The following is a 72,089-nucleotide window of genomic DNA, read 5'->3' as shown; positions in this document are numbered from 1 at the left end:
AGAAGCATTGAACTGCAAAAGATAGCATCTCTTATGCTGAGTACAGTTCCAGTTAAGCTCAATATCAAAGGACTAAATCCTCTTACATAAACCCAATTCGATCTCAATGATCGACCAACTCCTCTGCCTGAATGATATTACATTATTCACACATTACATTCCTTGACCATGACCTCTAACCATAACTATGATAATCTACAATGAGATCTTACATCTATATATGTAAAACCTTGACCATAAACAATCAGGTCAGCCACCAGATAATAAACCAATTACATAATTACAAACCATGTTGGCCTTAGACCAAAAAAATAATATCCAACACATAAGACATCTTGGGAATACACCAAGAGGTCCAATCCACACGTTACATTAAAGTCAGTCCATAACCTAGATCAATCGGGACCCAATATAGGTCCACATGCTACAACAATGATCTCCATCCTCCAAGTCTCGAACATGATCACCAACAACATCCTAAAAATACACCAGAAGCTACACCAACACCACTTAAGCAATTCATTAAAGATCTTCATCAAAATCTCTGCTGGTGAAACCCTCGCCAGAACCAAAAACTAAGCTTTTAAGAAAGAAGGCTAGTATCTGATCACCAGACCAAAACCAACTGACCAAATATGAGCATGATTATCATGAGCAAACCAATTCCATCACCAAACTATACCAGAGCCTACCAGATCATGCCAGATCCAAATCAACCAGAAACCATTCAACCTACTAGGACTAGAAGGTGCCGACAAAGCATCCAAACAGCTAGTGTTGGCATCAATGACAAAACATCAATGCAAGACACAATCAATTCCAAATGGCCAACACAAGATTCCAAAAATGTCAATATGGCTTATAAAATCATTTTACAATTTTCTCCAATATGCCCAATGTTGGTATTTTGGATATGTTGATATGGTTTTGTCATTGATGTCAATACCTATTAACACTTATCAACCCTGGCATTTGGAGAATTGGCAATGTTCATCGACAAGCAAAGTGACTTATGCACAGTCACTAGTATCTGGTACACCGACAAGATACATTGTTCACCGACACTTGGAATGATATGGAAAACACTTGGTTATGTTGAAGACATCGTCTGGGCACTTTGTCTTAAAGATTTATTCATTGGTATATTCGAGTTTGCATATTTGTTGTTACCGGCAAATAGGTCCAGGATAAGCACCGACAGGTTTATCTATTCCAGATCAGCACGACACGCTATAGAGATGATTTTGTTGTTATTGTAAATGCATTGAGCTGACATCATGCATCGCATATTATTTTATTTGTAATTGATTTTATTGTAATATCTTTTAGAGCCGACCTACTAAAATTGGTCTTAGGTTATGATATATATGTAAGATCTTATTTGTAAGATCGATATGCGAATGTGAAAAGGGTTGTAATTCGGTATATGAGAGAATAAGCAAAGCTATACACGTAGACATCATTTGAAGGTTGAAGGAAGGTTTTGTGAAGGCATATCAGAACTAAACCGGTACTGAATCCAACATATGAAGATGCTATTTTAAGCAGTACATCATTATTGGATTTAACCATCCAATTGTAGTCAGTGTGACTCCTATTGGTGTTTGAGCAGTGAGCTCTAGGAACTTGGCCTTTTTGCATCTGCAGACCCCATTTGTATACACATACTATCTGCAGTAGTATCATCTGATTGTGGGTAAGGTTTCCCACCATAGTTTTTCCCCTTACAGGGTTTCCATGTACAAATATTGGTGTTATGTGTTGTGGATGTTATTGTCTTTCTATTTCAAGCATTAATCTTTACCGGTACTGCAATTAACTGATAAACTGTCTACCGGCATAAAGTCTGGTTTATAAGTAGTTTTTGGTTTGAATTTATTTGACAACTGATTCACCACCCCCCCCCCCTCCTCCCCCCTCAGTTATCTCCGGGACCTAACACCCAAAATTGATTTTCCAAATTTTAATAAAAATATAGAGTTGGCCCTTGGCCGAACCCATCCACCAATAGAACTAGGCATATAAAATATTTATGAAATGGCATATAAAAACATTGGTAGGCATTTAAATAATTTACATGGTACCTTGATACCACTGTAGTGGGAGGTACTGACGGGACTGGTAGTCCTAGTCGGTGCCACTGGTACCGGTGGTACCACCAAGTACTGCATAGGCTAGTGGGCAGGGGGGTTCGCAGATCCCCTCCCACTTAAAATTTTTAATAGTTTTTTTTTTTCAAAATAACTTTTTCAACAAAGCCCCTCCGCAATTTTTTTTTAATTTCGACATTAATTAAAAATGTTGACGGGTTTTTAACATGCAGGTTTTTTTTAATAATTTTTTTTTGATGATGATCTGCGGTACGACCATATGGTTGTACTGCCTAAAAAAAATTGTTTCTCAGTTCAACATTATCAAAATAGGTTGAATTTTATATCAAAATTCATCTTTTATCCTCCATCATGACAACTATGGGGTCCATTTTGCCCCACAAGGTCAAATTTGAAACTTCACCCCCAAAACCCCCAAAAATGCAAATCCATGGAAAGACAAATTTCTATAAAACCAGATCTACAACAAATGCCCACACATTTGCAACCCACAACCTACAGTAAACCCTCATATCTTTCCTTGTCTTTCATTCTTTGATGCATTCATGGATTCAATACTTAGGGTTATAACATCATAAAACCATAACTCTGGTACCACTTGTAAATAAACTTGCATCCAACTTTATGACAATTTCCACATAACCCAATTGAGATTTTAACAAAATAATCACATAGAATCCACATGAAAATAATAGATAACATACCCATCAAAGATGACACAAGATATATCCTAGGAAAATCCTCATGAGGGAAAAACCCACATTCCAAAAGCATACATCACCAAGTATTATTCAGCAATGCAACATTACAATACAACTCTGAAAGCTTCTAAAACCTTGGCATCAACAAGCCACCAACAAACACTCTATGTGAACAAGCATGTAACCACACATCCCATGCCATGCTTCCAACCTCCACAAATGCTAAACTTGGCTAGCTTGACTAACCCAAACCACTACCCTTGTGGTTGCTTTTATAAACGCAAGCTCCCACAAAACCACCAAATGGTATTACATCAAAGTCATGTTCTACAAAATGTGCAAATATCATGGTCTAACTACCCCATTGATCCCACAACTAATATTGGGTACTTTATTAAATAACATTCACCAATATTAAATAAATACAATATAATATATCCCAATGCTACAATACAACTCATCAAGTGGTCTCAATAATATTCTCAAGGAATCTCTATATATCACATATCCATGTGCAATATCAAATAAATAAATATTACATTACATGTCCATTGGAAACTCACATAATAAATAAATATTACGATTACAAACATTATTATGCAAGGTGTACAACACCTATTTTCCCAACATTTTCTACATATGCTTGTGTTATTTTCATCCAATAAGCCACATTGCATATTCATGCAATTAATTGTATTTGTATCACATAAAAGTAATTTGTCTAATATCTTGCAATGGACTCTTTTTATCATGTTTCATTATAATATGATAATTGTTGAGAAATATCTCAACCTTGTTGTTTCTATTCTTGAATTAAATAATTAATTGGATAGTTGTAATTATCTTTTAGTTGTCATGAAAAATGCTAAATGCAATTGTGACAACTTGCAAGATATTTTTTAATTGTCAAAATAGTAAAATCATGAAAAAGGGAAAAATAAATGAAAGCTTGTTAAGATAAGGAAGATATTTCAAAAGGCGGATAAAAACACAAGTTGAAATAATAAGCTTTTTTGTTTTATTTGTGATTTTCCTAAGTGGTTTTCAAAACCATTCGAAATTTATGGTTTTTCTCATGCCTATTTATCTAGTGCTTGAGTTGAAAGAAATAGATGTTATTCACAAAAGAAAAGAAGTGCTATAGAAATTCAGAGAGAGAAGTTGTATTGATGTAACTCATTTGAATGATTAATACAAGTCTTGGGTCTCATTGTGGTGGAGTTTTTTTCCCGAAAGGGTTTCTCCATGTAAATCTTGAGTTATGGTTTGCATTTATTTTGTTATCCATTACCAAATATGTAATTTATTGTTATCTGTTTGTTTGGTTGCATGAAAATATCAACATAATTTCATTGTATGTTTTATCCTATTTTTCAACATTTGGTATCAGAGCCAAGTTGGCTTAATTTGAGAAGGGGACGCCTTTCTTGGAGTGTTTGATTGGGTTTTTTTTCTACAGTGGGAGTGTGTTATTTTTCTTGCAGTTTTAGATTTAGTGCTCCAATATCCTAAAATTGCACCCCTTTGCAATTTTGACTGCATTGGGTCCCTACCTTAGCATTTTCACCCCTTGGCCTACTTGGGACCTGATTATGCTCATGCCCCTTCCATATTGCATCACTTTGTGACATTTTGCATTCATTTGGCACTTGATCCTTGCCCAAAAATAGGGTAGGACTAGGGTATGGTACCCTGGTCCTCAATAGGACCATGGCACCATTTCAAATATGAGTGGGAATCCCCTCTCTATGTCGACTCATGTCATAAAATTAATCAGTTTTGTCAATGAGAAATCATATAAAGAGGATTTGCCCACTCATTTGAACATCCACAAGAATCATGAAGTATTGAGCACACACATGAGATCAAGCATTCAATCAGTATTGAGCATTGAACACACATTTTTTGGTGAACCCGACATGTCTTATGCTTACTTCTAATTTTTGTTTTCAGATCTAAGTGTGTATGCAATTTAAAACTCAAATTTTTCATTTACAAGTTTGATTTACTTGCAAATTTTAAAAAATTAGAAGTTAATCTCATTAAAACCCTAATTCTTCATTTTCAAAATTAAGCTTGTCAATTGCATAATTTGGGTTAATTGTTTCAGATCTGAGTGTTATTCAATTTCAAAATTCAAATTTTCACTTGCAAGTCAAATTTAACATTTAAATTTTAAAATTAAGTGGTTAATTGCAAAAACTCAATTTTTCAAAAAATTTAAAATTGAGCTTGTAGGTTGTTTAAATTTTGAATTTATCATTTGAGTGGCTTCAAATTCAAATTTGCAATCTTGGATCAAATTTTAAATTTCAAATTTAAATTTTAAAATTAAGTGGTTAACTAAAAAAAGCCCTAATTTTTAAATTTAAATTCATCTTGTGCATTTCCTAATTTTGGATTCATCATTTCAATTTCAACCTTGGTTCTATTTTTAAATTTAAAATTAAGAGTTCTTTTTACAAGGCCCCAATTTTTGAATTTCTTGTGGACAATTTCAAATTTAAATTTTAAAATTAAGTGGTTAATTAAAAGAGACCCTAATTTTTAGATTTAAATTGATTATTTTACAATAAATAGCTTACCATGAGTCAGTTGGAACAATCCTCTTTAATGGAGCTCCTAGTGATAAAAGCGAAAGTGCTCAACAACCTTTTGTAAAGTTCAAACTAAATAAAGAGTTCAACAAATTCAATGACAACAACAACACTCATGCAGAAGCCACAACATGTGTGCCTCCTTTGTCCAAATACTTTAGAAAAGAATTCACTCTTATTGTATCTTTGTATAGTATTATGTCACAATTGTTACAAAGGAATGTGTTGAAACTTCCCCCTATTAAACCAATTGATACAACTAATCCTTTCCCACCCACCTTTGATTCCAAAGCCTTTTTCCAATACCATTGTCAACCTGGTCATGACATTGAAAAGTGTTATTCCTTAAGGACTAAGATTCAAGACTTGATTGATAACAATACCATATTTGTGGTTGGTGTGAATGATAAAGGAAACAAATCAGTAGTTCCTAATCAAAACCTTCAAATTTTCACTGATCCTCTACCTTCCCATTCCACTAATGTGATTGAGACTGGTCATCTTGCCTTCTCTCTCGATAATGTTGGCCTTGAGTCTAATAATATGGTGAACCTTATAGATCAAAATGAACCTCCTATGGACTTATGCATTACATTCGATCCTAGTGAGACTATTGAAGCACCTGATGGACCACTCTACATCACTTCAAAAATCAAAGGCATACCCTCTTGAGGGTTTCTCATTGATCTAACTTGCATGGTTAATGTTTTAATTGAAGAATTTCTTTATACTTTCCAATTGCATCAAGTAATATATGATGACACTGATGTGATAGTTAGAGTTTTTTATGGCTTCTCTTGTCCTACTATTGGTTCTATCACACGTCTTATTGATGTTGGCACTAAATGCTTATATGTTGTCTTTGCTATCATTCCTAAACCCGATCATTTTCCCAACTTCACACGAAATTGAGTAGCTATGCGCAATAATTCACAGTGATTAGCTTACTGTGAGTTAGTTGGAACAATCCTCTTCAATGGCTCTAAGTGATAAAAGTGAAAGTGCTCAACAAAATTTTGTGAAGTTCAAACTGAATAAGGGATTCATCAAATTCAATGACAACAACAACACTCACGTAGCAACCATAATAGGTGTGCCTCCTTTATCCAAATACTTTAGAAAATAATTCACTCTTAATGAATCTTTGCATAGTATTATGTCACAATTGTTACAAAAGAATGTGTTGAAACTTCCCCCTATTAAACTAATTGATACAACTAAGCCTTTTCCACCTACCTTTGATTCCAAAGCCTTTTACCAATACCATCGTCAACCCGATCATGACATTGAAAAGTGTTATTCCTTAAGGAGTAATATTCAATACTTGATTGATAACAATACCATATATGTCGTTGCTGTGAATGATAAATGAAACAAATCAATAGCTCCTCCTAATCAAAACCTTCAAATTTTCACTGATCTTCTATCTCCCCATTCCACTAATGTGATTGAGATTGATCATCTTGCCCTCTCTCGATGATGATGTTGACCTTGAGTATAATAATGTGAACCTCCTAAGGACTTATGCATTACATTTGATCCTAGTGAGACTATTGAAGCACCCGATGGTCCACTCTACATCACTCTGAAAATCAAATGCATACCCTCTCAAGGGGTGCTCATTGATCCATCTTGCATGATTAATGTGATAACCGAAGAATTTATTTATACTTTGCGATTGCATCAAGTAATATATGATGACATTGATGTGATAGTTAGATTTTTTGATGGCTTCTCTTGTCTTGCTATTGGTTCTATCACACTTCTTATTGATGTTGGAACTAAATTCTTAGATGTTGTCTTTGCTATCATTCTTACATCTGATCAATTTCCCAACTTTACATGATGTTGTAGTTGTGCGTACAACCACTCAATTTCGTGTGAAGTTGGGAAATTAATCGAATGTAGGAATGATAGAAAAGACAACATCTAAGGATTTAGTGCCAACATCAATAAGAAGTGTGATAGAACCAATAGAAGGACAAGAGAAGGCATAAAAAAATCTAACTATCACATCAGTGTCTTCATATATTACTTGATGCAATTGCAAAGTATAAAGAAATTCTTCAGTTATCACATTAACCATGCAAGCTAGTTCAATGAGCACTCCTCAAGAGGGAATGCCTTTGATTTTAGGAGTGATCATGTAGAGTGGGCCATCAGGTGCTTCAATAGTCTCACTAAGATCAAATTTAATGCATAAGTCCTTAGGAGGTTCATTTTGATCTATAAGGTTCACCACATTATTAGAATCAAGGCCAACATCATCGAGAGAGAAGGCAATATGATAAGTCTCAATCACATTAGTGGAATGGGAAGGTAGAGGATCAGTAAAAAATTGAAGGTTTTGATTAGGAGGAGCTATTGATTTGTTTCCTTTATCATTCACACCAGCCACAAATATGGTATTGTTATCAATCAAGTCTTGAATCTTACTCCTTAAGGAATAACAATTTCAATGTCATGACTGGGTTGATGATGGTATTGGAAAAAGGCTTTGGAATCAAAGGTAGGTGGAAAAGGCTTAGTTGTATCAATTGGTTTAATAGGGGGAAGTTTTAGCACATTCCTTTGTAACAATTGCAACATAATACTATGCAAAGATTCATTAAGAGTGAATTATTTTCTAAAGTATTTGGACAAAGGAGGCACACATGTTGTGGCTACTATGTGAGTGTTGTTGTTGTCATTGAATTTGATGAATCCCTTATTCGGTTTTAACTTCAAAAAATATTGTTGAGGACTTTCACTTTTATCACTCGGAGCCATTGAAAAGGATTGTTCCAACTGACTCATTGTAAGTTGATTATTATGAAGTACTGTGCACAACTGCGTAAAGGAAGTAAACTTAGAAAAGAGAATTTTATCCCTAATATATTTTTGCAAATTAGAAATGAAAATTATTTGAATATCTTGATCAGGCACAAGAAAAGAAATCTGACAATACAAATGCTTATATCTACCAATAAAATCAATCACTTTTTGTTTAACACCTTGTTTACAATGCATCAAATCAGTCAAAGTAATCTTAGGACCAATATTATTGTGAAATTATTGAATAAAAGCATTAGCCAATTGTTGAAAAGAAGTAATAGAATAAGGAGGAAAAGAACAATACCATTGCAAAACTTTATCCCTTAGTGTTCTAGTAAAAAAATTAGCTAACAATCTTTGGTCATGAGAAAAGTCACTACACAAAGTTTGAAATGTTTTTACATGAGTCAAGGGATCACCTTTTCCATTATAAAGCTCCAATTGAGGGACTTCTACATGTTTATGAGGGACATCTTGGACAATGTCATTGGATAATGGGCTCACTACATCAAATGTGGGCACATTATACTTAGATTGATTCATAGAAGCTATTTGTTGTTGCAAGGAAGACATTGTTTGGGCTAGACTATTGATTGTAGCTTCAGTAGAAGGATTAAATTTGGACATGTTGGATTGAAAAGGAGTAACATTATTGAATGAAGGAAGGGGTTGAGAATAAGAAGGGTTGTTGTTATAGGAAGGTGGAGTTGAGAATAAGGAGGTGGGACACTATTGTGGGTAGATATGGGAGAAGATTGGGTAACAAATGGAAGACTCACTTTAGGAGGGATGAAATAATTATGATTAGAGGAGTTTCCCCCTTGACTAACACTTGTAGGTATGAACTTTTGAGTAGAAGTAGCCATGATGTTTGATGTAAAGGTGGAAACACTAGCCATAGGGGTAGTCAAGGGAATGGAGTGATTAATTTGACTAGGAGGTTGTGTGTAACCAAGTACTTCAGCACAACTCTTCATAGACATAATATTAGAATCAACAATATGAGCAATACCATGCAAGATATCAACACCAAGTTTATCAATTTGAACCATTCTTTTCAATCCTTCAATCAATGAGAGAGCTTCACTTTCTGGGTATTGTTGAGTCATCCATTGTTGAAGACTTTCAAATTGGTTGTCAATCTTCTCCAATTCGTCAACAAAAACCCTAGTTAGTGATTCATCCAAATCATGAGAAATATATAAAGAATAAGGATAAATGGGGTCATTTGTAGGATAGCTAGAACCACCAACATCCTCATGGAAAAAGTTATCTAAATTAGGCTTCATCTCCTTGGTAATTAAACCTTGGGAAGCCTTAATTCTATAACTTCTTCTCACGGGGATATTATAGGTTGGACTAATAGTAGTCAAACTCATGCACTAAGGGAGGGAAATTGAAAATTTGAAATTTGCAAAGTAATTGAAAAATGCAAAATTTTAGAAAAAATGATTACTCAATTAAATAAGAAAATTGATTGAAAAGATAGAGAACAATTGTGATAAATTATGCAATCTCTTAGGAAATTGAAATTTAAAATTAGGGCTTTGTTAAAATAACCTCTTAATTTAAAATTAAAATTACCCATTAGAAGATAGAAATTTAAATTTAAAATTAGGGCTAAAAATAACCTCTTAATTTTAAAAATTTAATTTGAAAATGATCTAAAGGAAATTTAAAATTAGAGCCTTGTAAAAAGAACCTTTTAATTTTAAAATTGAAATTTGGAAATTGAAATAATCAATTTAAATCTAAAAATTAGGGCCTCTTTTATTTAACCACTTAATTTTATAATTTAAATTTGAAATTGTCCAGAAGAAATTCAAAATTGGGGCTTTGTAAAAAGAACCTCTTAATTTTAAATTTAAAAATAGAACCAAGGTTGAAATTGAAATGACGAATCCAAAATTGGGAAATGCACAAGATGAATTTAAATTTAAAAATTAGGGCTTTTTTTAGTTAACCACTTAATTTTAAAATTAAAATTTGAAATTTAAAATTTGAAATCTGATCCAAGATTGCAATTTGAATTTGAAGCCATTCTAAAATGATAATTTCAAAATTTGAACAACCCACACGCTCAATTTTAAATTTTTAAAAAATTAGGGTTTTTGCAATTAACGACTTAATTTTAAAATTTAAATGTGAAATTTGACTTGCAAGTGAAAATTTGAATTTTGAAATTGACTAACACTCAGATCTGAAACAATTAACCCAAATTATGCAATTGACAAGCTCAATTTTGAAATGAAAAATTAGGGTTTTAATGAAATTAACCTCTAAATTTTTAAAATTTGCAAGGAAATCAAACTTGTAAATGAAAAATTTGAATTTTAAATTGCATACACACTTAGTACTAAAAAACAAAAATCAGAAGTAAGCATAAGACATGTCGGGTTCTCCAAAAAATGCGTGTTCAATGCTCAATACTGCTTGAATTCTTGATCTCATGTGTGTGCTCAATACTTTATGATTCTTGTGGATGTTCAAATGAGAGGGGAAATCCTCTTTATATACTTGCCCATTGACAAAACTAATTAATTTTCTAACATGAGCCTACATGGAGGGGATTCTCGCTCATATTTGAAATGTGAAAATGGGTTGAAAGGGTCCCAAAAAAGTTTGAAATTTCCTCATGATGGTGAAATCATAACTGCTGATCATAGCATATATCAACCTACTGTGAGGCATGAAGATGTTTGTCTTGACTATTTTTGGTCCGAACAATTCCAACTTCTTCAACCTAGAAGTGATTCTCTCTTTAAATCATATCAAAAAAGGGAAAAATGAGATGATTTTATCCATGAGTAAACCTAGAAATCCAACACTTAACCTTACTCTCGATGATCACATGTATCTTATTATGGATAACTCTATTCTTCTTCCTAATAGAGATATCCCAAGGAAGAATCTATTTATTCTCCAAAAGATAAGACTATCCTTCCTTGTAAGGAAAGCAATATTCTTTTTCCTGAGGAAGAATCCATTCCTTCTCCTAAGGATGAGTCTATTCTTCCTCCCAAAGGTAGAAAATCTCTTCCTCCTAAGCATCAACCTAAGGATAAACATATTATTCCTCCCAAGGATAGACCTATTCCTCCTCCTCATGATGGACCCGATCTCCTTCCTACACCTCATATTCCTCCTCTATATGGTGTTGATTCGCTTCATTAGACTGTAGATTCTCTTCCTCTCTTCTTTTGCTTGTTTGTAAATTTCTTCTATTTGTCTCTCCATTCTTCTATTTGTTGTCCCTAGTGTTGTCTACTTGAAGATGATGCACAATGTTGAGATCTCTTTTGGTCTCTCCCATGTTGACTTAAAAGACACATGTGTTCCCTTCTTCCATGACGGTTTCCTTTCTTTGGGGGACGAGGATAATTCTATACATATATACACATGATATACATTGATTATCATAAAAATCATACTGACTCCAAAGCTACGCGAAACCACTTTGTGTTTTGTGATCATTATCCTTTGATTTGTCCTCTATTGGGGAATAAATTATTGCGATAAGGTGCTTGTATTTTTAGGTGTATTCTACCTTAAAGAAATTGCTCTCGATAAAGTATATGCAATTTCTTTAACATGGGGGCATACACTCAACTCAATGATTCTCTCTCTTGCATATCTTGATACTTAAAGTTACTTAGCAAACTTTGTCTTTTGCATTGTAATTTTTGGTATTTTTATTTTCATGACTCATAGTAAGAGAACCTTACTAGTTTGTAGTCATGGTTCTCTCTTTCTCTCTCATGATCTTCCCTTTTACCTTATCATCAAAGTTTTAAGATCCTAAAGCCCACCAAGGGCTTAATGTATCTTGCCTCCTTGATGACTTGGTGAAAGTTTTTCAATGTGAACCCTTTGTACTTTACTGAGAGTATGATTTACTCCATACTCCCATTAAAGTGGGGGCTAAATGTAGCATCCTAAAATTGCACCCCTTTGCAAATTCGACTGCATTAGGTCCCTACCTTAGCGTTTGCACCCCTTGGCCTGCTTGGGATCTAATTATGCTCAAGCCCCTTCCATATTGCATCACTTTGTGACATTTTACATTCATTTGGCACTTGATCCTTGCCCCAAAATAGGGCAGGACCAGGGTGTGGTGCCCTAGTCCTCAATAGGACCATGACATCATGCCATGGTCCCCTCATTTTCGGCCCCCTTTCAACCCATTTTCACATTTCAAATATGAGCGTGAATCCCCTCTCCATGTCGGATCATGTCATAAAATTAATCAGTTTTCTCATTGGGAAAGTACATATAAAGAACATTTCCCCTCTCATTTGAACATCCACAAGAATCAAGATGTATTGAGCACACACATGAGATCAATCATTCAAGAATTCAAGAAAAATTGAGAATTTTTAGTCTTCCTTCAAGCCTTGGAGAAACAATAAAGTCAAGGATCAAGCATTGAATTGGAGATATACATCCTATTTCATGAAACCCTAATTCCATGTGGAGGCAAGCAAAACTTCACAAGGAGGTATCATCATTCAATTTTCAGTCATAATTCAAGATGTCCCTCAAAAGGAGAATCTTTCCTTACAGACATTTTAATTACATTTATTTCAATTTCATGGTTAATTCCAAAACTAGGGTTTGACCTAAGGAAAGCCCCTATCTCGACCTATTTCCCCTTCTTTCTATGTGCAGGAAACAGGTGTAGAGTTGTACTCTTCAGAATAAGCTTTATTCACAAAGACGAATAAACCTTTTTCAGTGTGCAAAAAGTTCAAAGGACCATGGTACCGTGCCATGGTCCCAAATTTTTAGTTGCTTTTTCAAGGGTTACATCCGGCTCAACTTATACTGCTCAGATATAGGTGCACGCAAAAAATCCCGCATTTGTAGCTCACTATTTTCTTAGTTTTACCTTCATTTTTCAGCACTTGACCTTAAATCAATATTTGAACTTACAAAAGAGAGGAAAAACCAACACAATAATTAATCAATCCATTTAGTATTTAAGCCATAATCTGATTTGTGACTAAATCTAGTGGATTCCCTTCCCTTTTTTGAATGTAAGGGTTTTTAAGAAAAAATGATTTGGTGATTTCTCCCTTCTATGTTGCAAATTGTCAAATAAAATTTTTCCCCTCTACAAGTGCAATATGGGATCATAACTATCTCATCTCAATTGGACATTGAAAAGTTCAACAGTTTTGGATATGAGCTTTAGAAGCTAAATATGGAGGATCTCTTGGAAGAAAGAGATCAATGGACTATTGTTAATAAAGAGGAGAAACCAAAGAGTATTTCAAATGAAGATTGGAAGAAATTAGATAAAAAAGTTTGTGGCATTATTTTTTTATGTTTATCTGATTCTATTCTATTGAATATTTCAAGTGAGACTTGTTAGAATTCGTGAAATGCAAATCCCACAAGCCTAGTTATCTTTTGCAAGAATACCTGTCACACATAAAGAGAGAATTGAACATCAAAGAGAAATTGAAGACAATTAACAATAATTGAATATATTTCTTTGAAATTTCTTAATTACAATTAAGGATATGACATCCTTATAAAGATATCTAACTCTAAAGATATAAATCCTAAATGGTGGAGTCTACAAGATAGACTGAGAGTTAAAATAGAATGCATGAATCAGTTATGTATGCACAAAAAATATAATAGACTAATTAATGCATGAAACACTCAAAATTCTAAACATAGCTTGCTTTTCCTAGTTTACATTATGCATGGAGATAAATATTAATTAATTATTCATAATTAATTAATTAACTAAGTAATAAATACCAATAATTAATTACTAACTAAGGCATCGATTATTTAATGAATTAATGCTATTAAGCGAATAATTAATATATGAATTATTTACTCCAACACCCCCCTTGAATGCACAACTAGGAGAGAGGCAAAGATATAGGAAAAATCATGCAAAGATGAATGCATTATGGGTCTCGACCTAAAGCCTGATGAGGTACCCATGAAGAAACATGTAAGTTTCTCAAAAATAGAGCAAAGGAGAAAACCCTGAATGGGAACAAAACTCCTCTCCAAAAGAGAAACAAAAAGACAAGCATGAAGAAACATTGAAGCATGAAGAAGCTGCAAACATTGTCATAGAATGACTGCTATGATGTTGAAAAAACAACCTCCAGAAATAGGAATGCTAGAGTGTCGATATGGTAAGTATTCCATCTCATCAATAATGCATGGGTAAATGGCTGCAATGCATCTCATAGTACATAGGAATAAATAATTAAGTGATCCATCTCACAGACAATGCATGGGTAAATGGCCCTGCATCTCCTAGTTGATAGGAACAAGTGTTGGGATCCAAGAACACTGAGAGGGGGGGTGAATTAGTGTTCTACTGGTATGATAAGATTTTATCCTTTTATGCCATACACATATAAACCGGTAAACAAATAAACATATAACAAGAAGCAAATAAACCATCCACATAAATGAACACCATAACACACATAATTTATACAAGGAAAACCTCAAAGAGGAAAAACCACAGTGGGATTTGTGACCCACAATATCAGTTCACTGGCCATATAAAAAGATATTACATATAATGGGGGCTTGCACATGTAGGAAGGCACATTGCCTAGAGCATACTGCTCATCACTAAAGAGCCTCATTGACTACAAGATTTTTGCTTAAGTAAAACACTAAAAATGAACTCAATAATGCATCTACTATGCCAAATAGAGTTTTGGTTCTAGGTTTGCTCTATACTGGTTCATAAACCTTGAACACTACTACCGGTATCTCTTCTCCTCCAAGAATGCTTTCCAAGATATCTACAAATCATTGCATGATATAACATTTGTATACAAAATGATCCTCATACATATACTTCACATTATATAGTTTTGCTATATACTCCTATATCAATATCATGTTCCTATATCAAAATGACCTAGCAGACTGACCTATATACCCATTACAAACAATATGCCTTATGTCGGCTTACAATACATTACAAAAAGATATTCAATGTCATCCTCAAAAATAATTATAAAATGATTTACTAATAAATCCTCCTGATGTCGGCTTCCTTGAAGTATTGATGCTGGTGTCGGTGCCAGTGCAAGTGCCGGTGTAGCCCTGAATGCTCCAAAGCTGGTGTCTGCCGATATATGCCTCCTAGTGCTGATATAATACTTCCATCTGATCTTGTTGCCATCAATGACAACAAAATGAATCCAATGAGTGTCAATTGCCAACAATCTCCCCCTTTGGCATTGATGGCAACACTCATGTGAAAAATGGATTCCCCGCCAGTTCAACTAAAATATGCTCCCCTTGAGCAATACACTCTTTCTGATATCTTGCTATCCTTCCCATGTGTTCTTTTCTAGTATTCTCTGATATTTTTCACATATATACATACTCCCCCTTTGACATTAATGCCAAAGACCAGTGAAAGAATTGAAAGAATCTCATAACAAAAGAATAAATGAATACTGTTAATATCACTAGAGCTTAACCAACTTCAATATTTTTTGGGTATGCCTTATCCAATAACTGAAGATATGTATCCCAGCTGGTTTTGAAGGTTTCAGAAATAAATACTAGTCCACTTAGTAAGTGTGCTAGTGTTTCCTTCTCTTTGACTTCATCCGGTGTGGGTTTAGCTATCATGTCCATGCACTCTCTCTTATGAACACCCAATGAATCTAATCTGGGACTTAATAGTCCTCTAATACTTCTTTCCCTACGAATGATCTTATCTTTCTCTTTCTCCAAAGCAAAAATTTGGTTCTCCAAGGACAAAATTTGTCCATCAACAGATGTGGTTAGTGTAGTTAATCCATCAAAATAATTAGCAATGTTAGCTATCTTGTCATATAACTCCTTCAATTTAACATCTACATTAGCTGTAAGAATTTCTATATTGCAACACACTCTGTAGATATTTGTACATTAGCTCTAAAAGATTTCCACAATCCATCATATAATCAAGAGAGCATTTCTGGATTCAATTGTGTGAAAGATTTTTGCATCAACGTTTCGGATCACACTCCGTGATCCATCATCAGGATGAAGAGAGTCAAATAAAATGAAAAGTTGCAGACTTGGAATAAATAGGAAGGATTGGAGAAGGGTGCACGAAGAATGAGAGACCAAGATGGTCAAACCTCAACAAAAGGACAAAAGATGAAATAAAATAAAAACAAAAGAGAGAGAAAAAAGAAATAGAAAATAAAAACCCAATAATACCAGCAAATATATATATATATATATATATATATATATGTATATATATATATATATGTGCATATATATAGACATACATATGCACATATATATATATATACATATATATATATACATATATATATATATATATATACACATATATATATATATATATATATACATATATATATATATATATATATATATATATATATATATATATATATATATATATATATATATATACAAATATTTAGTACCCTCCTTCAATAATTTCTGAGTTGCCATCATCATCAATTCAGTTGGACTCATCTCAGAGACTGATTTCTTCTCAACCTGAGAAGTGTCAATTGCCAAAGCCTTTGCTGGGGAATCAGTTTTAACTACTGGTATGGACTTAGTTGCTTTTACCTTATCCTCCTCAACCTCTTTTACACCGGTGGATTTTCCACTTGGTGTAGTGTCTATTACTGGTGGTGGAGTATTATCCACAATATTTACAATGTCCTGTACATTGCCTTGCTCAAAAATGGTTTGTGCCAGTACAAACTATACACTCTCCTTTACTGTCGATTGTGTCTATTTGTCTAAGGTTACTGCCGGTTGTGTCAAAATTGGAGTTGAACTACCCAAAATACCTTTCCCTTTTGATTTGTCAGGAATGGTGGAAGTTGTTGCTTTTGCAAATTCTTCTTGAGATGTGAGAAAATTTGGATTTTTTTGAAAGAATTTGGTCCAAGCCTTGCTAGTCTCATTTATCACCTCATTTACTCTGCCCATCATAAGGCTTATCTACTAGGGTTTACTACTGAAAACTATCCTATTTGCAACGTCTATGCATCTTTTCATTTCCTCATTGTTTACAACACCACACATTTCTAAAAGTGCTACTTCCTTAATCCCCCTATCCCTCTTGACAAGGTCAAGTCTTCTAGCCTCAAGTTTATTATACAAGGATAGAGGTATCTCCTTCAAAATTTCAACTAAGGCTTTCTTATAAATGTCTATATACAACAAAATAGCCTCTTCTATTTCATTTTTCTCATTTTCTTCTAAGTCTTCCTAATACTTAGATACATTTTTCAAAATTCCATCTTTTGTAATTTCATCAATAAGCTCAGCACAGGTCATTGTGGTCTTATCGGTTTCAGTATCATCACTCTTCTTTTTGGTTGGGGTTGCCGGTGTAGGTGTGATTGGTTTCCTCTTTTGCATAGGCTTCCTTGCTGGTGGTGGAGGTGCAGTAGGTTTAGTTGCCTTTCTAACAAGTCACCTCCTAGGCTCTGCCTTCTTTTTCTCTACTGGTGGTTGTACCACTTTCTTCCTTTGTACCCTTCTGAAAGCCAGAGGTTCATTATCCTTAGGGCCAGAATCAGAAGTGATGGGGGAAATGAAAGATTCAAGCTTCTTCACTTTTGCAATACTAGGCTCTACCGATTTTGCTGCCTGTTTGGATCCAGAACCCAGTTGAGTGTCTATTTTATTAATTACATCTTGTACATATGCAGACATCTTTTCTATTTTCTTCTCTCTTCTCTTCCTCTTAAAACTGGTTTTCACTTCAAGGGCCTTCTCTCCTACCATACCAAAATGCTCTGTTTTATCATCTAATGGGGCATCTAACAACATTTTTGCCTAGAGTTCAAAAATGTTGTCATCTACCTCATATCCAAGCTCCATAATCCATATGGTCCTAGGTTCAGCTGCTTCCATAAGAGTTTCATTGGTTTTTACCATAAACTAGATATTAGTGGAGTACTTCTCCACAATGTTCTTTGATATTCTCTCCCTTTGCCTCATGTTTTCTTGGAATGTTTTGAAATATCCCCAAATTTTCTCATCTCTATCAGTACCAAGACCAGTGATTGCTTCCTTGATCTGCATACCTACTAGTATGTCATGAGCCTAACGCTTCTTCCCTAGACTGGGTAGCTCATTCAGGAAGTAAAGCATTAAACAAACAATCAAATTTCCATATCTGAAAGTGCCTTTCTTAACTCCCTTGATCTTTCCAAGGTTTAACATCAATTCACTCCTCATCCATTCACATAAATCATACTTTACATCATTTCTCAACATCTGATATGCAACATGAATGCATGAACTAGCAATAGAATTCAATCAGTTGGATTGAGTTACCTTATAACCTATTATCATGCTTGAAAATTTTACATCAGTGTCGATGATTGTGCTGATCCTCATTGATCTGCAATCAGGAGTTGCACTGGTGAGTTTCTCAACCTTTGTGTTGGAAACTTTCTTGCCAGGTTCTCGTCTGACTTTGGGTAAGCCAGTGATTGCTTGAATAGCCTCCTTCATGATCATGTAAGGTAGACCCAACCAGATAAACTCATTGTGAACCCTACTCAGGACATATCTTAGACCTCATCTTTGAATTCTGGTATGTAGAGAATATCGATTAACCCTAGATCCTCAATTGCTTTGTATTCCGGCTTGATGGTTCCAGAGTCTCCCAGTATCATGAATTGATACATGCTTTTGATTTCCTCTGTGCCCAAATCCTCCAAGGTGCAGTGAATTTATGCCCTCACATCTTCAACATAAATCACGCCATCGGGAACCCTTTAAAATGCTCCCATAGAGTCTTCCTTCTTAGCAATTTCGGGAACCTCCTTGAATACGAGCCTTAACCTATCCTTAACTTCGACAATGGTGAGATTTGGAAAGAAAGTAGGAGCTGAAGATCTAGATGCCATTTCAAAGAATACCTAAAAGTGAATGTCGGTGGAAGATTGAGTGCTTCTCAAAATCCTCTGATAATACTTTTGCTTACTCTTAATTCGCTTGAAACTCGCCTTTTCTTCACTCTGAATGCTTGAATCCTCGGTGAGTAAAAATGAATTCACTTACCCTTTTTATCAGTGAATAAAACCCTAATCTTTCTCTGTAATAAATTCTTTGAACAACCCTAACTGATGCCAGTTTCACAGTCTTGTGCCAGGTGAACCTTCACCAATGATGAACACAACTCTCCAGATCTCTTCCAGATCTCCTTAGATCTTCTCTGGGGTAATATGCAAGATTTTTCAATGACTTTGCCAACCCCTAAGGCTTATGCCTCAGTTATCAGTGGAATTTCCTGCTGGTGGAGGAATACCCTGTTCTACTTGTGGAGTTACCGGTGTAGATCCATCTCCACTTGGTTCTTCAGATTTTCTAACCCATCTCTTGGTGTCATCTTGTTGTATTTCATCTACCTTCTTCTTTCCTTTCTCATTATCTTTATCATTACTAACCGATTGAGTCTTGCTTCTGCAATACTTAGCAATGTGACCTATTTTGTTGCATGCATAACATGTAACATTGTTCTTTTGAATTACTTTGACATATCCGGTATCATTCCTTGACCTACAATGACTAGAAAAATGTCCACTTTCCACATGCATGACATTTAACATTCATTCTCCAATCTTCTAATATATGACCATATTTCTTGTAGTTTGTGCATTGATCAGGAGCATAATTGTAGTTTTGATTTTCTTTATTTCTACATTGTTTATCCATATGCCCAAATTTATTGCAAACAAAACATCTACCATTGAATTTATAAGCATTAGATTGCCTTACTAGTTTCCTCTATTCTGATAAGTTCTGCATACCAGTCATCTGATCTTTATTTGTAGTACCGGAGCTTTCACCTTGTACAAATGCAAGTCCTCTAGAATCATCAATCTGTCTTTGTATTTTCAATAAGTCATCCAACTGTGCAACATTGATCCTGATTTTTTCTTTATATTCACTTGCAATAGTCAAATCATCTCTCAGAGTAGTTATTTGTATTTTAAGTTCTTGTTCATCATTTTAGGAGTGTGCCAAATCAATTCTCAACAGATTATTCTCATGAGTCAATTTGCCACATTCGTAAAATTTGTTCTTCAGAGATATAACAAGATTATCTTTCCTTCTTCTTTCTGTCCTCAATATCTTTTGATAACCTCATAGTCAGATCTTGCATTTCATTCTTCATAAGCATGTTTGCTTGACTTAGTTTCTAACATTGTTCCTTAAGTGCATTCTTCTCCTCATCATCCGGGTTTCGCAAATGTTCTTTTCTCTTGGCTTGAGCTGATGATAACCTTTATTGTAGGATAAGAATGAATTCATTAGCAGAATTCAATTCATCTTGCAATTTCAAGTTCTTTATCCTTTCAACATCATAATCCTCAAGATCCATCTCAAGTTGCTTCTCCATAGCCATGTTCAAAGATTCCAGTGTCAAAATCTTCCTCAAGCTGTTAAACTTCTTTCGAGGTACCAGGATCTGATACCAATTATTGGCATCCAAGAACACTAAGAGGGGGGGTGAATCAGTGTTCTGCCACCGACATGATAAGATTTTATCCTTTTATACCATACACATAAATCGGTAAACAAATAAACATATAACAAGAAGCAAATAAACCATCCACATAAATGAACACCATAACACACAAAAATTATACGTGGAAAACCTCAAAGAGGAAAAACCATGATGTGATTTGTGACCCACAATATCTGTTCACTGGCCATATGAAAATATATTACATATAATGGGGGCTTGCACATGCAGGAAGGCACACTGCCTAGAGCATACCGCTCATCACTAAAGAGCCTCACTGACTACAAGCTTTCTGCTTAAGTAAAAAACTAAAAATGAACTCAAGAATGCATCTGCTATGCCAAATAGAGTTCTGGTTCTAGCTCTGCTCTGTACCGGTTCATAAACCATGAACACTACTACCAGTATCTCTTCTCCTCCAAGAATTCTTTCCAAGCTATCTACATATCATTGTATGATATAAAATTCATATACAAAATAATCCTCATACATATACTTTGCATTATACAATTCTTCTTTATACTCCTATATCCATATCATGTTCCTATATCAAAATGACCTAGCAGGCTGAACTATATACCCATTACAAACAATATGCCTTTTTTCGGCTTACAATACATTACAGAAAGATATTCAATGTCATCCTCGACAATAATTACAAAATGATTTACTAAATAAATCCTCTTGATGTCGGCTTCCTTGAAGTATTTATGTCAGTGTTGGTGTCGGTGTAGCCCTGAATGCTCCAAAGCTGGTGTCTGTTGGTACACTGGATCTAAATGCTATTCTCCATGATGCTAAAAAAAATAGAGTTGCGTGCCAAAATGGTGGAGCTCTGATCACAAGAGGAAAAATAGGGTTAGGAAGTCACTCATTAATTCAACAAGAAGAGGTAGCTATCTAAAAATATATATAAAAAAATTCTGACGCAGGTACGTATGGCCGTACAGATTTTCATGCCTCAAAAAATGTGCTAATGAAAATTTTTGCCCCCGATGCTCCTGTCACCAAAAATAGGCAAATTATATATCAAAATTTGTGGAATCAGCCTTCTGAATCCACCTGTGAGGTCCTTTTGGGTCCAAAAATCTCTGAATTTTCAGGTACCCTCTGGAACAAAGAAAACCCTCGAACTTCAAACCCTTGCAAAATGTACTATGTATATTGAATTTCAGTGAAACAAAAGGCGATCCTAACTTTCTCAAGTCTTCTAGAACTGATGGTGAGCTCTCAATTAACCCAAGGTGAATAATTTATAGTGTAAATTCAAATAATCTCCAAAACAACGAACATGAATATTCAGATCTGGAGCTTTGATACCATGTTAGAATTCATGAAATATGAATCCCACAAGCCCAGCTATGTTCTACAAGAATACCTATCACACATAAAGAGAGAATTGAACAACAAAGAGAAATTGAAGACAATTAACAATAATTGAATGTATTGCTTTGAAATTTGTTAGTTACAATGAAGGATATGACATCCTTATAAAGAAATCTAACTCTAAAGATAGAAATCCTAAATGGTGGAGTCTACAAGATAGACTAAGAGTTAAAATAGAATGTATAAATCAGTCATGTGTGCACAAAAATAATAATAGAATAATTAATTCATGAAACTCTCAAAATTCTAAACATAGCTTACTTTTCCTAGTTTGCATTATGCATGGAGATACATATTAATTAATTATTCATAATTAATTAATTAACTAACTAATAAATGCCAATAATTATTTACTAAGGCATCAATTATTTAGTGAATTAATGCAATTAAGTGAATAATTAATATATGAATTATTTATTCCAACAAGACTAGTACACATAAATTATGCAATAGAATAAGAGAGATTTACCAAACTAAGAGTCTCATTAACAAGTTATTTCTGAAAAGAAAGTTATATTCTCTTAAAATGAATGATAGAGACTCAATTGCAGAACACTTGAATTCATTTAATCTAGTCTTGAGTCAATTGGAATCAATTAATGTAAAGATGAGGATGAAGATAAATGTGTTCTATTATTATGTTCACTTCCTAAATCTTGGGATAATCTCATTCTTGCAATCAATGGTTCCTTTTTAGACGATCTCAAGTTGGATGCCCTTTTTGTCACTCTACTTTTAGAGGAAATGAGGAGAAAGACTTCAGAGGGGTCTAAAGATGAATGCATGTATGGGGTAGAACTAAAGAGAAAGGTAAGGACGAGAAGAAAGGTGAAAAAGATAAGTCTAAGCATCGTTCTAAGTCCAAGGGAATATCTAAATCGCTTGGTAAGAGTAGATTGAGGTGTTGGAACTGTTGGCAATTGACACTCATTGGATTCACTTTGTTGTCATTGATGGCAACAAGATTTGATAGGAATCATTTACCGGCATTATGAGGCATTTATCAACAGACACCGACTTTGGAGCATTCAGGCTACACTGACACTGACACCGACACCGACATTGACACTGGCATCCAACACATCAGGGAAGCTGACATCAAAGAAGATTTATTTAGAAAATCATTTTGTAATTATTGTATAAAGCTAACATTGTATATCTTTTGTAATGCATTGTAAGATGACATAAGGCATATTGTTTGTATGGGTATATAGGTCAGTGTGTTAGGACATTATGATATAGATGTGATAGGAAATCATTAAGGGTTATGCGATGATAGAATTTGTGAGAATTGTGGAATGAAAAGATCATTTGTATGCGAATGTTGTATCATGCAATGATCTGTAAATATTTTGTAAGACATTCTTGGAGGGAAGGTAATACCGATAGTAGTGTTCAGGGCTTATGAACGGGTACATAGCAGAGATATAATTGGAACTCCTTTTGGCATAGCAGATGCATTTTGTGAGTTCACTTTCATTGTTTTACTTCAGCATAAGCTTACACTCAGTGAGACTCTTTAGTGATGAGAAGTGTGCCTTCCTGCATGTGCAGGCCCCCATTATATGTAATATCTTTCATATGGCCAGTGAATTGATATTGTGGGTCACAAATCCCACCGTGGTTTTTCCTCTTTGACGTTTTCCACATATAAATTATGTGTGTTATGGTGTTCTTTCATGTGGAAGGTTCATTTGCTTCAAGTTATATGTTTATTTGTTTACCAGTTTATATGTGTTTGGTATAAAAGCATAAAATCTTATCTTATCAGCAGAACATTGATTCACCCCTCCTCTCAGTGTTCTTGGATCCCAACAATTGGTATCATAGCTTGGTACCTTGAAGGAAGTTTAACAGCTTGAGGAAGATCTTGAAACTAGAATCTTTAGGCATGGCTATGGAGAAACAATTTGAGATGGCTCTTGAGGATTATGATACTAAAAGGATGAAGAACTTGAAACTGCAAGATGAACTGAATTTTGTAAATGAATTCATTCTTGTCCTACAAGAAAGGTTATCATCCACTCAAGCAAGAAGGAAGGAACTTTTGCAAAAACAAGATAATGATAATGTTCTCAAGGAAAAATGTCAGAAACTGAGTCAAGCAAACATGCTCATGCAAAATGAAATGCAAGACCTAACAATGGAGATGTCTAAGGATATTAAGGATAGAAAGAAGAAAGAAGAAAAAATTGCTACATCTCTGAAGAACAAATTTGAGGAATGTGATAGATTGGCTCATGAGAATGATATGTTGAAAACTATTTTGGTGCAACCACGGAATAATGAATAAGAACTTGAAAGACAAGTAATATCTCTGAGAGATGATCTGACTATTGTAAGTGAGTACAAAGAAAAGTTTAGGATCAGTGCTACACAATTGGATTACTTGTTGAAAGGAAAAAGGCACATTGATGATTCTAGAGGACTTGGATTTGTACAAGGTGAAAGCTCTGGTATTGCAAATTAGACAACCAGTGTGCAAACCTCATCAGAACAGAGGAAACCAGTAAGGCAATCTAATGCTTATAAATTCAATGGTAGATGTTTTTTTTGCAATAAATTTGGGCATATGGCTAAACAATGTAGAAATAGAGAAAATCAAAACTACAATTTTGATCCTAGTCAATGTACAAATTGCAAGAAGTATGGTCATAAGTCAGAAGACTACAGAATGAATGTTAAATATCATGCATGTGGAAAGTTTGGACATTTTTCTAATCACTGTAGGTCAAGGAATGATACCAGATTTGTTAAAGAAATTTAGAAGAACAATGTTACATGCTATGCATGCAACAAAATGGGTAATATTGCTAAGTACTGCAGAAGCAAGACACAACTAGTTAGCAATGATAAATATAATGAGAAAGGAAAGTAGAAGGTAGATGAAATACAACAAGATCACACAGAAAGATGGGTTAGAAAATCTGAAGGACCAAGTGGAGATGGATCTACACCAGTAGAACAGGGTATTCCTCCACCGGTAATTGAGGCATAAGCCTTAGGGGTTGGCAAAGTCATTGAAAAATATTTTATATTACCCCAGAGGAGATCTAGAGAGTTGTGTTCATCATTGATGAAGGTTCACCTGACACAAGACTGAGAAATTGACTTCCCGTAGGGTTGTTCATGAAGCATTTATTACAGAGAAAGATTGGGGTTTTATTCACTAATAAAAAGCGTAAGTGGATTCATTTTCACTCACCGAGAATTCAAGCATTCAGAGCGAAGAAAAGGCAACTTTCAGGTGATTTAAGAGCGAGCAAACACATTTTGAAAGGTTTTCGAGCAGTTATCTGAGAAGCACTCAATCTTTCAACCGATGTTCACTTTCACGTATTCTTCGAAATGGCATCTGGATCTTTAGCTCCTACTTTCATTGCAAACCCCATTGTTGTAGAGGTTAAGGATAGGCTGAGGCCCATATTCAAGGAAGTTCCCCTAATTGCTAAAAAGGAAGACTCTATGGGAGCATTTTTTAGGGTTGCTGATGGTGTGATGTATGTTGAAGATGTAAGGGTATACATTCACTACACCCTGGAGGATATAGGAACAAAGGAGATAAAAAGCATGCATCAATCCATGATACTGGGCAGCTCCAGAATCATCAAACTAGAATTCAAAGAAATTGAGGATCTAGGGTTAACCGGTATTCTGTACATACTAGAATTCAAGGATGAGGTCATCAGAGTTCTTAGCAGGGTTCACAACAAGTTTATCTGGCTGGATCAACCTTACATGATCACCAAGGAGGCTATTCAAGCGGTCACCGACTTACCCAAGGTTGGACAAGAACCTGCCAAGAAAAATTCCAACTCAAAGGTCAAGAAACTCACTGGTGCAACTCATGATCACATATCAATGAGGATCAGCATAATGACTGACACTAATGTGAAATTTGCAAGTATGATAATCGGTTATAAGGTAACTCAATCTAGCTGATTGAATTCTATTGCTAGTTCCCACATTCATGCTGCATATCGGATGTTAAGGAATGATGCAAAGTATGATCTATGTGAACAGTTGAGGAGTGAGTTAAGAGAGGAACTATAAAATATGGTAATCTCATTGTATGTCTGATGCTTTACTTCATGAATGAGCTACCTAGTCTTGGAAAGAAGCGTTGGGCTCATGACATACCGGTAGGTATGCAGATCAAGGAAGCAATCACCGATCTTGGTACTGACAGAGATAAAAAACTTTGGGGTTACTTCAAATCATTTCAGGAAAACATGAGGCAAAGGGAGAGATTATCAAAGAACATTGTGGAGAAATACTCCACTGATATTTGTTTCATGGTGAAGATTGATGAAACCCTTATGGAGGCAGTTGAACCAATGACCATCCAAGTCATAGAGCTTGTATATGAGGTGGATGACAACATCCTGGACCTCTATGCAAAAATGTTGCTAGATTCCCCATTGGATAAAAGAACTGAGCATTTTGGCAAGACAAAAGAGAAGGCCTTTGAAGTCAAAACTGGCTTTAATAGGAAGAGAAGGGAGAAGAAAATAGAAAAGATGTCTACTTTTGTGCAGAATGTCTTGCACAAAATAGACACTAGAATGGGTTTTGGATCTAAACTGGTAGGAGAACCAGCAGTGGCTAGCACTTTGGAAGTGAAGAAGCCTGAAGCTTTGATTCCCCCCATCACCTCTGATTCTGACCCTGAGGATAATGAACCTTTAGGTTTCAGAAGGGTACAAAGGAAGAAGGAAGATCAACCACCAGTAGAGCAGAAGAAGGCAGAGCCTAGGAGGAGACTTGTCAGAAAAGTAACAAAACCTATTGCACCCCCACCTCCAGCAAGGAAGCCTACACAAAAGAGGAAACTCATTACATCTACTCTGGCAACCCCAATCAAAAAGAAGAAGAGTGATGATACTGAGTTCGGTAAGGCCAAAATGACCTGTGCTGAGTTAATTGATGGAATTACAAAAGATGGAATTTTGAAAAATGTATCTATGTTTATGAGAGTTTAGAATAAAATGAGCAGAATGAGATAGAAGAGGCAATTTTGTTACATAAGGCATTTATAAGAAAGCGTTAGTAGAAATTTTGAAGGAAATACCTCTATCACTGTACAATAAATTAGATGCTAGAAGACTTGATGCAGTCAAGAGGGATAGGGAGATCAAAGAGGTAGAACTTTTGACTTTATGTGGTGCTATTAGTAATGATGAAATGAAGAGATGTATAGATGTTGCTAATAGGACAGTTTTCAGTAGCAAACCCCGACAGACAAGCCTAATGATGGGAAAAGTTAATGAAGTGATAAATGAGACCAGTGAGGGTTGGGCAAAATTATTCCAGAGAAATCCAGATTTTCTTACATTTGAGGAAGAGTTTGTTAAGGCTACAACTTCCACCATTCCTGACAAATCAAAAGGGAAAGGTATTGTGGGTAGTTCAACTCCAATTTTGACTAAACCGACAGTAACTATAGATATACAGACTCAATCGGCTAAGGAAAGTGTACAGTCCATATTGGTAGAAACCATTTTGAGGAAGGAAATGTACAGGTTACAAGAAATATTATGGATAATACTGCACCGACATTAACTGATAATGCACCAAGTGGCGAAGCTACCGGTGTTAAAGAGGATAAGGTAAAGGGAACCGAGTCTATACTGGTAGTTAATATTGACTCCCCGACAAAGGTTTTGGCAATTGACACTTCTTAGGTTGAGAAAAAAATAGTCACTAAGATGATTCCAACTAAGTTAATAATGATGGCTACTCAAAAATTATAAGAGGGAACTACAGATAGGGGAATAATTGATCAATCAGTTACAATGTTGCACAAATTGATCCCTGATTGTAAGATTGACGATGGAACAATCGCTTTCGACAAACTAATCCCTGATTGTAAGATTGACGATGGAACAATCGCTTTCGACAAGCTCAAAACACTAACATAGCATATTTTTAACAATTTTAAATCACTGAGGTGGATTGTAGACCAACAAGCTTTAGAAAGGTTCAATGTAGCTAAAAGAACAACTTTTAATCAAATCATAAACACAGAGAAAAAAAATTTGAAGCCAAATTCATTCTTTTTGCAGTTTGTCTAAAATAGTGTACAAATATCTACAGGGTTTGTTGTAACATAGAAATTCTTACAGTTAATGTAGATAGAAAATTGAAGGAATTATACGATAATATAGCTAACATTGCAAATTATTTTGATGGATTAACATCACTGACAACATCTGTTGATGGACAAATTTTGTCCTTGGAGAACCAAATTTTTTCTTTGGAGAAAGAGAAAGAAAAGATCATTCAAAGAGCAAGGAGTCTTAGAGGACTTGTAAGTCCCAGATTAGATTCATTGGGTGTACATAAAAGAGAGTGCATGGACATGATTGCTAAACCCACACCGACAGAAGTCAAAGAGAAGGAAACATTGGCACGCCTGCTAAGTGGACTGGTATCCATTTCTGAAACTTTCAAAACCAACTGGGATACATATCTTTAGTTGTTGGTTAAGGCTTACCCAAAAATTTTGAAGTTAGTCAAGCTCCAGTAAAATTAACAGTATTTATTAATTCTTTTGTTCTGAATTCTTTCAATTCTTTCACCAGTCTTTGACATTGATGCCAAAGGGGGAGTGTATATATGTGAAAAATATCAGAAAAATAAGACAGGAACACATGGGAAGGATATCAGAATATCAGAAGGAGTGTATTGCTTAGGGGGAGCATATTTTAGTTGAACCGACAGGGAATCCATTTTTCACATGAGTGTTGCCATCAATGCCAAAGGGGGAGATTTTTGGCAATTGACACTCATTGGATTCATTTTGTTGTCATTGATGGCAACAAGATTTGATACAAATCATTTACCAGTATTATGAGACATTTACCAACATACACTGACTTTGGAGCATTCAGGGCTACACCGGCACCAACATTGACACCAACATCCAACACTTCAAGGAAGCCGAAATCAAAGAAGACTTATTTAGAAAATCATTTTGTAATTATTGTATAAAGCTGACATTGTATATCTTTTGTAATGTATTGTAAGCTAAAATAAGGCATATTGTTTGTATGGGTATATAGGTCAGTGTGTTGGGACATTATGATATAGATGTGATAGGAAATCATTAAGGGTTATGTGAGGATAGAACTTGTGAGGATTGTGGAATGCGAAGATCATTTATATGTGAATGTTGTATCATGCAATGATCTGTAAATATTTTGTAAGACATTCTTGGAGGGAAGGTAATACCAGTAGTAGTGTTTAGGATTTATGAACTAGTACAGAGCAGAGCTATAACCGGAACTCCTTTTGGCATAACAGATGCATTTTGTGAGTTTACTTTCATTATTTTACTTCAGCAAAAGCTTGTAGTCAGTGAGAATTTTTAGTGATGAGCAGTGTGCTCTAGGTAGTGTGCCCTCATGCATGTGCAGGCCCCCATTATATGTAATATCTTTCATATGGCCAGTGAATTGATATTGTGGGTCACAAATCCCATCGTGGTTTTTCCTTTTTGAGGTTTTCCATGTATAAATTTTGTGTGTTATGGTGTTCATTCACGTGGATGATTCATTTGCTTCAAGTTATATGTTTATTTGTTTACCGGTTTATATGTGTTTGGTATAAAAGAATAAAATCTTATCTTATTGGCAGAACACTGATTCATCCCCCCTCTCAGTGTTATTGGATCCCAATAGGAACTGTGGTAAGCAGGGGCATCTAAAAAAGGAATGTAAAAATAAAAAGAAAATTAATGATGATTCCTCTACTGATAAATCCTTTGATGATGAAGCTGCTGATGCTTTTATTATTTCTTCTAACATGACTTGTGATGACTCTTGGCTAGTAGATTCAGGTGCATCCTACTACATGAATCCTCACAAGGAGTGTTTTTTAGCACATTCAACTTATGATGGTGGGTGAGTTTTCCTCAGGGATAATAGCACACAAAAATTTATAGGCCGAGGGGCGGTAAAATTGATTTTTAATAATGGAAGGTGTTACTACTTATCAAGTTGCCATTAGTTTTATGTTCAAAGTTATTCTATATACTCTAGTTGGTTACTACTACCAAGATATTCAGTCGGTATGAACAGTCTAGTCGGTTACAGAAGAAAGTAGTCTCAGAGTGTAGTTTACACCGAATTGTCTATCGAGTATCATTTCATGTCTACCGAGCAGCAAAGATGACACACCGAGTTAAACATGTTACCAGATTCATTGAACCTGGACATACTTATGAAAACATGTTACAAGATTGAGGCACATAGAACCGTTATCACATTGGAAATTGCACTTAAAGATTGTGTATGATTTTGAGGTCATCTAACCAATGAAATATCTTGCATGGTTATTCATTCGATAAATCATATTTGTAAGATCGAAGCAATGAATGGATCACCGACATAAGAGATCTATTTATACAACATGCGTTAAGAATCAAAAGGTGTGTGTGCATGAGTGTAAGAAGACTGTTACAGAGACATAGAGGTCACCGAGAAGGTTTTCAGAGAACACTCAAAGAACAGAGTAAACAGAAGGGTTTACTGAGTTACTATATGGGTTACCGAGGTATGCTATAAGCAAGGTAATCTATTCTGAGCACATAGAATCTGCTATAACATTCCAGATGTAAAGTTGCAGATATTTGTAATGATTTATTGTAATATTTTTGAAGTTGTAAGAGAAACCTTTAATAGGGTAAAAGACTCTAATCAAGTCTATAAAATGTAAAGCCTCTGACCAGGTGCAACATTTAGATTAAGTGTTGTAAAATCCTTTAGCAAGGTAGATCTAACATATCTTGTTACTCCTAACAGGGTAAGCTATCAGAAATAGCTAAACATGTAGCTCTAACTGAGCACTCTTTATTATTGCAGTAGTGAAGTTGTGGGTGCCATCCCCACCGTAGTTTTTCTCTCTAACCAAGAGTTTCTGCATAACCAAAATATATGTGTTATGGAGTGAATCATGTATGATTGTTATCTATTTGTTTTAGCTTTATATTATGTTACTGCACTATTCAGTTTATGCATAACAGTAAAGTTATTATGGAAGAAAAGTTTTGAAGTACTGATTCACCCCTCCCCTCTCAGTACATTAGCTTTCCATATTGGGCCTAACAGAAGGGTTAAAACTATAAAATATGTATTGCACATTCTTGGTTTAGCTAGAAACTTAATTTTTGTATCAAAAATGAATGATTCAAGACTGCATGTTACTTTTTAAAAGCGTGCTTGCAAGTTAAGCAAAGGGAATTTAATTTTAGCTAATGGTAATAGGTGTTGCACCCTATTTAGACTTGATGGTTCTACTTTATGTATCTCTGCTAATGTAACTTATAACTCTATATCATGTAAGCTATGGCACCATAGGATGGGCCATATTGGTAAAAAGGGTCTCAAAACTCTCATTAATAAAAATATGGTTGATGGCTTGTTTGGTTACTCTATTGATTTTGATTTTTGCGAACATTGTGTGTATGGAAAGCAACGCAGAGTATCTTTTAAATCTGGAAGTACTAGAGCTAAACAAGTTTTGGAGGGAATTCATAGTGATGTTTTTTGGTCATGTGGATGTACCATCTATTGGAATGTCTCATTACTATGCTTCATTTATTGATGATTATTCCAAATATTCATGGATTTACTTTGTGAAGGAAAATTCTACTATTTTTTCTATATTTAAAGACTTTAAAACACTTGTTGAAAAATAGACAAATAAATAGTAAAGGTTTTAAGAATAGATAATGGTGGTGAGTTTTGCTCTAAGGCTTTTGATGACTATTGTAAGCATGTAGGAATTGTTAGACATAAAACAACTCCATATACCCCACAACAAAATTGAGTGGCAGAGAGGATGAATAAGACTTCAATGGATAGATCTTGAAGCATGTTGAGTAGTGCGAATCTTGAACAAAATTTTTGGGCTGAAGTAGTTCACATTGCTTGTTATCTAGTTAAAAAATCACCCACTTCTGCTTTTGTTGATAAAACTCCCTATGAGGCATGGATAGGTAAATGTCCATTAGTTTCTCATTTTAAAGTTTTTGGTAGTGAGACATATGCTCATGTTCCTAAAGAAAAACATTCTAAGCTTGATTTAAAAGCTATCAAGTTTGTTATTGTTGGTTATGGTGAAAACATTAAGGGTTATAAGCTTTAGGATCCTATAGCAATGAAAATGGTATATTCTAAAGATGTAATTTTTAGGGAGCTAAAGGAATTTAAAAATGATGAACAAACTCAGGTGAAGCCTAACAAAATAGTGCATTTTGATATTAAGGTTGAACCATAAAAAGATACACAAGTAGAACAATTGCAAGAAGATGAACATGAAGGCGAAGAAGTGTTGGAATCAAGGATCACTTAGAGGGGGGGGGGGGTGAATTAGTGATCTATCAACAAAAAAAAATTCCAACTTAATCTCAAACCACCTGAAGCATATGCAAGAAAGTAAAATATAGAAACACAAGATAATCAACCACAAAATCATAACACCAAAACTTTTACGTGGAAACCCAAATGGGAAAAGCCACAGTGGGATTTGAACCCACAATATTATTTTTCTATGGCTAGTAGAAAAACAATATTACAAAAGGGGAATGCACTTGCAATCAGGCATACTGCCTAGAGCTCACTCCTCAAGTACAAAGGGCTACAACCCGGAGGAAGGCTCATTGCCTTACAATTGATTAATAAGTGGTTACAACAAATAGTGAGGGTACCTGCAAGAAGTTATGTCCACTTTTTGGCCAAAAAGTGGAAGTTTTTTCCCATTTTTTTTAATTTCATCCTGTTTGACCTAAATATTTGAGACACTTAAAGAATGAATCTTGAAAAAATTCAGTAATAAAAAATGTAGTGCTCGAAGTCTACTTTCCAAATATGTAATTTATTTTAATACCCAGATCTTAAAAATGAAGTTTGAATAGGCATTACTAAAACCTATAGTTTAAAAGTCACTTTTCAGGACCATACCATGTCCGTGTACGACAAGCATAATTTGACCTAAATGAAATTATTTTTATAAATCCTTTTGGGAAAAGAGCTATAACTCATTCACCTTTGATGAGAATATTTTTTCGCAATTTTTTCTGTATATTTTGTTTTGTTAATTTTTTATTGGGCATAATCATTGTTTTGAAAAATTCTTGTGTACGACAAGCATAATTTGACCTAAACTTAACATTTTTTGGTTTTTTATATTTTTAAACTGTATAGAATTATCTCTAGTTTGATGCCATATAATTTTTTTTTCAAAAAACTTAGAGACAAAAAAGTTATTAAAAAACTTAAAAACCATGTTATTTTGAGTTTATAGACCTCTTTCATTAGTAATTATTTTTAAAATAAAAATATTGATCAATTTTTTTTAAAAAATACATATTTCGAATCTAGACAGTCTCTACAATAATTGGTTTTCATTGTTTAAAAAAACTCTGAAAATTTGGTGTTCAGATATATTTTTGAAGTCATTATTTTATATGAAGATTGATTTGGCCTTCAAGTTGCAGGTCAAACCAGGTCCAAGCCAAAGGGTCGGCTCTCCAAGCCATTTCCCAAGCCAAAACCGAAGCTAAAACCGAACCAAAGTTTGAAATTATATATACATGAAATATAACATTTAAGTTTAAGTCACATTTCCCTTTGTCTTTTTCCTTTCTTATACTTTAAGTTATATTCATGTATATATTGGCAGGATGTTTGAGAGTGGTTTAAAATCTCTAGGAGTTATAATACAGATTCTAGATTTTATAAGATCTTATAAATCATGACGTAATAGGACCTATAATGTCATAATACAACCTATTATGTCATAATAAGTCCCATTGTGACATAATAGGTCCTATTGTGTTGTAATAGGTCCTATTATGACATAATATGACCTATTAAGTCATAACAGGTCCTATTATGTCATAAGACCCCTCAAAAGGACCTATTATGACATTATACCTCTTAATAGGAACTATTATGACTTAAGACCCTTTAGTAGGACCTATTATGTCATAATAGGTCCTATAATGTCAGAAGACCCCTTAGATGACATCTCATGTCATAATAGGTCCTATTATGTCATAAGACCCCTTAAGAGGATGTATTATGACATTATACCCCTTAGTAGGACCTATTGAAGGGTATTATGTAATAATAGGACCGATTATGACATAATAGGACCTATGATGACATAATAGGTCATATTATGTCATCATAGGTGATATTATGACATCATAGGTCATATTATGTCATAAAATCCCTTAAGAGGACCTATTATGACTTTATACCCCTTAGTAGGACTTTTTAAGGGGTATTATGTCATAACAAGACCTATTGTGACCTAATAGGACATATAATGTCATAATACGACATATTATGTCATGATAGGTCTCATTGTGACATAATAGGTCCTTTTGTGTCATAATGCCCCTTAAGAGGACCTATTATGACATTATACCTCTTACTAGGACCTATTATGACATAAGACCCCTTAGTAGGACCTATTATGACATAATAGGATCGATTATCATATAATAGGACCTATTATGTCATATAGGTCCTATAATGTCATAAGACCCCTTAAGAGAACTTGTCATGTCATAATTGGTCCTATTATGTTATAAGACCCCTTAAGAGGACCTATTATAACATTATGCCCCTTAGTAGGACCTGTTAAAGGGTATTATGTCATAAAAGGACCAATTATGACATAATAAGATTTATGATGATGTAATAGGTCCTATTATGTCATCGTAGGTCCTATTATGACATCATAGGTCATATTATGTCATAAAACCCTTTAAGAGGACCTATTATGACTTTATACCCCTTATTAGGACATGTTAAGGGGCATTATGTCATAATAGGATCTATTGTGACATAATAGGACCTATAATGTCATAATAGGACCTATAATGTCATAATACGACCTATTATGTCATAATAGGTCCAATTGTGACATAATAGGTCCTATTATGATATAATATGACTTATTATGTCATAATACGACCTATTATCTCATAATATGACTTATTATCTCATAATACAACCTATTATGTCATAAGACCCCTTAAGAGGACCTATTATGACATAAGACCCCTTAGTAGGACCTATTATGACATATGTAGAGAAAGATAAGTTGGTTGGAAGAGAGAGGTGGTATGTTTAGAGAGAGTTGGGGGGTATTATGTCATAATAGGACCTATTGTGACATTATAGGACCTATAATGTCATAATATGACCTATTATATCATAATAGGTCATATTGTGACATAATAGGTCCTGTTATGTCACAATAGGTCCTATTGTGACATAATATGACCTATTATGTCATAATAGGTCCTATTATGCCATAATAGGTCCTATTATGCCATAATAGGTCCTATTATGCCATAATAGGTCCTATTATGCCATAATAGGTCCTATTATGCCATAATAGGTCCTATTATGCCATAATAGGTCCTATTATGCCATAATAGGTCCTATTATGCCATAATAGGTCCTATTATGCCATAATAGGTCCTATTATGCCATAATAGGTCCTATTATGTCATAAGACCCCTTAAGAGGACCTATTATGGCATTATACCTCTTACTAGGACCTATTATGACATAATACCCATTAGTAGGACCTATTATGACATAATATGATAGATTATCACATAATAGGACCTATTATGACATAATAGGTCCTATTATGTCATAATACCCCTTAAGAGGACCTATTATGACATTATACCTCTTACTAGGACCTATTATTACATAAGACATACCTTAGTAGGACCTATTATGACATAATAGGGTTGATTATCACATAATAGGACCTATTATGTCATAATAGGTCCTATAATGCCATAAGACCCCTTAAGAGGACCTGTCATGTCATGATAGATCCTATTATGTCATAAGACCCCTTAAGAGAACCTATTATGACATTATACCCCTTACCAGGACTTGTTAAAGGGTATTATGTCATAATAGGACTAATAATGACATAATAGGATATATGATGATGTAATAGGTCTTATTATGTCATCATAGGCCATATTATGTCATAAAACCTCTTAAGAGGACCTATTATGGCTTTATACCCCTTACTAGGACTTGTTAAGGGGTATTATGTCATAATAGGAGCTATTGTGACATTATATAATGTCATAATAGGAGCTATTGTGACATTATATAATGTCATAATATGACCTATTATATCATAATAGGTCCCATTGTGACATAATAGGTCCTATTATGACATAATACGACCTATTATGTTATAAGACCCCTTAAGAGGACCTATTATGACTTTATACCTCTTACTAGGACCTATTATGACATAAGACCCCTTAGTAGGACCTATTATGACATATGTAGAGAAAGATAAGTTGGTTGAGAGAGAGAGATAGTACTTTTAGAGAGAGTTAAGGGGTATTATGTCATAACAGGACCTATTGTGTCATTATAGGTCCCATTATGTCACAATGCAACCTATTATGACATAAGACCCCTTAGTAGGACCTATTATGACATATGTAGAGAAAGATAAGCTGGTTGAGAGAGAGAGATGGTACTTTTAGAGAGAGTTAAGGGGTATTATGTCATAACAGGACCTATTGTGTCATAATACGACCTATAATGTCATAATACTACCTATTATGTCATAATAGGTCACATTGTGATATAATAGGACCTATTGTGACATAATAGGTCCTATTATGTCATAATAGGTCATATTGTGACATAATACGACCTCTTATGTCATAATAGTGTCCTATTATGTCATAAGACCCCTTAAGAGGACCTATTATGACACAAGACCCCTTAGTAGGATCTATTATGACATAATAAGATCAATTATCACATAATAGGACCTATTATGTCATAATAGGTCCTATAATGTCATAAGACCCTTTAAGAGGACCTATTATGGCATTGTACCCCTTAGTAGGACATGTTAAAGGGTATTATGTCATAATAGGACTAATAATGACATAATAAGATCTATGATGATGTAATAGGTCCTATTATGACATAATAGGTCGTATTATGACATTATAGGTCCTATTATGTCACAAAACTCCTTAAGAAGACCTATTATGACTTTATACCCCTTATTAGGATTTGTTAAGGGCTAGGACTTGTTAAGGGGTATTATGTCATAATAGGACCTATTGTGACATAATAGGACCCATAATGTCATAATGCGACCTATTATGTCATAATAGGTCCCATTGTGACATAATAGGTCCTATTATGACACAATACGACCTATTATGACATAATAGGTCCTATTATGTCATAAGACCCCTTAAGAGGATCTATTAAGACATTATACCTCTTACTAGGACCTATTATGACATAAGACCCCTTAGTAGGACCTATTATGACATATGTAGAGAAAGATAAGTTGGTTGGGAGAGAGAGATGGTACGTTAAGAAAGAGGTAGAGATATATATAGAGAGAAATATAGGTAGGTAGGGGGTAAGGGGAAGTGTATAGAGATAGCAAAGATAAAGAGTAAAGAGTTAAGGACGTGAGAGAGGTAGAGACATAATTTTAGATTTTGGGAGAGAGGGGACAAAGTGAGATAGAAAGGAAAAAAAAGACAAAGATAAATGTGACTTATATATAAATTTTATATTTCATGTATATATAGCTTGTACTTTTTATAAAAATTAAAAAAAAATTAAAAAAGAAGGAAACAAGATCCTGTTTTATTTTTGAAATGGGATCTCGTTTCTTAGATCTAGGCTCAGGATCCTGTTTCAAATTTTTGCTCGGGATCCCATTTCATTTCTCATGCACTCCGTGAGATTTGTCATTTTTTTCTAAGTGTAAAACCTCCACACTAAGTGGACACAACTTTGTACACTTACCTGTGAATTGGAAAATAGCATCTGACTATGCCAAAAATTAGTTCCAGTTAAGTGCAAAATGATCTGCTGCAATTGATCTCCTTATCTGCTCTGTTCAGCTCTGCAACTGCTCATTGGATTGACCAAAATCAAAATGTGCAAGTGAAACTACACTCAATCACTCCAAAACGGTCTATCACATCACATAATGCATCATCCAAATCAGTCATATATATCCAAATTAGCTAGATTAATCTCCACAAGTTAGCTTCTAAAAATTGCATAACACACAACATGAAATGTGTAGTTGCAAGTCAGCTTCAATCTTTTCAAAAAATTTGTACCATACCCAAAACACATTATCACATGCTTCTTATAGGCCTCACATAACTCACAAACATGATTTTAACCACATGAATTAACTTAAACAATCCAAACACACACTGCATCATCAAACATGAAGAATACTCTTCTTTGTTGCTCTACCAGATACTGGATCTTCAAACAAGTGACAAAATCAATACCAAAGGGTAGATTTGCATGATAATAGGCTTCTGATACTTAACCGATCAATCCTGATCACAAAAACCAAAATCCACTTCACTGAAAATAAAAAAGTTCTCTCAAACTTGTACATTGAGCTTCACCGGGCAAACCGTTCACAGAAGAAATGCTTCAGATTATCGGTTAACCAAAACTTCATACTAGATCAAATCAATAGGCTGAGTTGCCATCAATGACAACTCCTAAGCATCTGCAATCATTAGAGACTACCAATCTTCACTGGAGCATCAAATGCCAACAATCTCCCTCTTTGGCATTGATGGCAACACTGGTGAAAAATAATAAGTATCCCAAAATTGTGCTAATACCAAAAATTTGAATTATGTACATTTAATCTACATCGACTCCCCTAGAATTGATTACTCCATTTTTCACTTCTCTCTCTCTCTCTCTCTCTCTCTCTGACATCAATGGAAAAGGGTGGGAATCTACCAACACATATGAGCAAAATAATGAAGGAATGAATGCGCTTATTTACATAAACTTAAAGATGTTTGAGTAAATCACCTTTAAGGACTTCAAATACTCATTCTATCCTCTTAGAAAAAAATCAAAGACATTTATTAAAGCATTGTACACAAATGCACAAATCTCAAGACTGGGAAGGTCGAATGGAATAGGTTTGCCTAAGGCACTTACTGCATCTTGCTGTGCTTCCAACAAGGTATCCATCCGGGGAGTTATCAAACTCCTCAGTTCACCAACTCTGCTCGAATTTCTATCCTTATCTTGATTCAAACCCTTTATTTTAGTAGTGTAATCCAAAATCTGTGCTTCAAGGGTAATTGGGAAAATAGATTGAGGTGTGAAAGATTGTCCTATACTGGCTAACTTACCCTCAAGTTCTATTATTTGTTGATCAATGTCTGCAGTGAATTTGGGCAAAACCATACATGACTTAAAAAAAATTATGCTCTCATCCAAGACCTCTTCTACACTCTCCATTGCATTTCTGAGGCTTGCTCTATCTCTCTCCACATCTTTTAAAATCTTCTGCAATCTCATCTCACTAAACCTCTTCTATACAGTTTCATCCACAACCTTTTCCAATGATACAAAATTGGTATTAATAGCATTTAATAAATTCTTAATCTTTCTAAATGGAGAAGCACCAGAATCCTGATCAAAATTGGGTAAGAATTTCTCCAAAACCTCAGTGGCAAGAGTAATAACTTCCTTTTCTTCTGTCTAAGATTTCAAGAAATCTTCTCTTGCCTTAATTTGAGCTTGGGTGGCAAGTCTCCATGCTTGAAGATGACAAATATTTCTTAAGTCCACCGGACTGTGGGAAAACTCATCCTCAATAACAATTTGCTTACCTTTGTCAGAGACATTGGCCGTAGTCATGAATATGGGATGTTCCTTTGAAGGTTCATCACTCTTCTCCTTCTCTACCTGTGCCCTTTCATCATTTTCACCTTTGGCAATCTCCTCTACTATCATTTCTGCAATTACCTCAATCTCAGGAGGGTCCTAAGGAGCTTCACCAAAGACATTTTCAGTGGGTGCATCTTGTACTGCTTCTTGCTCAACCTTCTCAATAGATGGCTGATCCATCTGACCATCAGAGACCTCTGCATATACTTCTGGAATGGAAGTGTCTTTAGGAATGTCTTCTTCCAAGTGGGTGCTAACCTGAGGTTGATTTACCTCATATTTTCCACTCAAGAAAAAATTCTTTCATAATCTACTCAGTCTCATTTGCAACTTCATCAATTTTGCCAAGCATTATTCGGTCGACCCTTTTCTTACTTCTGAACTTTTCTTTGGCCAACTTTAGTAATTTACTGATTTCTTCTCTAGAAATATCCAAACAAGAATTAACCAGAACATACTCCTGCATTTCCTCATCTTTTCGATAGGCAGTATTTCTTCGGATATCCAAAACATCATACAATTCTTTTGGTAACTCAAATGCTAATTTAATTAAGGCTCTACTAAATTTATTGATATAATGAATAATTGCTTCCTCTAACTCTCTCCTGTCATTATCATCCACATTTTCATAATATAAAGAAATATTATTCAGGTTACCATCCTTAATGATTTCATCCTTTATTTCTTTTAGAGACTTAAGAGGAATAATCTTAACATTACTAGATTCCAGGGCTTCATCAATCTCAGATTTTTTCTTTTTGCTCCCTCTAGACCTTCTGGATGGCTCACCTTGGATCTTTGACTTCTTTGAAGGTGAACCATCACCAGATGGCTTCTGGACTACACAAGCATATGTTGCAGTCTTTTTAATCTCTCAGAATCCTTCATCTGAATCAGTCTCTTCCTCTGCAACATGCTACCTAGAAGGCTTCTCCTTTTTCCTTTTACCCATTCCACCAGTAGATACTACTGGTTTAGGCTTTGGTGGAGGTACTGGTTTCTTCAAACTGGATACATACACAAACTTACTAGGATTAGGCTACCTAGAAGATGAGGATGTTGGTTTATATTGCGACATGATCACATCCTCTTCTCTCAGAATGTTCTAAGCTCTAGCCCTCTCCACGACTTCCTTAGTTAGTCCCATCTTTTATGCCACCACCTCTACTTCCTTCCAGATCTTCCTCTCCTGGGCCGGTTTGGAGAACTTCTGATGTAATCTTAAGTCCTTCTTGAAAGTACCAAATCTTGCTTCTTTTTCATCAACCGGCTAGCTCAACAAATGTTGAGCGTAGACATCAAGGGTGACTACATCAACTTCATAGCCCATCAAAAGAATCCATATTGTCCTTGGCTCAATGGATTCCATTAAACATTATCTTTATCAACCATGAAGTAAATGGTTTGCTCATAATTTTATACAATCTCCTTGGGAATTCTTTCTCTACTCTTCATGGAGGCTTGAAAGGTTTTGAAATAGCCCAATAATGCGGATATTATCATTGTGGCATCTCCTATTCCCCACAATCCCTCCTTGATTTTCATTGCCATAGGTCTATCATAGGCCCATTGGACCTTTTCTTTTACATCAGGTATCTCATTCAATAAATATAAGGCCAAGCAAATAAGAAGAGATCCATACTTAAAGGTGTGCTTCTTGTCTTGCTTAATTTTCTTCAAATAACTCATTAGTTCATTCAGGAGGATTGTACATAGATCATACCTCATGTCATCCTTAAGCATCTGATATGTTGTATATATGCTAGTTCTGTCTACTTGATTGACCGACTTTGTAACCAACCACCATCGATGCAAACCTTACATCATGCTCCAAAATATCATTGTTAGACATTGCTCTATTGTCAAACTTGGAATTAGTAGTGGCTATCACTATGTTATTCGATACCTTTCTTAGGCCAGGTACTTCACTAGTTTCAATGAGGCATGTCATGGATTGAATTGCATGTTTAGTGATCTTATGAGGCCTGTCAAGCCATATGAACTCATCATGGACTCAACTGAGGATATACCAGATCGACTCTGCTTCATCAAACAATAGAAAAAGAATGAACTGCAAAAAATCCTTGTCCTGAAGAACCTTATATTTTAGTTTGAGGTTTCCCAAACTGTTTGCCAAATGTTTGTTATATTATAAGGTCAGCATATCAACATTGCCAAGCTCCTCAAGATCACAATGGATGTATGCCCTAACATCCTCATTATGAAGGACGTCATAGGGTACCAAAGAAAATGCTCCTTTCGGATCATCTTCGATAGACTTGAAAGGATGTTTCTTGAAAATAGGTTTGACTCTATCCTTAATTTCAACAACCAATGGGGTAGCAATTCCAAATACCGATGCCATTTGAATCTAGGGTTTAAAACTAATAGCTTCATGAAACAGATAAATACATTAATTCACAACCGGGTGGAAGAATTCGCCTTCAAATCACTATAAAATTGGTTTAGATCGCCAAATCGCTTCACTTCACTATACTGCTCTATTCTCTTGGTCACATTGTGAAAAATGAACCTTTGAAGTGCTCTTTTTACCTCTAATAACCTAATTTTGCATTGTAATAAATGCTTCAACCGGTTACCATGTGTATATGGTGAAAATGTGATGATGATAAACTATTGTAAAACCATAAAATCCAACCACAAACAATCTAAGTCCTACAATGAAACATTCACGAATACCAATAGAGATACCTATGATCATGTAAATCAGCAAAATAAAACAATATTACCATTCACATGTCAAGTAGGGTTTCAATCTCCAGTGTCTCCTATATCTATTGATCTTGTTTGATATTATTGCTCTCTGATTTTATGTGTGCACAAGAGCTCAACAAAGAATGGATTGTGGTTGATAGTTTGATCGCAAAAAGGCTTGATTAACGCAATCATTAGGGTTGATAATGAAGGAGAGTATCCTCTTATATAGAAGACACCTTAGGAAATGGAGGGATACGATTAAAAGGTGAAGAGGATAAATGGTCGGCTAGGATTAAAGAGTAGGTAGAGGAAATAATTAAATGATAAAAAAGGTAGATAAGAGAAGAATTAAGAGATAATGACATGTCATGGGTAGAAAAGGCTAATGAATTAATTAAATAAATAAAGATTTATTTAATTAATAGAGGAAGTGGGATCAATTAAATAAATAAAATATTTATTTAATTTAAGAAAAGGACAATTTAAATAAATAAAAGTATCTATTTAAATGAGGAAAGGCTTAGAAGAGGATTAATAAATTTTTATTTATTTATTGGTAATTGAAGCCGATAAGGTGTACATACCCTACCCCCTTGTGGGATTTGAATTTGTGACCTCTCTTTCAAGAGCACAAGTTCTCCACCACTAAGCCAACTCAGGCTATACAGAAGAGGATTAGTGAATTAATTAAATACATAAAGATTTATTTAATTAATAGAAGACTTAGGATAAAATAATTAAATAAATAAAAATATTTATTTAATTAGACAAGGCAATTTTAACTGTCTACATTTTGATCCTCTTTGAGACAATGCAACTTGTTGTGTTGGCTCAAAGAAGATAAGATAAATTGATACAAAGTTTCCCCATGACGAGAATGATATGCCCCCTCGAGAGATTGGATGAAAATGTTTGAAAAGATCACAAACAATCTCTTGATAAGAAAGAAAGGCTAGAAAGTACTGACAAGATAGGGTGACAAGGTCACATAGGAAAAAAAGTGACTCAAGAGAAATCAACAAAATGGTGTCTATGTCTTAAAAGGCGAAAATTGATAGTTTTATGATGAACATATGCTATCAATTGGATAAAATGCTAAGAGGATTCACTCAAATAGGTGCCCTAGGGAAGGCAACTAAAAACAAGGCTAGAATTGACAATTCTATGATAAACATATGTTGCCAATTGGATAAGCTAGTGAGAGGATACTAAAATAGGTGCCCTAGAAAAGACAAACTGAAAAGAAGGGTAGAATTGGCAATTCTGTGATAAACATACATTGCCAATTGGATGAGTTGTTGAGAGGATTCACTCAACAAGTGCCCTAAAATAGGGAGATTTTCTAAGCTGAGTATAGTATAAGTCGTCGAATTGATAAAATCCGGCGAGTGCTCTAGAAAGGTAGGATCAAGTGCAATGTGACAAATATATACACTAGGATAGGATGTCGTTCCATGTGATAGACATAAGCACTAGGATAGAAGTAGAACTATGTGATGAACATGAGTACCACTAGGATTGACACAATTTATTTGATTGGATGTAGGAGTGCTTACTCTAGATTGAGTCTAGAGAGAGATTCCCTGTGACACAATGATTATGAACAAATTTGATTGCTGAGGACCATGCCACGATCAAGGAAATGAGATTGAGACACACTATGTGTATGCCTGAGATTTGGGCAAACACAAGACAATTAACTGCTTTGGTGAAAAGATGGTCTCGCAGGGTCTGCAGGAGGGGACATACAAGATGATCCAGGGGCTGGTCCTTCAGGAGCTCAGATTCCTTCGAGGCCAGCTGGCTCCGAGGGAGGGTCTTCATCATAGCTCTCTTGGATCCCATTTTGTATCAGTTTTTGTATGATGATGTAGACACCTTTGGGTGGTTTTGTGGCCCTATGAGATATTTTGAAATCATTATAGCATTACACTTTGTTATTTTGATATATATGAGATGATCCATCCTTGCGACAACTATCAAAATCATGGGGTAATATTGTTTCACTTTGTGCCATAACTTGTAGAAAACATTGTCTATCCCTCTTCATGATTTCTTGAACCAATTTATTAAAATGGGGATCCATGATAGTTTCCTCACTGTTTGCGAAAGTGATAGATGCATTTTCATTATCATCATTGTTGTCATTTTCATTGTCTAGTATATTACTGCGGTTGTCAAATGGGTTGTAAAATTTGTCTCCATCAAACTCATAGGTACTCATGTTGAGAGATATTAGAGCTTCTTTGACTTCTCTTCTAGACCTTTGAGAATGGGTTTCAACCATGAACTTGACCTTGAATGAGGAATGGAAGAAAATGTGAATACTGTGAAATAATAAGAAAGTTTATGAGATGACAAGAGTCTAGGGTTGTTTTGCAATGTCCAAAAGTGTAGGTTCAAGATATGTGTGATCTAAAGTAAGGTGTGGCTTCCAAAGAGATGATAGATCTCTTGATGAGGTAAGTTGACCTTGACCAAAGATGACCAAATGGGACCCTAAGATGATAGATCTGATGCGAGAACCACTTAGTGATATGTTGTAGTAAGTTTGCAAGATGTGATGAGGACAAGCAAACTAACCTTTTGACTCAAATTTAGAAAAGATGTATGAGGGAAATGCAAGTGAAGGAAAATGATTGACTATGAGTGACCAAGACAGGTTGACTTAAAAATGAAGCCCTATAGGAAGCATCCTTAGAAGCTCTTTGAATCTGAAAACTTCAAGTCCCTTTTGTTCTTGACAATTTTCTGTAATTTCTTAGCTGTGAACATAGACGCAGTTTAAGTAAACCCAGACGTGATTTTGAAAATGTTTTGCAATTCTACCCAATTGTAAAGTTGTTGAATGTGACCAAATATCAATGTTTTGACTTTTAGTGACAAGAAAACACATCAAACAATGAAGACACAAAGTCTGAAGGTGTTTGTCTGATTTTAAATAAAAACATGCAAGCACAAATCCTAAGCTTGACCAGGACAATAGTCATTGGATCTCACTTGGTTTCCCAACTATGCTTATTCAAAGTGGATACTTAGATTCTTAACTCCAATGGCTCCACTCCATGATACTCACTTCTTTGGGGAAGCCAGGCACCAACCCCCACAAAAACTCCCTATGGCGAAATTTGTATCTCTTCTAAGAACTGTAAGAATGTGAGACGACATCAGAGGTCCGACCTCCTATACCAACAACTAGAAGGTTTTTGGCTTCTAACACAAAAAGGTGTCTAGTAAGGGCATCCATTCAGGTGGCTATAATCAGTATCGCGTTACACTTTGTTAAATGGAAGGCCTCCCAACCTATAGAGGTTACGCTCTATATGGTTTATGGGGATTCATTGTTAGGATTCCCAAAGATACTGAGAGGGGGGGGGGGTGAATCAGTATCTGACTAGTAAAAGAACTTTCTTAAATTATAACATGAAAATCATTTCAAAAATGTGTATCGGTAAACCAGAATTAATGCAGTAAATAAGAGTAACAACCACAACATGAAAGACACACCATAACACAATATTTTAACGAGGAAACCCAGTGTGGGAAAACCTCAATGGGATTTGTGACCCACAATATTCACTTACTAGCCAATAAGGGAATATTACTATTTACAATAAGGTCCTGCACATGCAGGAAGGCCAAGTGCCTAGAGCTCACTACTCAGTTACAAAAGAAGTCTCATTGACTTACAAAAATGGATTACACAAATCCAATGTCTTGTACTGCTTCAGATCAGCATCAACTTTGCCAGATTCAGTATCGGTTTCTCTCCAACATACATAAACCCTTATCCAATATATGCCTTACAATTTGTATATTAGGTCTGCATTAATCCTTCCTTCTATCACTACTAAATGATCTACAATGATCTCATACTTATATGAGTCATATTACAATCCGCCATGTCGGCTTACAAAAGATTTTTACAATTAAATACAAAATATAATTAAACAAAATTCCTGTCGGCCATGGTGCTGGTAATCTTCCTTTTCGGTGCCAGTGAACTTGTATGCCGGTGCCGGTATCACATGATTGTAAGGTTTCCATCAATGAAAATACCTTCAATCACCTATAATTTCTCATTGGAGTGTGCATTTGCCAACAATCTCCCCCTTTGGCATTGATGGCAACACTCATGAGAAAAATCAAAACTGTATATCAAAAAATAATTTGCCAAAATTGTCTTACCAAAACTGTTACCAAAACTATGTGCTCCCCCTGACCTGATGATGTCTTTCTTCTGATCATTTTTCTCATCTCCACTACTCCCCCTTTGACATCAATGACAAAGGTTTCCATTCACTGTCAATGGAGTGTGGTCCCTGCCTAGATCCTTGTAACCGGTGGGTTACAATCTGATAGATGTCCACCAATGCAAAATTTTGACTATCACTGAACCTTTTGCTATCCTTTAATGTCACTTCTGTTCTCTGAATTGTACCAGTGAGTATGTGCATTTTCTCTTCTGGTGTCTTAAGTCCGGGAATCAGAGCCTCAAAAATTTATTTTCTCAAAGAAATGAGGTAATCTAGTTTAGGACCTAGTTTGCATTTTAAATCATTTGCCTTAACCTTTATCTTTTTCTAACTTCTCAATTTTCTCCTCAAGATCTGCAATGTTCTTTTCAATTTCCAAAACTAGATCTGATGTTCCTATTAAATTGTCAGCAATATTGTTAATCTCATCTTATGCTTTGCTGATCTCCGAATCTATGTCCTCTGTCAAAATATCAGTTTTGCAGGTATCTCTGTACAGTTTCTTGAAATCGAAAATTGTTTCTCCTAGTGCCGATAATAAGGTTTCCATTTGTTCCTTATTCTTCTTCACTATTTCCTCAAATAATTTTTCTTTCTCCTTATTCATTCTCTCTTGAATGTGTCTTCATTTATCTGATCAATTGTCAAAATGTTACCGGTGATGTATTTAGACAATGTGTCTAGTTGACCTAAGAAGTCTTTACTTCCCACAATGCACTTGGGTGCTATCAATTTAAGAATAGGAATTGTGTCATCAACAACCTTGTAGGCTTGTGCATTACACTCAGTAATTTTCTTAATAGAATCTAATAATACCTCTGTCACGTTCATTGGTCTGAATTCTATCATTGAAGTACCAGATGTCTCCCCAACTATTTTCACAAATTTCATGCTGTCGGTTGTAGTAATAACTTTTCTTGTATCGACCTCTGGTAGGTCAGTTTCTGTTTGCATTTCTACTAGCAAAGGTTTAGGCTTTTCAGTTATTGCCGGTGGCACTATCTTGGTTTGAACCTGTATCTCAGCCTATTTGTGTTCTGATTTCTCAACCTGTGTCTCAGTGGGTTTCTCTGTGCTCTCAACTGCTAGTTTTTTTAATGAAGTCTCAGTTTGCACTGTCGATTTCTCTGTATTCACCTCTGCACTATCTACTGCCGATGGCTCAGTTGGTTTTTCAATTTCTGTAGTTTTCGGTGGCTCAGTAGATGCAATAGTATGCACATCTGTCTTTTTAGTTTTTTCCTTGTCTACCACAATATTTACCTCTTGGGTGTCTATGTTCATAGTGTACAAAATTTCAGACTCAGGATTTGTATCCTCATGAGGAGTCTCCATACTCTCTATTGCTAGTTGTGTGTCAATGGTTTCTATCGGTGGAGTATCAGAAAGAGGTGGGGGCAAGTTATCAATTATTTTGAGGTTTGGAGGTCCAGCTACCTTACCTTTCCCCTTATCCTTGTCCTTTTGATAGACTCTGATAGTCTTAGGTCTTTTAAGTTCTTCTTGTTCCTCTTTTGCAACAAAGAATATATCCCATTGACCCGCAGTCTCTTCTAAAATTTCATTCACTCTTCCTGCCATAAATGCAACATGCCAATGACCAGATGAAAATACTATCCAGTTGGCCTCACTAATTAATTGATCTATTTCTTCAGGTGAGTTTACTGGGTGCACTGCAAGTAATTTTTCAATTTTTCTTTTTTTATCTAACTCAACAATAGCTACCCTTCTGGCTTCTAGTCTTCTATATAAATCAGTGGGTATATTATCAACAATCTCCATAAAAAATTTCTTGTAAATGTTTAAGTGTAAGATTACACTATTCTTTGTGCTTTCTTTATCATCAGTGGAAAGTGTGTTATACAGCTTGCTAATATTTCTCAACTTTCCATCTTTTGTTATTTCACTTAGAAGTTTGTCCAGTGGAGCAATATCCTGTTTTACCTTCTTCTTCTTTGGAGTTAACTTCTTAACTGGAGGCCTAACTGCCTGTTGTTTTTGTCTTGTCTTCCTGGATGTAGGTGAGGGTGTCGGTGAGGGTTTTCTTTTCCTTACTACCCTTTTGAATTCGGTCGGTATATCACTTTCAGAAGAAGTTCAACCGGTGAAAGATGAGGTTCCGGTTGAAATCCTTCCAACTCACTTTCCTTGATACTAGTTTGCTTCAATACATCTTCCTTAATTGCTTTAGCTTGTCTAGTGCCCTTCCTCATTGTCTGTTCAATTTTCTTTACTCTTTTCTATGACTGAATACCACTCTCAATTGTCTCAGCATTGCCAAAGAATTTCTCATCCGGTTTTCTTGGTGCCTCAAGTAGAGATTTTGCGTATGTCTCAATTATGTTCTCATCAACTTCATATCCCATTTCGGTTACCCAAATAGTCCTTGGGACAACTGCTTCCATCCATATTTCATCTTTCTTTACCACAAAGCATATGTCATCTTTGTATTTGTCAACAATTGCTTGGGACAGCCTTATTCTAGATTTCATCTTTGCCTTAAATGCTTGGAAATATTCATTGATGTTCTTATCTCTATTTTCTCCCATGTTGTTTAGTAGGTTCAGTAGCTGTTTTCCTACCGGTATATCAAATCCAAATTCTTTCTTGCTAGTACCTGGTACTTCCTTGGTAATGTAAAGCATTAAGCATACAAGCAGGTTTCCAAATCTGAAAGTTCCCTTCTTGTCACCTTTGATTTTCTTTAGGTTTTCTATTAGTTCATCTTTCAGCCATTCACAGATGTCAATCTTAGCATTGTTGTTCACTAAGTCATAAGCACTTTTAATACATAAGCTAGAGACTGAGTTTAGTCTGTTTGTATGAGTAGCTTTGTAGCCAAGTACCATGCTAATGAATTTGACATTTTCATCTTTAACATCATTGACTCTAAGTGATCTCTTGTCAAATGTCGCACCGGTTAAGTTCATTATAGTGTGAATAGAAACCTTCTTAGTTTTGTCAGGCCTGCTACCGGTGGAGGGTAAGCATGTTACTTCCCTAACTACCTCTTTCGGGATCTTATAAATTGAATCCAACCAAAAGAATTCATCATGCACTCTGCTTAGCACAATCCTTATAACATCCTTTGGAAAATCCGGGATACTAAGGATTTTAGTAAAACCTAGAGTTTCCACTATCTTATGTTCAAGTTTGATGTTTCCAAATTCATCACATAAAAAAGTCTGATACATATTCTTGATTTCTTCATCTCCTAGTTCTTCTATGTGACAATGTATGTACATTCTAGGGTCTTCAACATATACTACTCCTTTAGGAATTTGAGAGAATGCCCCTAGGGTATCATATTTCTTTGCAATGTCGGGAATGAACTTAAACAGGGGTCTAGGGCGTTTAACTTCTTCCACAATAATAGGGTTTGAAATGAATTCAAGAACAGAGGAGGATGCCATGGTTATAAATATCTAAATCTACCTTTAGGTATGTGTGCTTGAATGATTTGCTTCCTTCTCGCTATGGATGCCCTTGCTCAGAATTTTCACACTCTCGAGAGATTTGAATGTTCGGTGAATGAAAAAGGAGCCAAAACACTTACTTTATAATGTTATTTTCTCCAACTACCACATTTAATGCTTGCCGGTTAAGTCACAACTTAACTCATCTACCGATAAAGAAGTAATTAAACTTCTCACCGTCAACCAAGGGTATATTAGCATGTTTTTCAATTAGTTTCCAAACCCCCAAAGAATTTTCCTTCAGTTAGATGAAGAGTCTCCTGCCGGTGGAGTGATACTCTGTTCTGCCAGTGGAGGAGTATTCCCATCAACATTCTGATCTGACTTTCTGATCCATTGTTTTGAGAATTCTCGCTTTGCCTCTTCAACCTTTTCTTTACCTTTCAAGCTAGGTCCTTTTTTATTTGTTGATGATGCCTTCTACAAAATTTTGCAATATGTCCAATCTTGTTACAAGCATAACAAGTCACATTGTTTTTCTGAATAGCTTTCCCATATCCTATGCCGGTATGTGTTCTGCATTGATTAGATAGATGTCTAAATCTTCCACAAACATAACATCTTACATTCATTCTACAATTTTATGAATTATGACCAACTTTGTTGCATTTAGAATATTGACCGGTGGGTATATTAATGCTCTGATAATTTCTAGGTCTACACTGATTTGCTCTATGACCATACTTGTTACAGTTAAAGCATTTACCATTAAATTTGTAAGTATTAGGTTGTCTTACCGGTTTGCTATGATCATGTTTGTTTGCAGTACCAGAGCTTTCACCAACTTCAAAGCCAAGGCCATTTGTATCACCATTAGGCTTTTGATTTTTCAGCATGTCAACAAGTTCTTCTGAACTTTTCTTGAATTTCTCCTTGTGTTGATTTGCAACAACTAGTTCACTCTCCAAGATTCCTTTCTGTCTCATGAGTTCATTTGTGTCATTTTGTGTATGCATCAAGTCTATCTTCAACATATCATTTTCATGACTAAGTCTTGTGTTTTCATTTCTAGCATCATTCAGTCTTCTAACCAAGTCCTCTTCATTCTTCTTCTAATTTTCAGTTTCTTTACAAAATCTCATAGTCATATCTTGCATCTCATTCTTCATTGTACTATTTTCTTGTCTAAGCTTGTTTACCAGATCATTAAGAGTTTCTTTTTCATCATCATTGTTATACATCTTTTCACAAAGTTCTCTTCTCTTATTCCTTGCAATAGTGAGATTTTCTTGAAGTCCTTGAATAATATCCTGTGCAGCCTTCAAATCATCTTCAAGTTTGATATTCTTTACTTTTTCTGCATCATGGTCTCAAAGAGTTGTTTCCAATTTCTTTCTCAAGTTTTCCATCTCTACCGGTGTTAAGATCTTCCTCAAGTTGTTAGGATTTTGAAAATAGAGGACCAAGCTCTGATACCAATTGTTAAGATTCCCAAAGATACTGAGAGGGGGGGGGTGAATTAGTATCTGACTGGTAAAAGAACTTTCTTAAATTATAACATGAAAAGCAATTCAACTGTGTACTGGTAAACTAGAATCAATGCAGTAAATAAGAGTAACAACCACAACATGAAAGACACACCATAACACAATATTTTAATGAGGAAACCCGATGTGGGAAAAACCTCAGTGGGATTTGTGACCCACAATATTCGCTTACTTGCCAATAAGGGAATATTACTGTTTACAATAGGGGCCTGCACATGCAGGAAGACCAAGTGCCTAGAGCTCACTGCTCAGTTACAAAAGAAGTCTCACTGACTTACAAAAATGGATTATACAAATCCAATGTCTTGTACTGCTTCAGATTAACATCAACTATGCTAGATTCAATACCGGTTTAAGCTCTGCAACATACATAAACCCTTATCCAATATCTACCTTACAATTTGCATATTAGGTCTGCATTAATCCTTCCTTCTATCACTACTAAATGATCTACAATGATCTCATACTTATATGATTCATATTACAATCCACCATGTCGGCTTACAAAAGATTTTTATAATTAAATACAAAATATAATTAAACAAAATTCCTGTCGGCCATGGTGTCGATAATCTTCCTTTTTGATGCCGGTGAACTTGTATGCCGGTGTTGAGTCTGCTGGTGCTGGTGCCTACCGGTATCACATGATTGTAAGGTTGCCATCAATGACAATACCTTCAATCACCTACAATTTCTCAATGGAGTGTGCATTTGCCAACATTCATAATGTCGTTATAGAAGCATGTAACACCCGTTGCTTGCAACTTTTGTCACAAACACTTTTATTTATAGTGGTTTGGAAGAGCTTGGCTTTAGCCTGTTACCACCTGGGTTGTTCCCTCTTACTTGGCCTTATGGGCTACTCAAGAGGCAGACCCTCTAAAAGGTAAAACACAAAGAGCCTATTTCTCAAGACACAAAAGACACTTGTTAATTTTTTAAGCACCAATTGAAGTGTTTTGCCAAACTAAAGAAGACAAAGCAAGCAATTTCAAAATCAAATTTTTGCCAAAGGTCTTACACCAAACTTGTTAGTAGTTGTGAAATAAGACCCCTCCTGCAAGCACACAAGTTAGGTAAATTTTTAGAAATCCCAAATGACTTTGTGAAATAGGGGCTTTTGACAATACATTTTTTTGATAAATCAAAAGATCTGATTTTCTATGAGTTATTTTGTATCAAAATTAAATTCATAAAGAACAGATCACCTGTATAATTTCAAGAAATTTTTAGAAATAGAAAATCCAAAAAAATTGCTAATTTGCTCCCAAAATTATTTTTTATGAAAAATAAAAAAAAAATCATAAAAAATTCTAAATTGATCCAAAATATCTTAATTTTGTATTGGAACTCCAAATAGCATTCCCAACTCACAAAAAAAAAATCCTTTAAAAATTCCAAGTAGTTTGTGAGATATGATCAAATCATTGAAAAACCCTAATTTTTAAAGACCTGATTTTTCACGAATTATTTTGCATCAAAATTAAATTCATAAAGATCAGATCCTTTGTAGAATTCTGAGAAATTTCTAGAAATGTAAGAAAATCCAAAAAATTCGCTAATTTGCTCCAATTTTTTTATTTTTATGAAAAAGCATAAACAATTCATAAAAAATACAAATATGCTCCAAAAAATATAAATTTTGGACTAAGCACTCCTTATAATATTCCCAACCTCCAAAACAATTTTTATGCAAAAATTACAAGCCGTTTGTGAGATCTAATCCAATATCTCCAAAATCTTAATCTTATGTCCAAAACCCTAGCTGGACAAGATTATTCTCCAAATTGTTTTACAAAACAATAATATAAGGTTAGAAAAACCTACAAAAAAAATATAGATCTAACAAAAATCCATGTCCCACCAGGCATGCCAAAATTTATATGATGAAAAAGTGATGATGATATACTATTGTAAAACCATAAAATCCAACCACAAACAATCTAAGTCCTACAATGAAACATTCACCAATACTAATAGAGATACCTAAGATCATGTAAATCAACAAAATAAAACAATATTACCATTCACATGTCAAGTAGGGTTTCAATATCCATTGTCTCCTATCTCCATTGATCTTGTTTGATATTATTGCTCTCAAATTTTATGTGTGCACAAGAGCTCAACAAAGAACAAATTGTGGTTGATAATTTGATTGCAAAAAGGCTTGATTGACACAATCATTAGGGTTGATAATTAAGGAGAGTATCTTCTTATATAGAAGACACTTTAGGAAATGGAGGGATAAAATTTAAAGGTGAAGAGGATAAATGGTCGGCTAGGATTAAAGGGTAGGTAGAGGAAATAATTAAATGATAAAGGAGGTAGGTAAGAGAAGAATTAAGAGATGAATGACATGTGTCATGAGTAGAAAAGCCTAATGAATTAATTAAATAAATAAATATTTATTTAATTAATAGAAGAAGTGGGATCAATTAAATAAATAAAATATTTATTTAATTTAGGAAAATGACAATTTAAATAAATAAAAGTATTTATTTAAATGAGGAAAGGCTTAGAAGAATATTAATGAATGAATTAAATAAATAAAGATTTATTTAATTAATAGAAGACTTAGGATAAAATAATTCAATAAATAAAAATATTTATTTAATTAGGCAAGACAATTTTAGGTGTCTACACCATGATATTCATGAAATCACTTATCGGAGCCTCAAATACTCATCCAATCTTTCAGATAACATCTTCATACATGATTTGAACTTTCTGCAACCTTTTGGAATTGGTTACAGATCTTCGAAGAGGGGGCTCTATGAATTTGCACGAAAAACTCCCCCTAAGGCCACAAAGCCCTAGTTATCGAATGAGGTTCCATCACTGAATGAAGGTGTGGAGCCATTCTGTACATTGGAATCTTCTTTCTTAACCCACATCTTCTTACGTTGATCTCTAATTTCTTCTACTTTTGCTTTGCCTTTCTCATCTGATTTGCCTTTGTTTACTAGGCCATTATTCTTGCTTCTGCAGTATTTTGCAATGTGACCAGTCTTGTTGCATGCATGGCAAATAACATTTCTCTACAAATGTCTGAAATTCATCTGATTTTGTCTCATCCTGCTAGAGATATGTCCAAACATCCCACATGCATAATATCTCTTGTTCTGAAAATTGTTTATTACTGCTCTACACATATTTGACTTGTGACCAAAATTATTGCATATGAATCACTGACCGGTAAAGGTAGGACCATTGCTTATATTGTTCATTCCATTATTCATCATACTTCTGCATTGATTTGCCATATGACCAAATTTATTGGAAGTAAAATATCTACCATTGAATTTATTGGCATTAGGTTGTCTTACCAGAGGATTCTTGTTCTTAGGCTTTGCATTGCTTTGTCCGGAACCAGAGGATTCACCTTTTTCATATCCAAGTCCTCTCATGTCTTTTCCATGTCTCTGACTATCCAACATCTTATCCATCCTTGTTGAGCTAGCATTGAATTTATCTTTGTTATCATTAGCATTAACAAGTTTGTCTTTCAAGTTCTTGTCCATCATTCCTTGATTGTGTTAACTCAAGCTTCAGCTGATCATTCTCATAGGTAAGTTTGAAGCATTCATCTGATCTATCTTTCAGTGATTGAGTCAGACTTTCTTCATTCTTCTTCTGGTCTTCAATCTCCTTAGTCAGCTTCATCACAATGGATTGCATCTCATTCTTCAATGCAACATTCTCTCTAGAAAGCTTATCACATTCATCAACTTTGTCCTGATTCTGCATGCATTGTTTGTTCTTTTCCTTTAGTTTGTCCATCATCTCTTTTCTCTTGTCTCTTGAAGTGTTCACTTGATCTTTCAAATCCTTAATGAAGTCTTTAGCTGCATTCAAGTTTCTCTTTAAGGAACTTATTTCATTTCTTGCTGCATCAAGATCCTTAAGTGCCACACAAAGTTGTGTCTACAAACTAGAATCCATTGATTCAATCTCTCAGACCTTCTTCAAGTGGTTAGGCTTCCTCGGAGGAACTAGAATCTGATACCAATTGTTGGAATCAAGGATCACTGAGAGGGGAGTGAATCGGTGATCTACCAACAAACAAATTTTCTAACTTAATCTCAAACCACCATAAGCATATTGAAGAAAGTAAAATGCAGAAACACAAGATAATCAGCCACAAAATCATAACACCAAAATTTTTACGTGGAAAACCAAATGGGAAAAACAACAGGGATTTGAACCCACAATATTATTCCACTATGGCTAGTAGCAAAACAATATTACAAAAGGGGAATGCACTTGCATTCAGGGATAGTGCCTAGAGCTCATTGCTCAAGTACAAAGGGCTACAACCCGGAGGAAGGCTCACTACCTTACAATTGATTAATAAGTGGTTACAACAAATAGTGAACTGGAAAATAACATCTGACTATGCAAAAAATAGTTCCAGTTAAGTGCAAAATTATCCACCGCAACTGATTTTCTTATCCGCTTTGTTCTGCTCTGTAAATGCTCACCAGATCAACCAGAATCAAAATGCACATGTGAAACTGTGCTCAATGCATTGTCCAAATTGGTCTTATATATATATATCTAGATTAGCAAGATTAATCTCCATAGGTTAGCTTCCAAAAATTGCATAACACGCTACGTGAAACGTGTAGCTACAAGTTGGATTCAATATTTAAAAAAAATTGTACTAGACCCAAAACACATTATCACACGTTTTCTATAGGTCTCACATAACTCCCAAAAATGATTCCAACCACCAGAATTAACTTAAACAATCCAGACACACACTGCATCATCAAACATGAAGAATACTCTTCTTTGTTGCTCTATCGAATACCAGATCTTCAAACAAGTGACATAATCAATACCAGAGGGTAGATTTGCATGATAACAAGCTTCTAATACTTAACCAATCAACCCTGATCACAAAAACCAAAATCTGCTTCACCGAAAATGAAAAGTGCTCTCAAACCTTTACATTGAGCTTCACCGAGCAAATTGATCACATAAGACATACTCCAGATTACCAGTTAACCAAAAATTTATACCGGATCAAATCAATGGGCTGAGTTTCCATCAATGACAACTCCTAAGCATCTGTAATCATCAAAGACTAACAATATTCACCAGAGCATCACTGGAACATCAAATGCCAACAAAAAGAAGGATTATAAGAGAATTCTGCATATGAACAACTAAAGCATCTTGTTACACCTCAAAGAAGATCCACAAGACTATGCAAACCCATTGATGGGTATTAATATATTCCATCTGATTTTCCTTGTGTTTTTGCTTTATCTTGGACTGACAATGAACCTAGATCTATGAAAGAGGCCTTATCTTCAGATGAGCATGAGTCTTGGTTAGAGGCAATGACAGATGAAATAAAGGCTTTGAAAAAATGTGACACATGATATCTAGTTAAGCTGCTTAAGGGGAAAAAAGCCATTGGATGTAAATGGGTATTTAAAAAAAAAATTAGATCGGATGGTAAGTTGGAATGGTGCAAGGCTCAGTTAGTGGAAAAAGGCTACTCATAAGTTGAGGGAGTGGATTTTGGTGAGATTTTTTCTCCTCTGGATAAACTAACTTCCATTAGATTCCTTTTGTCTATTGTTGTTGCTTTTGATTTAGAAGTAAAGCAAATGGATGTTAAAACAACTTTCTTACATGGGGATCTTGATGAGGAAATATTTATTGAACAACCTGATTGTTGGTGTAATTATTTATTCATGTTGGATATAATTACACTTTACTTAAGTTTACTTAGGTATATGCACCACATTGTAGCTTTCATATGAGACACCTAGGGAGATGCACATACATTGGGAGTGTGTATGTAGGATAAATTCCACCTTCGGTGGGTGATCCACCTCATGTGGAATATTTTACTATTTCTCCTACCTACTCTCATTTCTCCTATCTACCCTTGCATCTCATTGAGCCACATGTCATCATGGTGTGCTCTCTTATCTCTTAGCCTTGCCTTTACAAGCAGGTTCATTATACATTGTATGTAATGATCCAGTTGAACTCATTTTGCTCTTGATTAGAATACAATTTATTCTTACTTAATATTTAGTCTCTCTTTTGTTTTATTCAATGTGCTTTTGATCTTGGCTATTTTCAACAAATTCTTACATGGTATCAGAGCCATTGGGGCTTCATTGAGTAGTCTTTTTTTGAGAGCTTTTGGAGCTTTGCATTTTTGGATATGGGGAGCTGCACTATTTGGGGGAATCCTATGGAGATTTCAACCTCACCATTGCATCCGGGAGGCCATTTCCATGAACTTTGAGTATAAATTTGACCATATTTGGTGAAAGTTGTTTTCGGGGCAAAATTTTTTTAGCAAGAAAGCCATACAACCTACCTGCTCGACTATACGATTTTAATTTTTGAAAAAAAAATTATTATATTTTTCTGTGGTTTTTTAAAATTACCATTGATTATTGTCCGCAGTTTTTTTATTTTAAAAATGCTTTATTTAAAAAAAAAAATTTTAAAATTATATATTATTGGTTGGGGGGGGGGGGGGGGGGCGGATTTGTGATTCGGCCCACCCCCATATAGTCTTTGACATCTGCAGAAAGCATACTCTCTACACACATTTTTTCATGGCCCCCACCACCATACCATCTCTAGCTCTGATCGCCCGCGTCGTTGCCTCCCCGCCCGACCCCCAGCCTATGCAGTGTTCTCCACACCCTCACTGCTCCGCCTATTCTCTGTGTTCGTGCTGCTCCACTGACAGTTCGACAACCTCTGTCGCCCGAATAGATCCATCGCGTTCGCGACCTCAGCACAAAAGATGCCACATGGTAGTCAATTATTTGCCCATGCAACATCCACTGTCATGCCACATAGACATCTGACTCAATGACACGTAGGCACCACCCAGTCATTCATACACACAGTAATTGTACGATCGGTCCCAATAATCAGTTTGAGTCAGCATCCATGTTATTTTGCCACGTGAATGTTCATACACCACAACAGTTTGACACATCAAAAATACAGTCAACCACATCTATTGTACACATTGCCACATTTGTACCACATCAACTTTATGGATTGTATAGGCAATAGTCCGTACAGACACATCATAGTACAGATGATACGTGTCACTCAGCCATTGGGCCACATCAAAATTTTCGTACAGTATGGACACTTATGCTATCATGGAGGTGAATTTTTCATGACATCTAGACAATCATCGAATTTAACCCCATGAATGATGACATCAACATGTTTTTGAAATTTTTCAGCCCCTCTCCAATGAGCTTTCTAGTTTTGTAGTCTGACTTCAAAAGCTCATAACTTGCTCATTTTAGCTCTTTTTTTGGTGCAATTTTTTTTTATTTGGGCTAATTTTTCATGCTCTTCGCAGTGGTATTGGATTTTTCTCATTTTGATGTACAATGTTTTCACAATTTTTCAGTTTTTCATGACTGTACCTGTCTAATCCTCAAATCTCTCCATGGAATGGTGAGTGATTAGGTGTGAAAGATAAATCAAGAAACTTAACCTTCTATCTCAAAGGGAGATTGGAGTGATAGTCACCATGTTCACATATGGACAATCACTAGGTGATAATCACTGTAGTCACCTTAACCTTCTTTATGTTTTGATGGTTGTAAACCCTTTGACTTTGATGCATTCATTGACTCAAGATCGACAAGATCTTTTGCCAAAACAATAGTGATCCTAGAAAAGTTGTGGAAGCCAAAGCCAGAATTGCCAAATGGACATTCTATCATTGGAGAAAATTTGAAATGGGGTAAGCATGCACATGATGTTCATATCAAAATCCATGGTAAACCATTCATTACAAATTTTGTAGAATGCAATGTTATGGATAGTGACATTTTGTCAGGATATTTATTTTTGGTCAAATATGAACCCTTTATTCTCAAAAGAACATAGATATCTCTACACCATTAGGATGAAGAAGTCAAGATTCCAATCTTAAAAGTAGTTACTTATAAATTGGAGGATTAGGAAATAATTCTGCAAAAGAATGGGCAAAAGATGTTTCAGAATATAAGAATGAAAATAAATTAGCTCATATTAAAGAAATATTTGAGAGAAAGACGGTTGTACACGAATCCCCTAGAATTTTGGTTTGTAGAACAATAAGAATGTGAAATTAAGATAAGACCAAAATGCATGTCCATTATATCCCATGATCTTTCTATTTACTAAGCCCCAATAAAGTTGAGGAAATGGGCGAACATTTGAATGAGTTTCTAGAAGGAAACTTTATAAGGGAATTTAAAAGTCCATTTGCATGTCCTATATTTTTAGTAAATAAAAGAGCCAAAAGAGAAAGAGGCAAAAATAGGTTTTGCATAAACTATAAACCTCTTAATGATAATTTTTTGTCATTTAGTTATCCCATACCATTTAGTTCAAATTTAATCAAGAGAGCAACAAATAAATAGATTTTTTCAAAATTTGATTGTAAATCAAGATTTTGGCAAATCAAGGTTAAAGAAGACCGGTATAAACAACATTCTTAGTACAACAAGGTTTATTTGAATGGAATGTTATGCCATTTGGTCTATGTACTGCACCTTGACATTCTCAAATAAGAATGGATCAAGCTCTTAAAAACTTGAAATAATTTTGTGTTGTCTACATTGGTGATATAATTATTTTTTTAATAATTTTGGTAACCCTATTGAGCATCTAAACAAATTGTATATGGCTATAAAGAAAAATGGAAACTATCTATTAGCAAAGAAAATGGTGATTAGTTAGACAAAAAATGATTTTTTTTCGATTACATCTAGATAAGGGAAAGGTAAAGCTACAACCTCGTACTCAAAAGGATCCAAGAATTTCTAGATGTATTGATAGACAAGAAATAAATTCAAAAGTTTCTTGGATGGTTGAATTATGTGGCACCGTTCTATAAAGAGCTGGTAAAAGACAGGAAAAAGATTCAAGATGAACTCAAGAAGTCATATTTTGGATAGAATCTCTAGGCTACGAAAGCAATGCAAAAAATCAAGACCAAATGCCAAAGCCTACCTAGTCTTCAAATTCATTTTATACATTTATTCTTCTGACACAACATGGTCAACTGTGTTGATACAAGAATTTCAAGAATTTCTAGATAAAAGGACAAAAATGTGTAGTTACTGATCTGAAAGATGTTTAGATATAGAATCTCAGTATCTCATTTATGAAAAAGAGATTCTTGTTGTTAAAAAGGGAATTGAGAAATTCAAGATATTTCTCAAACTAGAACATTTTGTTGTCAGAATAGATATTCAGGCTATGAGGATCCTTATGAAGAAAAAACCCAATAAATATATCACACACGAGAGAATTGTTTGATGGTATTTTGAGTTTCTTGGATATGATTTTGATGTAGAATGGATTAAAGGGGGAAACAACCCACCTGCTGATTCTCTAACTAGGGAACTAGCTGCAACCATCCAAATTCAAGTTGCTAATTCAGTACCTCGATGGGAGTCATCGAATGGTAGTATCATATAACTTCCACAACTTCCAGCATAGGTCATCACAATTTTTCTTGAACTATGGATTTTGGACATGATTGTGAGATCTCAGAAGAATCATCCTGGAATATCATGATCAAAAGATTCATACTCTAGATGAAGAAGAAAAGATTTTAGAAACTTTTGGGTTATCATATTCTCCAATTGCTTTCATTTATAGTAACCATTGCTCCATGGATATACAAATTACGAGGTTTCAATCCATATGTTGGACCAATCCAACAAAAATAAATTTCCTTAAATGTTTTAATTTTGGATTGATTAATAGTATCACTCTCTTACAAAGTAAGTTTGAAGATTATGTAGATATATTTACTCCAAAATTTCCACCTAATATGAGACACTTCTTAAATCTTATACATGGATTAAAAATTCATGCCATTTTTGAAGGAATGGTTGATTACTTGGTTTTCCAACCAAGAGATTATTGTCTCCCAAGGGTTAAATTTAAAAATACATAATGAATTCATTTTTTCCATCCACACATCCATAGGTGTCTTCTCAATAAGATTTAATGTGTGTGTGTGTGTGTGTGTGAGAGAGAGAGAGAGAGAGAGAGAGAGAGAGAGAGAGAGAGAGAGAGAGAGAGAGAGAGAGAGAGAGAGAGAGAGAGAGAGAGGTAAAGATATTTAGGGGTAGGGAGGGAGAGAAATGTAGAGAGGGAGGTGAGATGAAAAGAAGTGTGGATAGAAGGAGGTAGAGAGAGATGAGATATATAAGTAAAGAGAGGGATGGAGAGGTAGGTAGAGACAGATGGAGAGGAGAGATAAAGAGATAGTGAGAGGGGAGACATATGGATAGATAGATAGATAGATTCAGAGAAGAGGGATAAAGAGAGAAAAAGATAAGAGATAGAGAGAAGTAGACAGAAATATGGAGAGGTAGAGAGGAGTAGAGGGAAGGCAGGGAGGATTGAGAATGAGAGAGGGAGAGAGATGCAATATGGAGAGAAATAGAGAGGGAAGGAGGGAGGGAGTGAGAGAAAAATGGACAGAAGAAGATGTATGTAGAGAAATAGAGGTAGGGAGAGGAGAGGCATGTAGAGAGAGAGATGGGAGATAAAAAGAAATTGAAAGGGGAGATAGATGGATAGATAGAGAGAGAAGAGAGAGAAAAAGAGAGGAGATAGAGAAAAATAGAGAGAAAGATAGAGAGATAGAGAGGGAGAGAGAGGGAAGGAGGGAGGGACTGAGAAGTAGAGAGAGATGGGAAAGATAGAGAGGGGAGGGGGAGGGAGAAAGGGAGAGGGGAGATAGAGTTAAGTAGAGAGAGAGGTAGGGAGGGAGAGAGAGGTGAGATAATGTTGGCATATGTGAACCGGCATGAAGACATGATGATAATGTATGTTGTCGTTGATGTCAATATGTTGGAGAGTGAACTGACAATATGCTGAAAAGTGAACCGGTACAATGTGATGAACCAGTATATGTGCAAAGAAGTGAACATGTATATTGAAGCTAAATAGTTGGCAAAGTGAACCGCTATAGTGGTATAAACTGGTATATTGAGCAATAGGTGAAGTGGTATGTTTGTCCAAGAGAACCGGTATGATGAAATGTGAACCGACATATGGAATGTTCTCTATGAAGACTTAACATGATATGACTAACCGGTTGGTAGTCTTAGCTTAAGGGTTTCCAATTGAAGTGTTCCAAGCCTGTGTTATTCAACCGATGACATCGTATGATGAGTTAGAATTGTAATGAAGATCAGCTTGAGCGTGTGAAGGATCTTGCATGGAGAAGATTGATCCTATCTACCTCGGGAATATGTGAAGTCTCTGTAAATGGTGGAGAACGGGTGATAGGTTAGAAGCCGCCATGAAAGTGGTGAAGAATGAACGATGGAGAATGTCTTGAGATTCAATGCAATGTGTTCAATGGTCAGGATTGAACTATTTGAATTACTTAATCTAAATGTTTTAGGGTTTAGGGTTTATGCTACTGACCTATCTGTTTCCTATAAGGTCAATGTTGTGTTTCTTTCTAAGGTTGTTGGCAAATGGTCTGTGTGTATCTAAGTGCAGAGATACGTGATTCTTGCTAGACTAGATGAGATAAGAGGATTGATTCCTGCATTGTGTGTGTGCAGAAGGAAGGAACTTAAGCGGACCTGCATTAGGCATTGAGTGCTATTATCAGATCATTGTAATACCTGTTGATCTTTAACCACTTCAATAGTTGGAAAATCCCTTAACCAGGTAGCTTTAATCAGCTTGTTGTAAATCCTTTAAAAGGGTGACTCAAACTAATTGAGTTCTTGAAATCCTCTAACTAGGTAACCTGTAACAGGGTTTAACCCTTAACCGGGTATTTAGCCATCCCTTAACCGGGTGATCCCTAATAGGATCGGTTCCTAGCAGAACCTATTGTAACAGTCTTTAACCGAACTAGGCTCCTAACAGAATGGACTTCTAAAGAGTTCAAAAGCATCTTGTGGGTATTCATCCCCACCGAGGTTTTTCCCAGTTGGGTTTCCACATGAAAAATATGTGTCATGTGTAGTATTTTTCATGTGATGATTTAAGTGATTTGTGTCTGAAGGTAAATCATGCTGAACTAGCTGTTATTATATTTTTGATGATAGATTACCTATTCATGCATAAGGGTGACATGGAAGTGTAGTATTAAGTTGAGTGGAAAGTTAAGTGATTAACCAGTTAATGCTTGTCACAACCATTCTTAGCTTTGCCGATTGCACTCTATTTCAGACTGGGGTTACTGTCTGTTAGACATTTGCAGTGTTTGCAGTCAAACTGGTTTGTGAAAAGAATTTGTGACTGTACTGATTCACCCCCCCCTCTCAGTACTGGTTTGGTATTTATTGTTCATCATTGAGTTATCAATTGGTATCAGAGCATCCTCTAGGTCCTCTGTGTTGTAAGCTTAACCACTTGAGGGAAAGATCCTATTGTAATGATGAAGAGAGAAGGTCCAAAGTTCAACAGAGATAACTTCAAAGTTTGGAAGGACAGAATGAAGATTTACATCAGAAGCATGGGTGCTCAACACTGGAGCTATGTTGAGAATGTTTTTGTTATTCCTACCGGTACTCTCGTCGATGATCAAAAGAGAGAAATACAAGAGAATGGGCAAGTCATGGAAGCCTTAATTAGTAGCTTATCTGACATTGAGTTTATTGATGTCTAGGATAAAGATAATCCCAAAGAAGTATGGGACACTGTTGAGAATATCTATGGCGGTGATGAGCATGTAAAACAAGCTAAGGAAGAAAGCCTTAGAGGGAAGTTTGAAGACATGCAAATGGTTGAAGGTGAGACCATTCAACAGTATGGAATAAGGATCAAAACTCTTGTTGGAGATATCAAGAGTGCAGGTGGCAAAATGGAAGATTCCACTGTGGTAAGCAAAGTTATGAGATCCTTATTACCGGTCTATGCAATAAGGGTTGCTGATATTCAGGAGTTGAGATCAATAGACAAGACTAAGGTATCCCTAGACTCCATCATTACAAAGTTGACAGCCTATGAGCTAAATAGTTTTGATGGCAGTGTTCAAAAGACTGAATCAGCTTTTAGAGCTTCTACTGTACCATCTAGAAAAGGAAAAGAAGCAAGCACCAGTGGTGAACCAAGACAGAGCAGAGAAATAGATGATGAGGAGATCCTAATGGAATTTGAAGCTCTTCTTGCCAGCAAACTTCCTAAAGGAACTAGTAAATACAGAGGTAATCTCCCTTTGAAATGCTTTTCTTGTAATCGGATAGGACATATTGCTATAAACTATCCTAATGGTGACAACAAGGACAAACTAGAGAGGTTCAAGAAATTCAAAGGAGGAAACCAGAGAAACTGTTTTGTTGCAGTTGATGAAGGTGTCACAGATGAGGAATCCGAAGATGAAGAGAATGAAGATATTGTATTTGTTGTAGTAAAGGAAGATGTGTTAGACAAGAAGGCTCTTGTCTCCCACTTTGATAATTCTAATGAGTGGATTATTGACAGTGGCTGTTCTCATCATATGACTGGTGACCGCAGCAAGTTTCTATCTTTGGAAGAATATGATGGCAGTGTGGTTCGCTTTGGTAATGATGCACCATGTATGGTCAGAGGAAGAGGGTCCATCTCTCTGAATGGAAAGAGCAGTGCCGACAATGTGTATTGGGTGGAAGGCCTCAGACACAATCTATTGAGTGTTGCCTAGCTGAATGACAGTGGACTCACTCTAGAATTCAAAAATGGAGTGTGCAAAATCAAAGGAAAGAATGGTGAATTGATGGCCACCGATATGCAGACCAAAGGTAACTTATTTCAGCTGAATGCAAATGTAAGTACATGTCTTATGGCTAAATTTGATGATAGCTAGATATGGCATAGGAGACTCTGCCATGTAAACTTTGATAACATTGTGAAGGCCAGTAAGACCAAGGCAGTCAGGGGATTGCCAGTGCTGAGCAAACTGGAAAATCCTTTGTGCAGAGAATGTCAACTGGGGAAAATGTCTTCCTCAACTTTCAAAGGTAAATCTTTCATAGCAGACAATTTACTTGATCTTGTGCATACTGATTTGTGTGGTCCTATGAAAACTAGGAGTGTGCAGGGAGATAGATATTTTATGATTCTTATAGATGATTGCTCAAGAATGACATGGGTCACATTCTTGAAGGACAAGTCTAAAGCCTTTGGAAAGTTCAAAGCTTTCAGAGCATTGGTAGAAAAGGAAAGTGGTAGAAGAATCAAATGCCTTAGAACTGATCAAGGAGGGGAGTTCACTTCCGGTAAATTCAACAAATATTGTGAAGAGAATGGCATCAAGAGGCAATTGTCTGCCCCCTGGACTCCACAAGAGAATGGCTTAGCAGAGAGAAACAACCGGACTGTGGTTGAAGCAGCTAGAACTATGTTGATCCAAGGAAAAGTTGCTCACACCTTTTGGAGAGAAGCGGTGAGCAATGAAGTCTACACAATGAACTGGGTACTCATCAAGAAAGGAAAGGATAAGACTCCGTATGAGTATTGGACTGGTAAGACACCAGTGGTAAGCTACTTTAGAATGTTTGATAGCAGATGTTATATCAAGAGGAGTGAACATCAGAGCAAGTTCGATGGAAAATGTGATGAAGGAATATTCCTAAGATATTCCACCAAGAGCAAAGCTCTCAAATGTTTCAACAATAGGACTCAGAGAATTGTTGAAAGCATCAATGTTAGAGTTGATGAAAATTCTGGAAAACTTGAGGAAATCAGAAGTAAGCAAGTAAGAGATGAACCGATAGTAACCTTTTGGGAACCGGTTGCTAATCAGCCAAGTAGCGGTAACAGTGTTCCTACACCGGTAGATGATGATGCTGATGAAGAAGAAAAGCAGGAGGAATCAGTCAAGAGCATTCCTCGACATGTCAAACTAAATCATGATCCAAAGTAGATCATAGGAGATAAGGATGCAGGAATCCTTACAAGAAGAAAGGTCAGAGAGAATTCTTTTATGATCTTTGAATTTGAGCCTAAATCATTCAAAGAGGCACATAAAGATGAAGACTGGATCAAGGCAATGGAGGAGGAACTTGACTAGATAGAGAAGAATGGTACATGGTCTTTGGTATCCGGACCGGAGCATAAAAATGTCATTGGTACCAAATGGGTTTTTAGAAACAAGCTAAATGAGGATGGCACAATGGTAAGGAACAAAGCTAGACTAGTATGTAAAGGATATGCTTAAGAAGAAGGAGAAGACTATAGAGAAACCTTTGCCCCAGTAGCCAGATTGGAAGGAGTTCATATGCTTCTTGCATATGCAACTTTTAAAGGATTCAAGGTATACCAAATGGATGTAAAATATGAATTCCTAAATGGAATACTTGAAGAGGAGGTGTATATAGAGCAACCAGATGGGTTTGCCCTATCAGAAGATAGTGACATGGTGTGTAGGATACATAAAGCCTTGTATGGACTGAAGCAGGCACTTAGAGCATGGTATGAATGCTTGCACTCCCATCTTGTGAAGATTGGATTTGAAAGAACAAGTGAAGATAGCAATATCTACTTGAAATCAGAAGGAGATCAGATTCTGATTTGTGAAGTATTTGTTGATGACATCATCTTTGTTGGTGATGACAAGATGAGTCATGAATTTGCTAATGAGATGAAAAAGGAGTTTGAAATGTCACTCATAAGAGAGATTAAGTTCTTCATTGGACTACAGATTCAACAAATGAAAGATGGAATCTTTATTACTCAGTCCAAGTATGTCAAAGAGGTGTTGAAGACCTTTGGCATGGAAGATAGTAAACTGGTTGGTACACCAATGGTGACCGGTTGTAAGCTATCAAAAGAAGATGACTCAGCAGTGGTAAATGAGAAGGATTACCGATCAATGATTGGTAAGTTGCATTATGTAGTGCATAGCAGACCGGACATTGCACATGCAGTGGGTATTACCGCTCAGTTTCAACAAAGCCCTAGAGAATCCCACTTGGTAGTAGTCAAGCGGATTCTTAGATATCTAAAGGGAACTATTGACTATGGGTTATGGTATCCATACAATAATGATTTCAACCTGAAAGTGTTCACAGATGCTGATCGGGCCGGTAATGTAGATGACCGGAAGAGCACAATCGGTGGTGCATTCTTTCTTAGTGGTAGACTAGTCTCATGGATGAGTAAAAAGCAGAGTTGTATCTCTCAGTCTACAAAAAAAGCAGATTATGTTGTAGCTTATATGAACTGCACCTAGACTATTTGGATGAAGCATGGATTGAATGGCTTCAAAGTTCCTGTATCTGAACCGGTAAGCATATTTTGTGACAATACAAGTGCAACTAACATTTCCAAGAATCCGGTTTTGCATGCTAGAACCAAGCACTTTGAGCTCAAGTATCATTTCTTGAGGGAGAAGGTTCAGAACAAGGAGGTTGTGTTGGAACATATTTCCAGTAAGGAGCAGTTAGCAAACATATTCACCAAGCCTCTACCAAAGGCTATATTTACCTATTTGAGAGGTGAATTAGGGGTGTTGCCCCTTCAAGAGGTGAATTGAAAATATGTGCTCCACATCAGTCAGGTATGGCAGTGTTCCATATTTTTCAGGATTGATGTGTTGAAAGATGCTACTCCTCAAGGGGAGAAGCATAACGGAATAGGGAAGCTTGTGCCTCCACTTTGGCATTGTTGTCAAAGGGGGAGAAGAAGTGAAGCAGAGAAGATATCTACAGTATTGGGAGAGAAGGTATGAAGTGGACAGATATCTTTGTATATTGCCATCAATGCCAAAGGGGAAGATTGTTGGCATATGTGAACCGACATGAAGACATATGACATTGTATGTTGTCATTGATGTCAATATGTTGGAGAGTGAACCGACAATATGCTGAAAAGTGAACTGGTACAATGTGATGAACGAGTATATGTGCAAAGAAGTGAACATGTATATTGAAGCTAAACAGTTGACAAAGTGAACCGATATAGTGGTATAAACCTGTATATTGAGCAATAGGTGAAGTGGTATGTTTGTCCAAGAGAACCGGTATGATGAAATGTGAACCGACATATGGAATGTTCTCTATGAAGACTTAACATGATATGACTAACCGGTTGGTAGTCTTAGCTTAAGTGTTTCCGGTTGAAGTGTTCCAAGCTTGTGTGATTCAACTGATGACATCGTATGATGAGTTAGAATTGTAATGAAGATCACCTTGAGCGCGTGAAGGATCTTGCATGAAGAAGATTGATCCTATCTACCTCGAGAATATGCGAAGTCTCTGTAAATGGTGGAGAATGCATGATGGGTTACAAGCCGCCATGAAAGAGGTGAAGAATGAATGATGGAGAATGTCTTGAGATTCAATGTAATGTGTTCAATGGTTAGGATTGATGATCTAATTAGGATCTATGACTATTGCATAAGAATGCTTATAGCAGTTACATAAGTTAATTCAAAGCATACATAAGCGAATTAACATGATTTAAATGCTTAAATGAACAAAGCATATTAAAGATGATGATAGAAAGAAAAGACAGGAAAATAGATAGAAGAGCAAACACAATTGATAATGGAGTTCATCCAGATGGACTACGTCTCCGGGTCCTGCTCCAATAGGGGGACCGATCTGATTACTCAAAGAAATCAATTACAAATGTTTGCAAAAACTATCAAGGATTCCACCCCCGTCGGCCTCCATTCTCTCTTTGGATAGTTGGTTATACAGTAAAACCAACTTCTCTCTAAAAAATAGTAAATGTGAATGAATGGTCTAGCGGTGAAAGCAGCGGGTTTGTTGAGGGAGGTTATGAGTTCAAAGCTCATAACATATATTTTGCTAAACCGTTTTCCTTCTGAGGTGTCATGTGTTTATTTCTGGAGTATTGGAGATAATTTATTTTATCCTCCGGATCAATTGAACCGTTTGAATTACTTAATCTAAATGTTTTAGGGTTTAGGGTTTATGCTACCGACCTATTTGTTTCCTATAAGGTCGATGTTGTGTTTCTTTATGAGGTTGTTTGCAAATGGTGTGTGTGTATCTAAGTGCAGAGATACATGATTCTTGCCAGACCAGATGAGATAAGAGGATTGATTCCTGTATTGTGTGTGTGCAGAAGGAAGGAACTTAAGTGGATCTGCATTAGGCATTGAGTGCTATTATCAGATCATTGTAATACTTGTTGATCTTTAACCACTTCAACAGTTGGAAAATCCCTTAACCAGGTAGCTTTAATTAGCTTGTTGTAAATCCTTTAACAGGGTGACTCAAACTAATTGAGTTTTTGAAATCCTCTAACAAGGTAACCTCTAGCAGGGTTTAACCCTTAACCGGGTATTTAGCCATCCCTTAATCGGGTGATCCCTAACAGGATCAATTCCTAGTAGAACTTGTTGTAACAGTCTTTAACCGGACTAGGCTCCTAATAGAGCGGACTTCTAAAGAGTTCAAAAGCAGCTTGTGGGTATTCATCCCCACCGTGGTTTTTCCCAGTTGGGTTTCCACGTGAAAAATCTATGTGTCATGTGTAGTATTTTTCATGTGATGATTTAAGTGATTTGTGTCTGAAGGTAAATCATACTGAACTAGCTGTTATTATATTTCTGATGATAGACTACCTATTCATGCATAAGGATGAAATGGAGGTGTAGTATTAAGTTGAGTGGAAATTTAAGTGATTAACTGGTTAATGCTTGTCACAGTCATTCTTAGCTTTACTGGTTGCACTCTGTTTCAGACCGAGGTTACTGTCTATCAGACATTTGCAGTGTTTGCAGTCAAACCGGTTTGTGAAAAGAATTTGTGACTGTACTGATTCACCCCCCACCCCTCTTAGTACCGGTTTGGTACTTATTGTTCATCATTGAGTTATCAGATAAAGAGGAGAGAGAGTGTGTGTTTGGTAGGTAGAGAGAGGGAGAGGGTAGATAAAGAGTAGAGAGTGAATGATGAGAGAGAGGTAGAGAGAGTGAAAAGGGAAAGTGATAAGGACATAGATAGGTCTAAAGTTTTGGTGAGAAACATAGAGGATTATTTTAATTATTGAAATTTGACTATCATAAATATTATAAAATTTAGAGTTTGGGGAGAGAAGAGAGAATGTGATAAAGAGAGGTAGAGATAAAAGAGTGGAGAGGGAGAGACAAAGAGGGCGAGGGAGAGGGAAGAAAAATAAAGTTAGATAAAGAGAGTGAGAGAATGATGATAGAAGCCTACTAATTACTAAAATTTTACTGTCTAAAAATTTATAAGATCTTTTAAAACCTAGAATATGCATTATAACTCCTAGAGATCTAAAACCATTCTAAAAAATCCTACCAATATATATATATATATATATATATATATATATATATATATATATATATATATATATATATATATGTATGTATATATATATATATATATATATGTATGTATGTATATATATATATGTATGTATGTATGTATATATATATACATACATACATATATATATATATACATACATACATATATATATATATATATACATATATATATATATACATACATACATATATATATATATATATATATACATACATATATATATATATATATATATATATACATACATATATATATATATATATATATATATATATATATATATATATATATATATATATATATATGAAATAGAACTTAAATTATAAGAAAATAAAAACATTGAAATGTCACTTATACTTAATTGTTATATTTCATGTATATATTTTGATGAAGAGAATGAGTTTGAGATGTACACAAAGATGATAAGTTAGAAAAATTTCTTCTTCTTCAAAATACGAGCACATTATAACATGCTTGTGTTATGGCCTTATATTGATCAAGCCTAAGCTCAACCACTACCAATCCCTAACACAAGCACATTATAATGCTACCCCGCAACAATGTGTTAGATATAATTACCGAATCCACCTATACCTATCTTTCATGTAATAGTTTTATTTAGCATATGCCGACATAGTCTAAGGAGTTACGTATTTTAATTTATTGATGATTGCACGAAGAGCTTGTACCCTCCAACTACTTCACTCTGCTTTTCCTTTCACTCGATTTTTTCCTTTTCAGAACTATTTTATGCGTATGGTATCTGTTTTTTGAGTGAAAAACTCTACCTCTGTTAAAATCCTATCATGGTATTAGAGTGAACGGTGTGTTCCTAGGAAGAGATCTCTAATAGATGTGAAAGATAGTGGAGAGTGGAGGTGAACCGGTCGAGTTCGACCCCTGCAGAGAAAAAAGCCACCACAGTGAAAACATAAAAGCGCACAA

Source organism: Cryptomeria japonica, chromosome 2, assembly GCF_030272615.1.
Source record: "Cryptomeria japonica chromosome 2, Sugi_1.0, whole genome shotgun sequence".
NCBI lineage: Eukaryota > Viridiplantae > Streptophyta > Pinopsida > Cupressales > Cupressaceae > Cryptomeria > Cryptomeria japonica.
Note: the sequence above shows the minus strand (reverse complement) of the source record.